The 72,089-nt window shown below is 43.1% G+C and overlaps 1 pseudogene across 1 annotated transcript; it reads right to left on the bottom strand.

Moving 5' to 3' along the window:
• Positions 1 to 37,837: 37,837 nt before the first annotated feature.
• LOC308343272 (alpha/beta hydrolase domain-containing protein 17A-like) lies at positions 37,838 to 38,608 on the bottom strand (annotated as a pseudogene). Its single transcript has one exon. The product of its transcript is annotated as an alpha/beta hydrolase domain-containing protein 17A-like (transcript).
• Between the last annotated feature and the right edge of the window lie 33,481 nt (positions 38,609 to 72,089).

Raw genomic sequence — 72,089 nt, 5'->3', positions numbered from 1 at the left:
CATTTTCCCTATCCCATAAAGTCTGCCTCCCCAACTTTGCTCCTCAAGAAAACCTGGGTCTTACCTCGCATTTTTCCTTACAAAGTGACTGCTGGGGGGGGGGGGTGGATGACACTGACGAGACGTCTCCCTATGTTTGTGTTATCTATGACCAAGGACACGTGTGCCTTTATCAACTTCGTTTATGCTATTTTCTTTATAATGTCACATGATTTATTAAGATCTCCCAACCCCCAGAAAATGCAAGACAGAGAACTCAGTGGCTTACTGGTGGTATGGCTTTACAATCTTCAGGTTAAACCCCACAAACAAAATGCAATACCAGGGGTAAGAGAAAGAGATGCTTAGTAGAAGCCAAGGATCGCAAACAGCTATTATGTGCAGAAGCTCATGCATTTGGTAAAATCTGGTCTATTCTTTGGTTCAAGTAGGAAACCAGAGAAGTGAAACCTTTATTAAAGCATTTTAACTTAACCGTGAAGAAATATTTTGCAAATATTTGGAGAGAGTACACCAAGGCCTTTCCTTTGACAATGAACCCACTGATTAGAGTTCCCGCACTTCTTTCTTAGAATAGTTACATTAACTATAATCTCAAGTTTTAGTTCTTAAAGGAACATTTTAAATCTCAATGTTCTCATGAAAATAATGTAAGAATAAAATCTCGGTGGATTTCCTTTGACAATGAACCCACTGATTAGAGTTCCCGCACTTCTTTCTTAGAATAGTTACATTAACTATAATCTCAAGTTTTAGTTCTTAAAGGAACATTTTAAATCTCAATGTTCTCATGAAAATAATGTAAGAATAAAATCTCGGTGGATTTTTGCCAGTTACCGTCTTTCAGAGTTCTCTTGTTGAGATCTGTTTGGCAGCATTGTTCATTAGCAACTTACCTTTCCCAACATCTCTCTCATAGGAAATATTCTTTATGGCCAAACATATTTATCACCTTACAGGATATTCAATTAGAACACATAATTTCAATTAAATAATTGGAATTAAGAGGCTTTTGAGTAAGCACTACTGATTAATATTAAGTATAATCAGCGGGTGGGAGAAGAATTATGTAGGTCAGCTCAGGAGCAGCCCATTATCCATGGACACTTGGAGCACTGTGAGCAATCGTGTGCGTGTTTTACAGAGGACATCAAAGGTATGAGGGGGCTGTATAACTTCTCCTCTATACACTGCCTGTTTATGTGGGAGTGAGCAGGCTGTACATGGTGTCCGTTGGTGGTACACAGGCTCCCGTGTGAAGTAGGTACTGCAGCAGAAGTCATGCCCATCAACCTGTCCTCCAGTGGCGTGCTTTGCAAGTTCAGGAGAACGTTATAGACCAGAATGGCATTAGCCACGTATGCTTTGTGTCGACAGATACCAAAGTCTGCATTTTCCTTAAGTGTAGATAAAGGACAAAACAGATCATCAGGGTACAAGCCAAAAAGAAGAAATAATGACAAGATTGAGGTGAGAAAAATGCTTTGACAAATACTCCGCAGCTTGGAAAGGAAAATTTCGACAAACTGGCATGCTCCCAATAACGTTAAGAAAAAGTAATAAAACTGAGAAAATTTTTAAGAGATGTAACAAATTAATGAAAACTTTCCTAAAAAACTCCTGTCTTAAAAAGAAAATATTAAGATTCATTTTGGAGTCAACAAGTAAATATTATGTGAAAAATCAAATCTGAGGCAAATAGGCAACATTCCAAGTTGATTTCCCAAAATGCTTAAGAATAACTATGAAAGTTCAAAGATATGAAAGACAGAAAAATAAAATTGAACATATGGATAATGTGGGTTCCTGAGGAGCGTAACGGAACAGGTGTAACAAAAACAATACTCACAGATACAATAGAAGAAAATTTCCCGAGGTGACTGAAAGTCCTATTAAGTAAAAAGCTCGCTATACCTTTTGAAAACAAACACAACAAACATTTTTATATTGCTTTTGTCTTCTCCATATTATCCTAATCCATTTATAAATCTAGGCTTTGCACTCAAATCTGTCCTGTGGTTTTGTTTTGTTTTAATTAATAGTCCATACCCTTACTGCAGCCAGACCTAATTACTCTTTCAGTGATCAGAATTGGAAATCTTTTCCTTGGGTTTATAGAATGGAGAAATTTATCATTAACTTTATAATTAATGGCTTTCATCAGTGTATCCTAAACTTGGTATCATTCAAAGAATAAAGCTTTTTTCCATTATTTTAAGAAATAAATAAAATCAAACCTCACAAAATGAAACGTCACGAAATCCCTCATGATCGAAATAGCATAGTCAATATTCCTTAATTTAAAAAAAATGCAAGATAATTAGAAATAACCCAAAAATCATACTAAAGGAATTGAAAATTAAAACAAAACACCTATCTCCCTGAAGTATTATTTTAAGTGATTATTGGTCCAAAAAGGAAATTCAAGCTCTGATTATAGATGGCTGAGAAACTTTAAAGTTAACCCTGAAGGGGCGCCTGGGTGGCTCACTGAGTTAAGTCCTGGCCTCAGTCCCATGCTCAGGTCATGATCTCAGGGTCCTGGGATGGAGCCCCATATCGGGCTCTCTGCTCAGCAGGGAGCCTGCTTCCCCCCCCTTTCTCTGCCTGCCTCTCTGCCTACTTGTGATCTCTCTCTCTGTCAAATAAATGAATAAAATCTTTAATAAATAAATAAAATCTTTAAAAAAAAAAAAGTTAACCCTGAAAAGTAAACCGTTGGGGTATGGATGAACACACACATGGAGAAAGGCCAATGGCCTTCAATTATCATGGACCTCGAAAGTTTTCTTAAAAGAGCTATAATATTAACTTAAAGAGGAACAGGGCAATTAGTGTTTAAAATAAGACCCAGTCACCATCACTGGTATTTTGTAAGTGCTAACCATACAACCATCACTGCACAGGTACACTGTATCCAGTCTCATCAAGGCCTCATAACAGCACGGTGGGGGTCAACACTATGACCTTCAACGGAAGTTGAAGCAACTGAAGTTGAGCAAGTCTCACATTGTTACAGTAGAACCCGTTAATAAATCTCAGAGTTGTGGGTAAATTAAAGTAAGAAAGAGATGAAATACAACCAGAGCAGCACAGATTTTTCCTTCTCTAGAGAATATTACATAAAATGGAAAATTGTACATCAATGTCTTTGAAAACTTTATTAACAGGATATTCTAGGAAGTACAAATGATCATACCTAGCCCAAGAAGAATTACAGTATCTGAATATACCAATCATCTTTCAAGCATTTAATTAAGAAAGCTGATCAGGAGATACTCCTCAAATGGACTCCAGGAAACCAGTTGTTTCAGGTTTGGTTTTTTGGCAGATAATTCTTACATGAATTAATTGTTCCCAAATGTAACAAAGAGTGTGCAATTTCTTCATGTATTAAGAAAATACAGAAAAAAAAAATCTGACATTAAACCCATCAAATCAGCACCCAAAAATGCAACCAGGAAATTTACTTATGAAACTAAATGGAAAACAAACCTCAAAAGCATTATCAAATCCAGCCATTTTTTTTAAATTAATGATAATCAAATGGAGTTACTGTAGAAATTCTGCAATTTTTCCATCACAGATCTAGTAAAACACCATAAAAATATTAACTCACAAGAGAAAATATGATTATCCAGTAGATACAGAATATGCATTTAATTACAGTTAATACCCATCCTTGATTTATTAAGAGTCATGATGCATAAACAAATTATTGTTTTAATATCTACTTAGGGGCAGCTGGGTGGCTCAGATGGTTAGGTGTCTGATTCTGAATGTTGGTTCGGGTCATGATCTCGGTCATGGGATTGAGCCCCATGTCACACTCTAGCCTGAGCAGGGAGTCTGCTTGAGATTCTCTCTCTCTCCCTCCCCCTCTGCCCTTCCTCCCACTCACTCATGCTTTCTAAAATATTTTTTTTAATTTTTAAAAAGTAAAAATAAAAATAAATTCTTAAAGTCTATAGTTCATATCATACCTGATGATGAACATCTAAGGGCATTGACAGCAAGTAAGCCGCAAAGTGAGAATGTCATTACCACTATGATTTCATATAATGCTTCATAACAAATGAAAATAGAGACAGAGATAAAGAGAAATGTAGCATTCATAATAAGGATATAAAATTAGTATTTTCAAAGATGACCATCTTTAAAAAACTCAGAAGATCAATCATAAAATATTAGAACAAGAGATTAAAAGTATTACACTAAATTAAGACTGCTTTTTCAACTCCAGTGTCTGTCATATGTGTGTGTGTGTACCATCAATTTACTTGTGCCTCAGTTTAGTTTCTTTATATGTAAAATAGACCTAAATTCATGCTGAGTTCAGAAGCGTTGCCAGAATTAAATGATAGCATGCAATATTCTTTGCCGTAGAACTTGGCATGTGAGTAGAATTAAATAAGTTAGCTCTTACTCATATTAAAAATGTCTTATATACCAGCAAGAGTCAGAAAATATGAGATGGCTCTCATTCAGTAAGCCAAAAAAGTTGTATAAAGTATTAAACTTTTGCTGAAAGACCTACAACTTGAACTAAAGCATCATATTCCTGAACAAAAAGAACTTCTTATAAATATATCATTTCCTCAATCAACTGCTGTAAAATTTAATGCAATCACCATCAAAATTCCCATAGGAAATTTTGAATAGCTTCAAAGACAATGACAGGGGGTTGGGGAGAAAAAGTCAGAAGTAAACCGGATCCCATTGGTTAAAACATATTATAAAGCTACAGTAGTTAAAACTTAGTGGCACTGTGAGAAAACAGAAGACAGGTCAATGTATCAGGCCAGAAAATCCATAAATAAAAAGTAAAAATAAATATATTAAGTATATGATATTATTTCAAGTAAAAAGGAAAAGGATGGATTTAATGAATTGTGCTTTAAAAACTCTCCATTTAGGGGGCAGAGATGATTATCTACTTTCACTCTTACCCTAGGGTAAATTCCACGTGGATTCAAAACATAAATATGAAAAGCGATGAAACAAAGTTGAAACAGAGATGAATATTCATATAGTATTGGGGGAGAAAATTTTTTTCATTCCTAAAAATGGAACCATAAGCAGAGCCCATAAAAGGGAAAAAAATGGATTCATTGGCCTATGCACAAACTAAAAATATACAGACTCTTCCATCTCCACTTGGGATACAGAAATCTGTAAATGAACAACCTAACACTAAGAAAAAGATAACCTACAAAATCCTAACTTTACTGCAGCTAGGAACAAGGTTCCCAAGAGCAGCAAGCCCTTCCAAGAACAGACGAGAAATATCAACCGTTTCACTCAGGACAGAGCTTGGCAAGAAGAAGCCACCACCCAAGAAGCACTTAAGACAACGTCGGCTGACATTTTCGGAAATTCATCAAGACCAAGTATGGGCTATGGTGTTAGTATGGAAGATCTAGCAACTCCACACTCATGGGAAGGACACAGTCCCTGAGAAGGCCCTTTCCCATGAGCAAGCCTGGAAGAAGAGTGGGAGACCAAAAAACACCCACCACCACCTTGGGGAGGCTGGCCTGCAGAAGACCAACAGCAGATGCTGGGGGAGAGACACAGAACACAGCCCACCTGCCCTCCCTGGGGACCAGGTATTCATTTATGGCCCTCTAGGATGAGGAGAAGCAAACCATGGCTATATCTATACATATACATATATATACTCTTTTTTCTTTTTTCTTTTTTCTTTTTTTTTTTTTTCAGAAGAAAATGTAACTTTAATAGGACATAGGAAAGACTACAAGCCATTAAAGGAGAAGAGTTGTCAGGTCTGCAAAATGACAGGTAAAAGGGAGGTGTAACATCTTGGTAATAAAATCCACAGCACGATCCTTGAGATCTTTTTCTTACAATTTTTGTTTTCAAGGTCATAGTAAATGAAAGTCACTTGAATTGTCAAAAGAAGGGCCATCTGACGCAGGGAAAGCATACACACCATGCCAAAGGACAAGAGCATGGGGTTATGTGTTGTGGGATCAGGAGTGCTGTCACAGGAAGGAGGCCTCAGATGACCCTGCACCCTGGAGAGGAGGCCGGACTGCTTGGGCTGCCTGCCGGACACCCCTATTCTCCCAGCACCGACCCTGCTCAGAGCTACACCTCTGAAAATGGAAAGCCTGGCTTCCTGTGACGTGCTGAGAGGACAGCCAACATCTCAGAAATACAGGTTATTTTAAAACCACTGGCGGGAATGCGGGGCCCAGTGAGGGGTCACCCTTTAGTGTCAGATGCACTTGGTAATGACCTGAACACAGATCTTTACATGCCAAGAATCCACTGCTCCTGGCCAAGGGATAGGAAAAAAAAATACTCTGCCCTGGGAGGAGGCCCAAGAAACTCAATTCTCTCCCTACCGCTCTCCAATATAGCGATCCTTGCCCTCCTGTTACGCCCAGCAAGCAGACACTCGCCTCAGCCTATTTTTACTGACCTTATGTTCCTAGAACATAAAGTTAATCATTTTCATGTCTACAAGTCAGTGACTGAGTACATGTGCAATGTTCTGGATTACCTTTATCCAGCTCCACCTGTATCACCCTCAGATACAGCTCAGGACCCACGCAGCAATCACTCCCACCCCTCACTCCTGACAACTGCTGCTGTGCTTTCTGTCCCTATGGGTTCGTCTGTTCTGGGTGTTTCCTATAGATGGTATCATAGAAGCTGTCACCTTTGCTGTCTTGCTTCTTTCACCTAGCCCAGTATTTTCAAGGATCATCCATGGTGTAGCATGTATCGGCACCTCTTTCTGCTTTAACAAGTAGTACTTTATAGCATTGGATGTGGTCCATGTACTTATCCGTTCACCAGCTGATAGACACTTGGCTTGCTTCCACCTTCTGGCCATTGTACAGAGTCCTACCATGAATCTTGACCTTAGCACTTTCATGCCAGCCATGCACTCCAGGATGGCTAGAAGGCCACCTCCCGACCACACAGGTCTTGACCATAGATGGTGTCTCTTTCAAAGGGTCTTTCCCAACCACCTTTCCAAAGCACCTTCCCTGACACTTGCATGTCCAGCCTCAGCAGAATATTTCTGTCCAGAATTACTTTGCCTATTGGTCCCCCCCAACCTTGAACTCATCAGGACACTTCAGTCTTGTTCTCCTCTGCACTCCCCTGTCCCTTGAACCGTTCCTAGAACATAGTAGGTATAAATTAAGCTCTTAAATGAATGAACTCATTTAAATCAATAAAAATCCAAGACACAATGTGGTTTTCCTGTCACTTTAACAAAGATCTTCCTAAAACTCCCTTAATCACAGTAGCTCCATCAGGATAAAAAGTGAAAAGGTGATCCACACAGCACTGGATGGAAGATAAAATGACACCAACCTTCATCAGGACACTTTGGCAGTAAGAATCTAAAAACCAAAAACGGCATGTTCTTTGTCCAGGCATCTAGTTCTATATATTTATACCAAGGAATAACTCAAAGATGTAGGCTGAAGGGTATTTTTTGCAGCTTGGTAAAAATAGCAAAAAGCAAAAAGACGCATCCCTACAGTCTGTAATCCCAGGAGACGCGTCCTGCAACAGGAGATCAATGTGAAGAACTCTATCCATTAGAAGGGAGGATATACATCCTTATTTCTTGGTACAACAATATGTTCATGGACTTTTGTCAGTTTAAAAAAAAAAAAAGCTCATTACTAAAAGGATCTAAAAAAGGACGCAATTTTGGTAAAAATGCTCTATATAGGGAACCCAGGAGCAAAATGATCCAAATTACCCTTGCACGAGGTGATTATAGGTCATCTTTTTTCACTTTTGACTCCTAGCTTTTGTTCCTGAGTTTCCCGAAAGATACATTTTTATAATAATTGTAAAAAAAAATGTGAATACAAATAATGTCAGATGCATAATACAGTTCTTTTCAGCACATGAAGCAGGGGTAAGGCATTTATCTGGGTCCTGTATGTAATTTAAGCTAATACCAAGTGGTATGGGCTTTTTCTGAATTTCAGAATATCATCTACTGACTCAGTCTAGCCAATAATTGTGGGGGTTTTTCCTTAAAAAATTTCCAACACTATTAGTAGCACGTTATTAGAGATTTTTCCCGGAATACACACAATTCCCAACTGTCAAAGACCTTGAACTCACATAAGATATGCTAATAATTTAACTGCTCAGGGATTCTTTTGGATTCAGTCACTGAGTCATGGAAACACAGGACATTTTGGTCATGTTCTGTTGTCCCGGCCAAACTGATTCTGAAACTTCCTTCAGAGGACCACAGTCCACTAAATACTACCCAGGTGGAGAGTAGATCAATACCCCAGGAGAAGAGAACTCTAGAAGTCTCAAAGAATGAATTAAGCTTGTAAGGACCCCAAACTTTGGATCCCAGCAGAGCCTCAAGCAGCTGGAGTCACGGTGTCCAGCGGGCTAGGGTGAGGTGGGTCTGGATATTTACAGGTTAAATATGGAGGGTGGGGGAAGGGAGGTAACATAGCATCACGTAGGGTAGGTAAGGAGCACAGTAATTCTGGGGCCAGCAAGTGATTCATTAGGACACCAGAGATGCCACTGAGATAGAAGCCCAGGAAACCAAGTAGGAATCAACATCCCAGGACAGACAACGTCTATGGCCAGGAGACAATGGTCTGGCTAAGACTCATCTCAGACACATCGCCTGCCTGACTTAGGACAGCTGAACTTGGAGCCCTGACTTAGCCCAAATTCAGCTGTCTCAATCCAAGGTAGCAAGGCAAGAGAATGGGCTCCTGCGTGGTCAGCAGGGAGAGGGGCACTAAGTCATGGTCTCCTGGGAGGGGCGAAAGGCAGGCAATCGAGACTGTATGCAATGTGAAGGTAGAGCAGCCTCCTGGGGATCACCATCTGGTTGGAAAACAAAGACAAACCTGGCAGAAATAAAGAGCCTCTCTTGCCCTAAAAACGGGGTGAGATGCATTTTGATTCAGGGAGAAAGATTAGCTGGGCTGAATCCCAGGGGCCTGAAGGCAGTGAGCAGACTTTATTATATCGACACAGGGGAGCCCATCGCAGGTTTTGAGCAAGGGAGCAACTTTGTAATCGGCAGGTTTTAAATCCATGGATCAGATTGCAGCAGATTTGGAAACAGTTCCTTCGAAGACAGGTTTTTCAAGTCTAACTTCTCTTCACCTCTTTGGGGGGCATTTCTATCCTCCTGTTGGTGTCCTCTTGGAGATTTTAGGCTCTCCCTCAGACCCAAGTGCATTGTAACATCCCAGGTCCTTAAGGTTCCAGAAAGGAATACAGTAACAAGGACAGCAAGGGTGATGATAGCCGTTACAGTATCTTGTAGCCAAGTAGAGATGTGGTTGCAAACAAACCTCCAGTCACTTCAATTACCTTATTTAGGGATTTTGCTAGAGGTTGACAAGAAGGCTGGAGGCCAAAGGTCATTTTCCACCCCAGATTTCTAAGTTCAGGGATCCCCTGCTATTGAGGGCATGCCCAAAAGTTACTTTAAAATCTTGTTTCTGTTGGGGCCGGTTTAATGTTAGAACCTGTTTAAGTACCAGGGCCTGCTTAGCCAAAGTGACTCCATATTGCCAGGGTAGCCATATTGTTGTTTACATCCACGAACTTCATTCCGGGAATCCATGCCCCAGTAGTTCCTGGTATCGGTTCCGGGTTGCGATTCCAGGTATAGAACAAAGTCTGAGCCGAAACAGGTGAAAACAGGCAATCAGCTAGGGCTACATACTTTGCCACATACTTTGAAGTTTGCGGTTATGTCCTATAAAGCTAGACTGTAAGATCGGGAGGGGGTCGCTCTCTACGGAGGTGGCCCTGGCGGGTCAGGCTGACTCCTAATGCTTGGCATAAAATAAAGCTTTGCATAACTTTCACTTTGTCTCAGTCTCGTTCCTTTGATCACGGACCCTATCAGTTTCTGTTTTGTCTGTTTGCTTGTTACTCCAAAAATAAGTAAAGAGAACCACAAGAAATACTCCGGCTAGCTTCGCTGCAGAGAACCACAAGAAATACTCCAGCTAGCTTCGCTGCATAGAATCTGAGTCAACCACCTCTAACTAGAATAATTCAAGAATTCGGAGACTAGACTCACGAAATGTAACATCATGATCCACAATGTTGCCCAGCCAACTCTGAAAATTCTTGGGCCTTCGAGATCTGTTCACTCCTCCCTGCCCTGCACACTGCATCTCTCTGATGATGATCACCGTGAGAATAATACTATCTCATTCCCACCTTCCTTCTCTCGCTCTGGGATTCCATCCATCCTCCCCTTTAATTGAATTATCTTTCGGACTACAGACTTCTAGTGTTCTGTCTTAAGCTCGGGACCCTTGAGAGTCTCCGTGTTCTCAGAAGTAGTAACAGTATCATCGGGATGACAAGAGAAACTGTCATCGGTAATGACAACATTCTATCCACATTCTATCACTGTATCGCTAACCGCCTCATGACCGCGAAGCCCTGGGGCTTCGAGGAGCAAAGGGAGGATGAGGTCATCTAGAACATTAGTCAGTCTCCCTAATTGCTAGCATACAGTTCCAAGGTTTCCGACAGAAACCCTTATTTTCCAGGATTTTATAACTTGGCACTTAAAATCCACTGTCGACTTCAACTGGACATGAAAGGCCCCAGGCGGAGAAACATAATCAGCTCATTCTGGGTTATATGAAAAAAACGGGGCAACAAACATAAACTCCCATCATTCACAAATGGCTCTGTTTAAAAATGACGTTTTACAAGCAGCTAGTCCTCAGGTGACCATTCTGCCATCGGTGCCAGTGGCCATCACCATCCATCACCCACAGAGAATTCGAGAAGGCAAGAGCCACACATACCCTCAGAGAGTGACCTGGGCTCGTCGGGGGAGGGAAGGCATCGCTTTAAGCCAGCTTCCTCCATCCGTTGTTTCCAGTGCATGAAAATGCTCCATCTATCAAGGATTTCATCACTGTTTAATTTTTTTTCCATGCGTATTTATTCCAAAAATGTGCCGTAGCGGTTTTGGCCCTTTTCTTCCCTCCTCAGCGCAGGTCTCCTGGTGATGACTGGAGGCCACAATTAACCAAGCAGCTGCCCTTGGCTAGCCTCTGCTCGGGGTGCACAAAGCCCATCAGACAATTCTCACCGTGTCATTATTATTGCTAAGCAACAACTGGCTAGCACTGACCCTGACGGAGGGAAGCAAACGGGGTTTCAGAACTTGACAGTTTTAAAAGGATCACTGTGCAAAGACGGAGCGGGCCACCTGGGGTAAGCCAACAGGAATAATGCAACAATGATGTCTAAGGCCCGCGCTGTTGAGAATATTCTTCTGAACAAGAACATCTCCAACGTCCCACTCTCACGGGCCAGCCAGGATGACAGAGGCAGATTCTCTTTCCTGTACATATGTATTTGTGCTTTTACACACATTCAGGGATGCCCAAAGTCAGGAATCAGTTTCCATCTAGAGAGGTCTGTATTCTGGTCCTACATTTACCGCAGTACATTGTGCCATCAAGGGAAAGATCAACAGTATTATTTTTTTTAAGATTTTATTTGAAGGAGAGACAGAACGCAAGTGGGGGGAGCAGCAGGCAGAGGCAGAGGGAGAAGCAGACTCCCCGCTGAGCAGAGAGCCCAATGTGGGACTCGATCCCAAGACCCTGGGATCACGACCTGAGCCAAAGGCAGATCCTTAATCACCTGAGCCACCCAGGCATCCCTCCGCTTACTCTATTCTAAGAATATAGTATATAATTAATATATAAAATATGTATCCATCAACTATTAATGTTTCTGCTACTGATAAGGCCTCCAGTGTCCAGAAGATTATTAAGTTGTAGAGCAGTCCAAAATTCTACTCTCAGATTTTTCACTGCATGGGTGGGGGAGGGTTTGGCCTCCTTAACCACCATTTTGTTCAAGGGTCACCCGTGTGTCTGTGTTTACACACATGCACACACACGTTTTAGAATATGGCTGGCCTCAGCACAATGACAGGGGAGGAGGAGATTAAGAAAATCCCATTTACTGCGTACATAGTGGCAGGTTTGGTCCTTAATACATCCCATAAGTTATCTCCTTTACGGGATATCAGTGACCTTAGAGGGAGGTGCTATTATCCTCTTGTCAAATAGAACACACCAAAACACAAAGTCACGCATATAACTAAGTGATGGGCACGGATCTGGATCCGGTTCCCAGATGCTTTCCCTCTGCAGGCCTTCTGCCTTGCTCCAAAATCATGCCGATGTCCACAAACCAACCCCTCAAAAGGGAGGGCATTCCTCGTTTCCCCACCGACAGGGCATCTTGAAGGCCTCCAGGAACTCTTTCTGAACCACTGACTCCGCAACCTGGTTGTACACGAGAACCACTCGGGAAGCCTTTTAAAAATCCAGATGGCTGGGCTAAACCCCAGGCCAATTAATTGGGACTCTCTCCTGCCTCTCCTGTTTGAGCAGATTCCCGGTTTAGCTGTCCAAGTACCCGTTGAGATAACACTCCAAAGTGCGTGTACTTTCTGACGAGGCCACCTGCGCCAGGCAGAGTTCTACCAGGGTAAGTGGCTGCAGAGACTGTGACACAGGTCTCAGGGACCAGGCACGCTAGGGAGCCCTCCCTTTTCAATCTAGGTCTTCGGATCAAAACATGACCTTCCCCACACTTTCTCAGGCTTCCTCATTCAAGCGCAAAGTTCTTGTGGTTTTAACTCCGCCTGGAACACCACCCAGAAGCGATCTGCGAGCAGTGCGGCTAACTAAGCCTCACTTGAAACGCCGGTTCAAAATCAATTCCGTCTTCTCCAGCTATTGCCACATCTGCTCCCCGATGTGTCTTCCCCCACCAGCTGCCACCCACGCACACGCTCAGGGTCAGAGATCAAGAGGTTACCCATTGGATTCTGGAAGGTCAGAAGGAGGAGAGAGAGCAGAGATTACCGACGCTCCAACCTGAGCACTTCCGAAGGATGAGCTCTTCTGATCTCTTGGTGCTAAGTGAGGCTTCAATTGTGACAAGGCAAACCTTAGACTGCGATTGTGGGCAATCCTGCAAAATAGGCATTTATCCTGTTTCTTTACCTTCTGTTAGGAGCACGGACTCTACCTTCGCCACAATGAAGCACAGGGTTACCCACTGGCCTGTTCCGAACACCACTCAATAGGCAGCCTACATTTCCCCCCCTTTACAAGTATTTTTATTCACAGTTATGGATCGAGCTTCTCTTTTTTTCACCACTTATATCTACTTGTTCAACAGGAGAGCCAAGATCTCTCATTGAATTCTGTGATTCTATCTGCGGGAGTTGAAATCTCTCAATTTTACGTTGGTTTCAATCAACACAGCCAGGTTTCTAAAACGGGAGGCTGTGTTGCTCTGTTGGTCTTTTCATCAGCAAGACCCACCTTCAAGGCCTGTTGCTGGGAAGGACACATGGTGGTATGTCCTGTAATCTCTGCCTGACTCTTGAGTTGTGACACAGACACGCCGTCCACCCTGAGTTTAAGCAGCCTGCTCTGCATTCATCCGGCCCCTCTTAGACCTAGTCACCCATCAGCAGACAGTGACGAAGAAGAGTTCCCACCTGTCGCCAAGAACCTCCAAAGATGGAAGATAAAAAGGCATCCAAGGTCAACTTGCAGCGCGGCATGACCAAATTTAGAAGGAATTTCCTGCGCCTCCAACAGGACAATAGGCAAGCAGATCTCACTCTGATGAGCCCTTTGCCCTAGGAGTCAAAAGTTCTTCCCTTCAGAATCCCACCGGTTCAAGCCCCAGCTCCAACACTTCCCAATTACATAGTACTCACAAGTTGCCTGACCATTTCGGAACCCAAGGTCTCATTTTAAAATGCAGTCATGGTAGTTTCTACATCATACAGTTGCTCTAAGATCATGCTTACAACAAGGCCTGGCTTATCATATCATCTCCATATAAAGGGTAGATTGTACCATTTCTCTCAGAATGCTCCATACAATTCATCTCTCTGGGGTGTGGTCTATGAAAATAGCAGAAATTCAAGTACCGGCCGCCTTATTCCCAGTTGTCCTTGGAAACCCATGAGGCACTAATTTCCCTAAAAAACAAGCAGTCCCTTCAGTGTCTCTCTCTTGCCACTGATGTATGCTCTGCCTTCGCCTCCCACACTCCTCCCAGCAAGTGGCACCTTTTGGCCACATCCATGGCAAACATCCAACAGGCACACCGAGCTTTAAAACGTGGCGCGGACGTGCTCTCGCCAGCGACGTTCACGCATTTGAGCCTCTGAGCTTAATCCAGTATTTCCTTTTTAACAAGGCTTTGCTCAAACAATGGACACGTGTGCTGGGTCAAATATTGGGTCCCCGGGAATGAGCAAAGTACAATCAGGACTTTGTGGTATCAGAGTATACTTCATAATTAGAAAAAAAGAAAAATCGGGGCACCTGGGTGGTTCAGTGGGTTAAGCCTCTGTCTTTGGCTCAGGTCATGATCTCAGGGTCCTGGGATCGAGCCCCACATCAGGCTTTCTACTCAGCGGGGAGCCTGCTTCCCCCTCTCTCTCCCTGCCTGCCTCTCTGCCTACTTGTGATCTGTCAAATAAATAAAATCTTTTTTAAAATAAAAAATAAAAATTTTTAAAAATCAACGTAGTTCTGCATTCAAGTAGGTTATAATGGTGTAAAAAGCAACAGACTGAAGCATGTTTAGACCAGCTAATATTGATGTTGTTTGTCAAGAGTCTCCACAGGTAATATCCACAGGTAATATACTAAGGCTGGAAGGGCAGGTCACCTATTTGTCATTCGAAAGTAACCTTTTATGAGACACTTTCAAATTAAAATCAGAGCCCGTTAAGGAGAGGCACCAGCGTATTGCTTAGAAGCTGTCACCTGGATAATGCAGCTCTGCCATTCCCTCCCGTGTGACTCCTCAGGTTGCGAATCCTCTGTAGTTTCTCTCAAAAATGGGGACAATACTAGTATTACCAGAGTAACTGTTTTAAGAGTTACTATACCAAAAGCACCTAAACTGGTACTAAGCATCTAATCCTAATTAATGCTTTTTTTTTTTAAGATTTTCTTTGACAGAGACAGTGAGAGAGCGAACATAAGCGGGGGGAGTGGGAGAGGGAGGAACAGGCTCCCCGCTGAGCAGAGAGGCCCCTGCGGGGCTCGATCCCAGGACCCTGAGATCATGATCTGAGCGGAAGGCAGATGCTTAACCAACTGAGCTACCCAGGCATCCCAATTAATGCTATTTAAGTACTCACTTTCATGGTTACTAATATTTCATAAAATACCTGAGAGCATCTTTTTTGAAGGGAGGTGTTGTGGCCTCAGGTTGGGGAGGTCATGGTGGTTCCTTCACAAGAAGTGAACACACATAACCACGTCAAGAATTCCCTCCTGAGTTGGGTTTCATGTTCCTGTTTTCTTGTGTCCACCCCTAGAGCATTTGGAAGGTCAATTTTTCTATCATTTACTGCTTCTGTAGGTTTGCTCTCAACATTTAGTCATCAGGGACACTCCAAACTTTAAAGAAGCCTTTTGGTATTCTAATTACCTTAACCTCTAGCAACTAGTAAGGGCTCAGTAAGTCTACAGATAGCTAAATGGATGAGCCGTATTTACTGCTAATGTTTTTACAGTCAACATGAATGAGCCCATGGGTTTACTAGTATCCAATTAATTGATGATCTAAGACTGTAAGCTCCTTAAGGGCAATTAGGACAAATCCAAGGACATAGGTCCTTGACAGGTACATAAGATCACCATCACTCATCAACTTCCTATCCTCCTTTACTGTTTTCATCTTACTGGAACTAAATTGCTTCTGTTTTCCTAAACATACCAGGCTGTGTACGCTTCTGTGCTTTTGCTCTCATTGTTTCCTTTGACTTTCTTTTATGGAAAACTTAGTCATTCTCTACCTTAAAATAAGTGACCTCCGTATAAATAATAAGAAAATACTATTAAGTAATAAGTGGTCCACATACCAATTTCAGCCTCACAAACCCCCTGGAAAAAACTCAGTGGTTTGGGGCGCCTGGGTGGCTCAGTTGGTTAAAGTCTCTGCCTTCGGCTCAGGTCATGATCTCAGGGTCCTGGGATCAAGCCCCGCATCGGGCTCTCTGCTCAGTGGGGAGCCTGCTTCCTCCTCTCTCTCTCCCTGCCTGCTTCTCTGCCTACTTGTGATCTCTGTCAAATAAATAAAATCTTAAAAGAAGAAAAAAAAACTCAGTGGTTTAAAATAAGATTGTTCTACTATTTGTCATAAGTCTGTGGGTTGATTGGTGTAGTTGTTTAGTTCACATGTGGGGTGTCCCAGAAGGGGACAGTGAGAGATCTTCTGGAATAGCCCTCATAGAAAGGCTTGGCTGGAATGGACACCCCCAGAACAGCTCATTCTCAGGGCTTCCAGCTGATTCTGGCCATCCAACGGGAATTCAGCAGTGGCTGCTGATGTCACATCTACAGGGGCCACAGCAGGTGATCTGAGAATCTCACATGATGGCAGATGACTTACCCAGAGGGACTACAACAAATGTTAGCGTTAGCAGAGAGAGGAAACAGAAGGTGCCAGTACCTTAGTCACAGAGCCAAACCAAACCCAAGGGCACAGAACACAGTTGCCCCATTTCAGTGAGAGGAGCATCACCATTTCACCCTTTTATCTGTTACAATGACGACGGGTGCTCCTTTAGCAATCCACATATGCTCATTTTTAAAATTATACTCTAGTTACAATACTTTGACTTGACTCTAAGCTCATATATATTACACTCTAAGTGGCCAACACTGAACTGGATACAAATTGGGTACCAAGTATACGTTAATTGGAACTCAACTAACAAACCTGGGACCCATGCTTATTTTGAAAGAGAGACAGAGGATTCAAAAATCTTCAGAGAGGAGTATGGACCAAAACCCATTTTAATGTCTAATTCTAAAAAATTGTCCACAGTTCTCCTAACAATAGTTTAACATCTGAAGAGCTGTAGGCAAACACAGTCATTATAAATAAAATACTTCAATTTATGTTCATCTCTCATGGCAAATACACTCAACTCTATACATTCCCTCAGACAGTACATTTATTGTGTTCAGTGTTTTCCCCAGATTTCCCCAAATACACCATTTGCAGATGAGTATGGACCAAAACCCATTTTAATGTCTAATTCTATAAAACTGTCTGCAGTTTTCCTAACAATAGTTTAAGTTCTAAAGATCTGTAGGCAAACTTAGTCCTTGTAAATAAAATACTTCAATTTATGTTCATCTCTTATGGCAAATACACTCAACTATAGCTATCCCCTCAGACAGTACGTTTATTGTATTCACTGTTTTCCCCAATTTCCCCAAGTATACCATTTGCATGCATGTCCGACCAGACTTCCGACAGCCAAACCCTGCATCTCTGCAGAAGATGATGGAAAAGTGAGGACTGCCCGAGGACATCCTTCCCCACTGACTGACAGCTAGGGACACACAGATACCCCAGCTCCTTTGCTCCTTGGCAGGAGAATTCTAAGGCCCCTGTTTTGAACTGCTTCCCAGTACTTTTTTTTTTTTAAGATTTTACTTATTTATTTGGCAGACAGAAATCACAAGTAGGCAGAGAGGCAGGCAGAGAGAAAGGAAGAAGCAGGCTCCCTGCTGAGCAGAGAGCCCGATGTGGGGCCCAATCCCAGGACCCTGAGATCATGACCTGAGCTGAAGGCAGAGGCTTTAACCCACTGAGCCACCCAGGCACCCCATGAACTGCTTCCCAGTACTTCTCTGTGCAGTGAACCTACTCCTCTGTGTAGACACTTCAATAATGCACTTTCCATCTCTCCTGTATAAGAGCTCCCTTTCCTTTGCTGGTGTTCCTTGACCCCCTGGGTGACTTCTGGGCCTCCTTACATCGACTCAAGCCAGTTTCTTGGAGAACCCAAACTCCAATAACGCACTACACTCTTGAGAAAGGAAGGTGAATTGTCTGTAACTACAACTTAAAATTTAAGCCCAACCTGCCCTAAGTCTGCACCCATGACAGACTGAGGAACAGAAAGAATATTCCATGAACAGGTCATTACTTACTTGTTACCTATTAGGGTCAGTATCTGCAAGTAACAGGCAGGCTTTTCATCTAGTCATTACACGCTTGCAGGTTTATAGGCCAGAGTAATTCCCTGATAATCAACATAAATGCAACTAGAAATGAAGTTTGCTTAAAATATAACATAAAATGAAATGATATAAAATGCCGCCCCAAAGAGCTCCAAGCTTGCTTATTACTACCTCCACGGGGACCTGCGTGGGATTTACGTGGGTTTACGTGATATGGTCAGAAGGTCTCCAAAGACGGTCAGACTGTGATGATTGGTGTTTAACATAGTTGGCTTACAGGCACCTAGCACTACATGTCTTCCATTCTGTAAAGATATCGGAAATGAACCGAATGGAGCAGAAATGAACAGAATGGGTATGTCAGAAGCCATCTTGGTCTTTAATCAGCTATGCCACTATGGGGATTTATCTTCAAAGGCTCTCTGGAAAAAAGCCTGTAATGCTCGAGTTGGAAGTTGTGGAGGCGAACCAACAAGAGTGTCAGGCTGGTGATTTTTACACCTACTGGCTTCCCCCTCTGCATTAAAGCCCTGCCACCAGCTCACTGGCCCTCCCTAGAGTGTGGTCCCTCACCTGCTGCTCTACGTCCTGTATTCAGAATGCTCCTTGGCAAGGATGAGAGGCAAGGCCAACAGGGGAAGAGAGACCCATCCCACCTGGGTCTGCCCTGCCTAAGGCGCCAAGTGATGTGGAGAGCAAAACCCCCACTACCATCACCACCACCTCCTCCAGCTCTCACCCACACTGGGCCTAAGAGCAGCCTAAGACACCTGACCCTCGGGCCCCAAGAGCCACCATTCCCATTGTCAAGCTCTTGTTCTGTAAGGGCCCTGTGTGAAGCACAAAGAGCTCATTGACAGGAAGGTTAGCTCAAGGGCCGAAGAAGCTAGCATGCCATCTCCTTGCCTCCTTGCTCTTGGCCATCACCTTGGCCATGTCCCTGAATTAATTTGAGGCTCAAGTCCTTAGCAGCTTTATAAATAATTGAGTTCATACTTAGCCTAAGGCCAGGCATTGAAGAAACATTTGATCAATGGTCAATATTACCTTCTCCTAAAATAATAGGCTTTCCCAAGACCCAGCTAGGCCTGATCATGTATTTCTTAGCTGGCTGCTTCCTTAGTCCTCAGTTCCTGCCTGGGACCCAAGTGATTTCAGTAGAAGCCCCCCCCCCCCCACCTTCTTCACTAATACTTTTTAGAAAACACTGATGCCCAGACCCCACGACTTGTCAACTAAAACGGAGTATCTGCAGGTTGAGTGAATTCTTCAAAGTCTCCCAGGTCCTGCAGATGCACCAGTGGGGCTAAGACTACATAATTCAAGGTGCTTCTACGTTGCTGAAGCCAAACAGTACATTAGAGAGAGAGAAAGGGGTTTTAATTTTATCTAGAGGAGGTCAGTCTGGTGAAACCCTGAAAACATCTGTCCCATGACAAATGGCTGGAGGAACCACAGGGACTGATCCTGGAGCAGAGGCTAAGGGCGAGACTTCCTTGAGGACAAAACTTTATTCAAATATTCGAAGGCCTAAAATAACTTCTATTTTGTATGAAATGACTACTCATCTCTTTGTATCATTCTGACTTGTAGAAATAATAGGTATGCAGATTTAATCTCAAGAAAAGAAAGAACCTCCAGTAATTTCCCCAAAGAGACAGAGTCTCTAGAACATAATGACTTTCTAATCACTGGAAATGTGCAAGTGAGGCCAAATGATTATCTTCAGGAAGAGACTGAACTGGTGATGTCAAAGGTTGCTACCAGCCTTTCATCAATGAGGATCAAATACTTTCCATGTATTCCCTTTTGGAACAGGACTATTCCCTTCCATGGACCCTGGTCAGACGGACTTTCAAATGAAGCAAAGCATTCTCAAAAGCTGTTTGAAGTCACCTAGAAATAGAACCAAAGTAAGAACTATGGTTTTCATTGAACTTGACCTTTGTCCTCCAAGATTTCCAAGAGATTTGAAAAAAAGAACAAAACTTTTTTTTTAAACAAAAAAGTCAACTTTATCACCCTGCCTGGGCACTGTAATTGTTATTTTTATGGCAACACAGGGCTACACAAATCTAGAGGAACCTTGTCTTTGTGAGCTCATTCCCTTATCACACACTTACCTGATAGCATCTTTCTATTGAGAAACTTGCACAAAAGCCGACGAGGGCCGAGGTAAAACCCTGAATTCCAAATTATTTAGAGGAAAGGGATCAGGGAGTTCCTATCAGACATTATTCAACTCCGGAAAAAAAACCAACAAGCAACAATAACCACCACCCTTCAGTTCTAGATCATCTTTGAATGTAAATACATCACATGTTTGTCATTTACTACTGTGCTGAAAAAACATTAAATATCCACTAGGGTTCCCTACCAAACTAGCCCTCCAACGTGGTACATTCCTATGCCACAGTGAGATCCTTCTATTAAGTTCCCTTTGGAGGGCCCCTTCTTACTTAAGAGCATTTCGTACAGTTGTCCTTAGAAAGTAACATCTGGCTATCAGGATTTATTCCTTTTGGGCAAGAGAATAAAATACAGAATACTTCCAAATCCATTAACTATCATTTCCTGACCTTGACAGCCAAATGCAAAGCATTCGTATGCCTTTTTTTTTTTTTAAAGGTTTTATTGGTTTATTTGGGAGAGAAAGAGTTCACGAGCAGGTGGGAGTGGGACAGGGAGAAGCAGACGCCCCCCTGAGCAGGGAGCCTGATGTGGGGCTCGAACCTGGAGTCCCGGGGTCATGACCCGAGCCTAAATCAGACGCTTAACCAATGAAGCCACCCAGGCGCCCCTTCATAAGCAGTTCTAAGGAAAGACTTTAAAGCAGCAAAAGTCAAATGCATGGAATTTCTTCCCATGCATTTGACTTCAAACTCGGAGAAAAAGATCAACACAAAATGTATTTTCTCTCTTCCTTGTGCCTCCCTTTACTTACTCATGTGGCTTTATTTTGACGAAGGAATGAAATTTCTGAGTTATACCTTGTCTCTCTGTCTTTGCTTGGACCTCACTTCAGTCCAAGACTCTAGACAGAGATTCTGAGCGGCCTCCGCACTGCCACAAGTAACATTAGATCCTTCCGCATAGTCCGGGTAAACACAAAATCCTGCCTTTTCCCTTGTTCACAGTCCGAGCTCTCCTCCACCCTGGTGTTGAGTGTGCTCGTGTCTGCTCTCCTTACAGCAGCTTCCTAAGAAGCCTTCCTTACAGCGATAACCCTCTGCGGAAACTTACTATCATAAAGAAAGGGAAAAAAAAAAAAAAAAAGAACAGCCTCAGACTTCTATTATTAGATCGAACAGACTTAAATACCATCGCAAGGAAGACAATGGGCAGAAACACACCATTTGATTGAGGTCATTGTAGGACTGAACCTAAAATACACCCGTATGCTTGTAAAAATAAATCTCTCTCCCAAATTGGAGTCCAGCATCTTGTTAGAGACGGCTGGTGTTCATGCCTCCAGGAGAGCCGATCCCAGGCCTGTCTGAGGCTAAGTGCTGAATAAGCCGTTGAATGCACTCTCCGGGGAAGAAACAGGCACACTCCCAATGATGCCCATGCAGAAACCTTTTCATTTCCAGCCTTCCTTTGCAGTTCTGAAGGCACCTTTAATTGACACAGAAAATAAATGAGACTTTTCAAGCACCTGTTTAACGGCATCACCCATTTTAACACATGCGATCTGTGCTAATTGCGTAGTCACTCAAAATGCGTTTGAGATGGTCCTTCCAATTTTTTGATATGCCCATGAAATTATTTTAGAACTCAAACTCTTAACATGGGGGGGGGGTGGAAATTAAGGAATGAGAAGCACGAACACCAGAATTTATGGAGTACATCTGTTTAAATTACAACGGACACAGTCTTTGGGAGCAGAGAGGCAACTGAGTCACCAGCTTTAAAGAAACCAGGGATGGGGCACCTGGGTGGCTCCGTGGGTTAAAGCCTCTGCCTTTGGCTCGGGTCATGATCCCAGGGTCCTGGGATCGAGCCCCGCATCGGGCAGGGAGCCTACTTCCACCTCTCTCTCTGCCTGCCTCTCTGCCTACTTGTGATTTCTGTCAAATAAATAAGATATTTTTTAAAATACTAAAATAAAATAAACCAGGGAGACTCCTGATGAGGTTACTCGTTTGCCTAACCCTTCAGCTCAGTAACCTGGCTCTGTCTTGGCCAGAAGGCGAGCGCCAGTCCCACGGCTACGAGGTGGCTGGAGGAACGGATCCAGATAGACGTCGTTCTTATCACCACACAGTTTCATCCCTGCTGAAACAGGGAGACAGGAAGCCAGAGGAGGAAGAGGTCGTGTGCCCTTCTATCTGCGTAGGTTTAATCCTTTTATTATAGTCAAAAAAAGGACAAGCGAGGTTTTTGCAAAGCCTCAGAACAGGACACGCTGGAGAGTTTATGTTTTCATAGGCTCTGCTAGACGAGACTATCAAAGAAACGGGATTAACACAGGAAAAAAGCTGCTTACTGTGTTCACGAGAGAGCACTGGGTCTGCGGACCTCGTCTCGCAAGCCAGCGTTAGTAAGAAAAGACCGAAAACCACAAAGCAAGGTTGTTCTGACGAGCATCTTCCTAACTATGAGACTACTATCATCCTGAAAACTCCAAAGCCTATTATAATGGGTATCACTTGGCTTTGACCACCAAAGGTTTATTCAACCCTTCTCAGCAGCTTCCTTTAAGGTTTCAGGAATTACTACCTCCCTGGGAGAGACTATCTTTGGGTGATCTTGCAGGTTGCTCACCAAGAGGCAGTGATCGGACTCCATGGAGATCAGTTAGATCCTCGCGCCTGGTGTTCCCTGAAAGGGGAGTTGGCGTTTCCATCCCTGCCATCTGCAGACAGCGCCCGCCGTCAGCCTCTTACTCGAACTCCTTCTGGTCCAACTGCTTTTGTGAGCCTCTTGTAGTACTCCAACGGTTCCCTTCTCCATAACTCATCAAGAATCCATTTCTTGGGGCCCCTGGGTGGCTCAGGCAGTTAAGCATCTGCCTTCGGCTCAGCTCATGGTCTCAGGGTCCTGGGATCGAGTTCCATGTTGGGCTTTCTGCTCAGCCAGGAGTCTGCTTCTCCCTCTCGGTCTGCCCATCCCCCTGCTTCAGCACTCTTTCAAATAAATGAGTAAAATCTTTTTTTAAGAAAGAGAATCTAGGGACACCTGGGTGGCTCAGAGGATTAAGCCTCTGCCTTCAGCTAAGGTCATGATCTCAGGGTCCTGGGATCGAGCCCCACATCGGGCTCTCACTCAGCAGGGAGCCTGCTTCCCCCCCTCTCTCTCTGCCTGCTTCTCCGCCAATTTTTGTTCTCTGTCAAATAAATAAATAAAATCTTCTATAAAAAAAGAGAATCTATTCCTTTTATGTACACCAAAAGAACCCCAACTGATACCAAGAACATTTTGACGATTATTTCAAAAGATAAGCAGATGCGAATGTCATTAGTCTTTGTATCTACATGCATGTCGAGTCCCTCTCATACACTGCTGGTGGGGATTTTCAATGGCTCCAACAATGTGCAAACCATCTTTAGCTATTTCTTTTCAAGTAAGCAGCTTACTGGGACTCCTGATTCCCCTCCTAGGTATAGACCCAAGAGTAATCAAAACTCATGTCCACAAAAAGGCTGCTATTTGAATTTTCACAGCAGCATTTTGGGGGGGTGGGGGGGTGATGGTAGATAACTGGTTGTAACCCAAGTTTCTGTCAATGAAAGACTAGATCAATGCTTGGGGTACACTCACATAAAGGAGCACTACTCGGCAATAAAAGTAAGCGACTTACATACACCACAATATGGATCATGCTTTTAAACACTAAGCTGATCAGAAGAAGACATACCAATCCATACTTTTTGTGTGATTCTAATTACATGAACTTTCAAAAAAAGGAAAACTAATTTAAAGAAGTAGTTGACTATGAAGTGGAAAATGAACAGGCAGGTAACCAGAAAGGAAATCTGTGAAAGGATTACAATGTTCTATTATCTCGGACGCCTGGGTGGCTCAGTCTGTTGGGCATCCAACACTTGATTTGGGCTCAGGTTGTGATCTCAGGGCCATGGGGCTGAACCCCGTGCTCAGCGGGGAATCTGGGTTTCTCTCTCTCTCTCTCCCCCCACCTCCCTCCTTCTCCCCTCTAAAATAAATCTTTTTAAAATGCTCTATTAAGGTGATAGCTACACAGGCCTATACGTTTATGGAAACTTAAACACAGCACCCATGAAACTTCCTCTTCTGCATAGTTCAGTCTCCAAAGCAAACAACAAAGTTAGAGAAAAACAAGATATGCAAAGAAAAACAATTGTTATGGATGTCTTCAGCATACCCCTGTGCGTAATTTGATAAACCTAGTAGGTAATCATTGCAGTAATTTCATACCTTGAGTTTTTGTTTTTATGTTTATTTTACCAAAAGAACAAATCAGATTTTCTAATAAAGATGAATCAGGTTTAAATCATGTTTCTTTTTTTTTTTTTAAGATTTTATTTATTTGACAGAGATCACAAGTAGGCAGAGAGGCAGGCAGAGAGGGAGCGGGGGGGGGGGGGGGGAAGCAGGCTCCCTGCTGAGCTGAGAGCCTGATTCGGGGCTCAATCCCAGGACCCTGGGATCATGACCTGAGTCAAAGGCAGAGGCTTAACCCACTGAGCCACCCAGGCGCCCCAAAATGCATGTTTCTTAAAAGGAAGTTAAACGACAGTGATATCGACATGACATCATGACCTCAGAGGCACATCCTATAAAAGGACAAAGTAGATAAATCGGACTTCATCGGAACTGAAAACTTGTGCTCTGTGAAAGCTCCTGCTAAGAGAATGAAAAGACAAGCTACATATGCTTGCAGGAAAGATTTCCTTATCACCTGATTAAATACCTGAGTCAGAAAAAAGGGCTGTCTGAATTCAACAGCAAAGTGGGGCGCGGGCTGGGGGATCCCTGAGTGGCTCAGTCGGTTGAGTGACTGACTCTTGGTTTCGGTCTTGGGGGTCTTGGTTCCGCCATCATCCAGCTCTGCACTCAGGAGGGCATCGGCCTGGGATTCTTTTCCTCTTCCTCTCCCTGCTAGTTCCCCAGCCCACTGCCCTCTCCCATGCATATATTCTCTCTATATAATAATTTTTTTTTTTTAAGTAAATAGAAGGAGCACCTGGGTGGCTCAGTGGGTTAAGCCTCTGCCTTCAGCTCAGGTCATGATCTCAGGGTCCTGGGATCAAGCCCCGCATTGGGCTCTCAGCTCAGCAGGGAGCCTGCTTCCCCTTCTCTCTCTCTGCCTGCCTCTCTGTCTGCTTGTGATCTCTCTGTCAAATAAATAAATAAAATCTTTAAAAAAAAAAAAAAAAAGGTAAATAGAAGTGCCTGGGTGGCTCAAGCAGTTAGGCATTCACTTCTTGGTTTCAGCTCAGGTCATGGTCTGCGGGTGTTCGTATCAAGCCCCACCTTGGGCTCCATGTTTCCTGCACAGTCTGCTCCAGAGTCTTTCTTCCTCCCCCTCTGTCCCTCCCTGCTTGTGTGCTCGCACTCTCTCTCTAAAGTAAAATCTTTTTAATAAATAACTAAGAATAAGAAAACAAATAATTTCAACAGCAAGGGAACAAGTACAATTAGAAAATGGACCCAAAATGCAAACGGACATTTCACTGAAGCAGAAAACCTGAATGGTAAATAAGCCCAAGGCAAAGATACTCAACTTCATCAGCCATTAGGGCTATGCAAATTAAAGCTAAGATATCACTGCACCCCTATTAGACAGGTGCAAGGTGCAAGGAAAAAAATACTGGGAATTCCAGGTGCTTCCAAGGATGTGGATTCAAGCAGACCTCTCATACATTGCTAGTGGGAGTAATTTTTTTTTTAAGATTTTATTTGACAGAGAAATCACAAGCAGACAGAGAGGCAGGCAGAGAGAGAGAAGGGGAAGCAAGCTCCCCGCTGAGCAGAGAGCCCAATGAGGGACTCGATCCCAGGACTCTGAGATCAGGACCTGAGCCAAAGGCAGAGGCTTAACCCACTGAGCCACCCAGGAGCCCTGCTGGTTGGAATTTAAAATGGTCCAGTTACTCTGGAAATCAGTTGAGCAAGCTCTTACAAAAGTAAACATGCACTTTCCATCTAATACGGCCAATGCTTTCCCGGGTATTTATTCTACAGCAATGGAAACTTAGGTTCACACAAACAAAGTTGTATATGAGTATTTATAGCAGCTTTATTTGTAAGTAGGCAGAAACAGGGGAGGGAGATGTCCTTCGAGGGTACACGAATAAATGAACTCTAGTGTATTTATATAATGGCATAGTTTTCAGGGGCAGTTTAAAAAAAAAAAAAAAAAAGGTATTCTTTATATACTTAAGTTGTGTGAACCCCAGAGCATTACGCTCAGTGGAAAATGCCACTCTTAGGGAACCTGGGTGGTTCAGTCAGTTATGTATGTATGACCCTGCCTTTGGCTCGGGTCACGATTGCAGGGTCCCGGCACTGAGCCCTGCATCTGTCTCCTTGCTCCTCCGGGAATCTGCTTCTCCCTCTCCCCATGCTACTCCCCTGCTTGTCTGCTCACACTCTCCTGCACACTCTCTCACTCTCTATCAATTAAAATCTTTTGGGGGGAGAAACCTATTCTCAAGGCTTACTCTAAGACCCACTTACTCTAACATATTCTCAAGACATACTCCCAGAGTCTATTTAAGGAATATTCTCAAAATGACAGAAGTTTAGTGATGGTGACCCAGCTACGGGTTGCCAAGGGCCAGCGATGGTGTTAGTCTATCTACTGAAAAATAACGTGAGGAAACTTATTTGTCCAAGTGGAAGAGAGCCCCATTCTGATTGGGATAAATGTTACCCAAATGTCTATGTGGTAGAAGTTTCACAGATATAACAATTCGATCAGAAGATGGTGACATCTGTGGATACAAACCTACCTCTTCGCACATACATCCCAAATCAACAGCCACATATATAACAATTCTCCTCAGAGAAATCCCGTCACTGGCTGAGCAACTCCTAGGTATTAGGTGACCAGGAAAAACCCACATCAAAGGGGCTAGTAGAGGCTAAAACACCATCTTGCCGTAAACCCCATCCCCGGCATAGGGACCCACAACTGGGAGCAAACTCAAAATTCTGAGTTTCTCGCTGTGGCACAAAGGGTTTGAACCTGGTATCTGGAACCCCAACTTTTAAGACTCACACCTGATAAGAGAGCTATCAAAATATCTAGCTTTGAATGCCAAGAGAGCTGGCTTTGGGACCCGTAATACCTACAGTGAACAGAGAAGTAGTTCTTAAAGGGCCTGCCTCCACTCAGCCCCCTCCCCGCCAGGGTCTGGCACAGAGGCATACAGTTTTTCTGTGAAAAAAGCCTGTTCGTTTGCCTTAAACCTTCAGCCTGAGCATCAGGCACCCAGTTTGACACACAGGTAGGGGCCTACTGAAATCCTCTCCAAAAACTACTGAGGCTCCCACTTCCTCTTCCTCACAGGAGGATACTGGTATCTTCAAGAGAGGAGCCTGTGTAGATGGGTGACCCCGCAGTTTGTGTGGCTGCCACCCACAGGTTACACCCCTTGATAACCTGGCTCTGGTGCCCAGGCTGTTCATGTTCACGAGTTTGGGATGATGGCAGGAAACCAACAGATCTTAAATACCAGGGATCACCCCGGGGATCAGTGCCAAGGAGACAGAAACACCCACCTCCCACTGTTCCCCTGCAAGAGACGTATTTGCATATTTGAAAAGCTAAGGCTTGAGCATTCAGTACCCCATCAGCCTGACTGTAGGTGCTGACTGACGGCCATCCCCGTGGAAAACTGAGGAGTCTGGGCACAGCCTTAATGACTGGGAGCCACGGAGCCCAGAGCAGGCTACCTGGGCAATCAGAAAGTCCTGGGGGATAACCAGGGTGGGGCAATATCAACTAAGTCCCAATTCTCAATTGTTCAATCATCAAGTCAACAATATATTCAAAGGATGGCACACCAATCAAGGGGGACTTATTCCCGGGATGGAAGGATGGGTTAACATCGACAAATGGGTGAGATACATCGTCTAACAAATCAAGAATAAAAACCACTGGATCATTTCATAGATGCAGAAGGTTTCAGTGGAACTCAACACTCATTCATGACAAGCTATATCAATAAGGTGGGTATAGAGAGGTTGTCCCTCAACATAATCAAGGTCATGCAGAACAAACCCACAGTCACTACCATACTCACCAGTGAAACATTGAAAGCTTTTCCAACAGCATCGGCAAGAAGGAAAGGGTGCCCACTCGTGTCACTCTTATTCAACCAAGATTGAAAGTTCTAGCCAGAGCACTTAGGGGATAAAAATTAAAAAAAAACACCCAAATTGGAAAGGAACGAGTAAAGCTCCACTTGTAGATGACATAATACTATTTATAGATAACCCTAAACACTCTGTAAACAGAACTTGTAGAATAAATTTATTTAGTAAAGTTGGAGGATATTTAAAAAAAAAACTGTAAAAACGGAGTTCCATTTTTCTACAGTAACAGCAAACTATACAAAATATTATGGAAACAATCCCCTTTGTAATAGCATTAAAAAATAAGGTACTTAGAAATAAATTTAAAGAGGTGAGAGATCACTACAGTCAAATCCTTGAGTCACTGACGAAATTAAACACCATACAAATGGAAAGATTTCCAATGTTCATGGAGTTTAACAATAGTGTTAGAATTTAACAATACTATCCTTATTATCCAAAGTCAACTATAGATTTAATTCAATCGCTATCAAGATCCCCAAGCACCTTCACAGATATAGAAGAAAAAAAATCATAAAATACATACAGAAGCACAAAAGACTGCAAATAAACAAAGGAATCTTGAGCAAAAAGGACTGAGTTGGGGGTCATCATACTACCTGACTGGAAAATACACTATTAACCTGTAATAATCACAGCAGCATGGTACTAATGTAAATACAGATGTATAAACCAATGGAACTACCTCACAAGCCCAGAAATCAGCTGACACTTTTAAGGAAAATGAGTTTACAACAAAAAATCCAAAAAGATACAATGGGGAAAGGATAAGCTCTTCAATAAATGGTACCAGGAAAACTAGATAGCCACATTGCGGGGGAGAGGGTGGGGGAGAAAAAAGAAACACTCTCTTACACCATACACGAAAATCAATCCAACATGGATCAAACACTCAAACATAAGACTTGAACCCATTAAAATGCCTACAAGAAAACAGAGAGTAAGCTCCTCAGTATCTGTCTTGGCCATCATTTTTTTTAATTTTCCAGGAAAAGCAAAAATCAGAAAGTGGAACTGCATCAAACTAGCCATCTTCTGCACAGCAAACGGGACCATCAACAAGAGGAAAAGGCAACCCATCAAATGGGAGAAGCTATTTTCCAATCACCTATCTCATCAGGTGTTGTTATCTAAAACATAACAAAAGTCCTACAAATTAAGGGGGGGGGACAAATATATATATATATATATATATGTCATATATATATTATATATAGACAAATCTCTATGTATAGATATATAGATATATATATAGATATGTATGTATGTATAATGATATATAATATCAGTGTTTTCCCAAGACATACAAATAGCCAAGAGGTAGGTGAAGAAGCACTAAACATCATGGAAATGCAAATCAAAACCACAATGAGGTATCGGGGCGCCTGGGTGGCTCAGTGGGTTAGAGCCTCTGCCTTCAGCTCAGGTCATGATCTCAGAGTCCTGGGATCGAGCCCCACATCAGACTCTCTGCTCCGTGGGGAGCCTGCTTCCTCCTCTCTCTCTCTGCCTGCCTCTCTGCCTACTTGTGATCTCTCTCTGTCAAATAAATAAATAAAAATCTTTAAAAAAAAAAAAAAAAAAAAAACCACAATGAGGTATCAATCCACACCTGCTGGAATGGCTAGTATCAAAGAGATAAGAAACAAGTGTTGGTGAGGTTGGGGAGTAAAAGGAATCCTGGGGTGGGGGGAGGGGACAGGGTCAACTGGTATAGCCATTCTGGGAAACAGTACAGGGGTTCCTCTAAAAAATTAAAAGTAGAACTACCATATGATCCAATAGTTCCATTTCTGGGTGTTTATCCAACAAACAACAACAAAAAATACCACTATTTTGGAAAAGATACTTGCTCTCCTCATGTTTACTCCAATATCATTTATAGTAGTGGACCCATGAAAACAATTCATGTATCCATCAACGAATAAAGAAGTTGTGGTGTGTGTGTGTATTTATATTTATATCCTATATGTATATATATTTATATATTCTTATATAAAAATATATGTATATATGGAGTATTATACAGCTATGATAAAGAAGAAAATGCTGCCATTTTCATCAATATCGATCAATCTTGAGGAAATTATTCTAAGTGAACGGAGTCCAATAGTGAAAAATAAATAGCACATATTCTCACTTCTACGTATTATCTAAAAACCAAGAACTCATAAAATCAGAGAAGAACATTGGCTACCATGGGCTAAGAGACAGAGGGAATGCAGAGATGTTGGCCAAAAGGTACAAACATTCACACTTACAATATAAGTAAGATCTGGGGATCCAATACATCATATGGTGACTAAAGTTAACTGTGTTGTAGATTTTAAATTCGGTACTATATATTTTAAACACATAATATTGTATTTCATTACTGTATTATATATTTTAAATATATTACACTGTATTATATATTACTATTATTATATAAAGTTGCTAAGCATGACTTTTTCAGGTTGTCATCTCAAGCAAAAAAAAAAGTCTAAGTATGTACAGTCAGATCTTAACTAGACATTGTAGTGATCATTTCACAATAGATACATGATGGAATCCTCACATTTCCCATGTACATACTAACACTATGTCAACTTTATCTTTTTTTTAAAGATTTTATTTATTTATTTGACAGAGAGATCATAAGTAGGCAGAGTGGCAGGCAGAGAGAGGGGGGAAGCAGGTTCCCCACTGAGCAGAGAGCCTGATGCAGGGCTCGATCCCAGGACCCTGAGATCATGACCTGAGCCGAAGGCAGAGACTTAACCTACTGAGCCACCCAGGTACCTAAACTTTATCTTAATTTTTAAGCAGGTCAGGAAGAAGCTGAGAAATAGAAAATTAAGATGTCTGTTACCTCTCAGAAGGAGGGGGGAACAAGTTATGATAAGGAGATGCACACAGGAAACATAACAGTGGAAAATAACAATATTCTTTTTCTACAACAGAATGGTGGATATCGTTATTCTTTATATTTTCATGTGATAAATATGTTTGATCATCATTCACTGCTTTATACCAATCTTTTGAAAAGCAGGTGTTATTTTTACTTCAAGTAATATAAAAATACCTAAAGGTGTTCTGCACCCAAGTTTGCTCCAAGTCCCAAACTCAACATTCTTCCTCTGAGACCTTAAGTCCACTCACACTTTGAATACATAGATCATTACCCTACCTTTGTTATTTTGGTTGAGAAAATATGGTCACCTCTCTCGCTGTGTGTGTACTTTAAATTTCATCTGTGAAAGTAAACTGATTTTTATTTTGTTAAGTAAATAACATCTGTTGAAAAATTAAATTCAAATTTGCATATTTGGCATGTTTGTTCATTTTTAGACCCTGATTTTTGAGATCACTCTCAGTTTAAAGTAAATCACATATTATATGAATTTTTCTTTTGAATTTGTAAGACATTCAGAAGCTGATTTACTTTGGCTGATTGGAACACTCAAAACTGTTCCCTTAAATGATCACCTCGATAGGTGCAGAAAATGCATTTGACAAATTATAATATCCACTGATGATAAAAACCCTCAAAGTAGGGCTAGAGGAAACACACTTCAGAATAATGAAGACCATACACAAAAAAAGGCACAGCTAACCTCACATTCAATGAAGTGAGAGCTTTCTGTATAATATCAGGAACAAGACAAGAACAGTACGTCAACTCTCAGCACTTCTTTTCGACATAGTAGCCGCAGCAGTCCAACAAGAAAAAGAAGTTACCATCCAAATGGTAACAAAATAAAATTTTCACTGTTTCTAAATGTCTTAATACTATAGAGAAAACCCTAAAAGACTCCACCAAAAAACTACAAGAACTGATAAATGAATTGAGTAAAGTCATGGAATACAAAATCCACAGAAATCTGTTTCATTTCTATACACTAATTATGAAGTAGCCAAAAGATTAAGAAAACACTCCCATTTACAATAGCATTAAGAATACTGAAATACCTAGGATGAAATTTAACCAGGGAGTTGAAAGACCATTACTCTGAAGACCATAAAACACTGGCAAAAATTTTTCCCATAAAGCATCCAGGGGGGTCACCACTATTTTCAGTTTTTAGACACACACAGTAGGTTACAAAAATTTTAAATGGAGGGGCGCCTGGGTGGCTTAGCTGGTTAAGCATCTGCCATCAGCTCAGGTCATGACCCCAGGGTCCTGGGATCAGGTCCTTCATGGGTCTCCCTGCTCAGTGGGGAGGATGCTTCTCCCTTCTGCCTGTTTCTCCCCCACTTGTGTGCTCTCTCAAATAAGTAAAATCCTTTTTAAAAAATGAAATGGAAAAAAAAAATGAAATGAAATAAATGACTCTCAACCAGTCAACAGCTAACTCTGTCAAGAGCCAGACAGCAAATGTTCTGGGTGTCGCAGGTCACAAGGAACCCACAGCGGGCATTCAACTCTGAGTTTGTAGGGCCAAATCACCAGAATGATCAGTAAAGAGAAGGATGTGTGGTTATGTTCCAATAAAAATTTACAAAAATAGATCATAGCCAGACCCAGACCAAGGGTCATCTTCTGCCAACCTCTGCTCTAAAGTATTTTATTTTCACCAGCCTTCCTGTGTGTGCGTGACAACCATCACGCACCTGTCTCTGTACTCTTCCCAGAGTGAGCCTCAGTATGAGCTTACTTTCCTTTGGGGATTTTCTGTGTAGATGCTATCACAATTAATGGTCTACTCTTACCCACAGTGCGTGTATATAATGGTGACATACCCCTAAATATAAATGGATAGTAACGATCACCAACAAGGGGCGCTTGGTTGGCTCAGTGGGTTAAAGCCTCTGCCTTCGGCTCACGTCATGATCTCAGGGTCCTGGGATCGAGTCCCACATCGGGCTCTCTGCTCAGCGGGGAGCCTCCTTCCCCCCTCTCTCTCTCTGCCTGCCTCTCTGCCTACTTGTGATCTCTGTCTGTCAAATAAATAAAATCTTTAAAAAAAAAAAAAAATCACCAACTAGACCATGGGAGTTTGACATCAAAAAACTTAATGGGACGAGGACTCTATCAATTTGCCAAAACGCGAAGTCTTTCCTGTTAGGGCCAATTTAATGTTAAAACCTGTTTAACTATTAGGGCCTGCTTAGCCAGAGCGACTCCATATTACCTGGGTAGCCATATTGTTGTTTACATCCACAGACTTCATTCCGGGAATAAACGCCCCAGCAGTTTGGGACATCCCAGTAGTTCCTGGTATCGGTTCCGGGTATCGATTCCAGGAGTAAACACCCTAACAATAGAAGCCACGTACCTTGAGGTCTATGGTTATGCTCTATAAAACCAGCCTGTGAGATCGGGACAGGGTCGCTCTCTTCGGAAGCGGCCCTGGCTGGTCAGTCTGACTTCTAATGCTTGGCATAGAATAAAGCTTTGCGTAACTTTCACTTTGTCTCAGTCTCGTTCCTTTGATAATGGACCCCAACATTTCCCTCACCCCCTCTTCCCTAACTCCCACCCCACTCCCGCAGAGCTCGATCTCCTGTGATGCTTTCCAGAATGTGGAACATCCATACGCAGACCAAGGAAGCCTAGTTAAGCAGATTATACTTCCGTTATTATTGTACTTCATAAAGTATTCAAGTACTAAAGATCGGTTTTAAGATGACTGATTTTGGAAAGGATTTCTTTTAATTACATATTTACATTATACAAAAAAAGAACTTGTGGTTTCTCAATTTCGTAGCTCCTGCAAATCCTTTGTTAGCTCTTTTTTTTCTGCTGAAGCATAATTACAAAGTCTCTCTCATAAAATTAAGTCTGAAAAGTGCTACCATTTATTTTTATTGGATTGGACTTTTCCCTTGACTTTTTACTCAAGTGAACCCATGATTCCAACCCAGCACTAGGAGGAGACAAGGCCAGCTTCGGGACTGGCTCAGCCATTCCTCTGACTTCGTTTAATGCTCTGCTCTCACCCCCCAGCCTGAACTTCAGTGATTTTCAACACGGGGCTCCGAGGATTCATTTTCTACCAGGATTTCAAAATGATGTACCCAGTCCTCTGGGTCAAGAGGAGAGCTCAGTAATGGGAGACAAGTTTCCCCCAATAATGCAGATTCGGAACATTCTGATTCTGTCATCTCAAGACTCCTTTGCTGAACTTCAAAGTTCCCTGCTATTATCGACCCTTCAGGAGGTGGAGAAGGGAGAAGGAGCCCGAATGAATGGAAAATTCTCATTTCTGAAAAATAGACAATTGAGTTATTAGGTTTCTGCTAAAAATGTAGAAGTCTTTTTTTTTTCCCCCCCAAATGGGCTTTTCTTCCTCTACTCCAAGTGGCTTTCCTAATAAGGTGAATGTTGAACAGGTGGACGTTAGTAATGCAAACCCTGATAGGATAAAGAAGTTGTCCATTTGATGAGGCTCTAGAACAGGAATGACGACGTGGGTAGTAACACGGATACCCGAGTTTGCCGTCCTTGTAAAGGAGTCCTTTTCTAGGTGCAAACCATCTACTACCCTGAGCTTGTAGCAAATATTACATCCCTAACTGACCGAGGTAGGAATCCTAGAATCAGCAGCATGGGGACATTCTAAAACATTTGGGATTACAGAAGAGCTGATCAGAGCTCACATCACAGGAGATCTTACCTAAGATCAGCTGAGCAGGAAGTGGGGAGAAAATGCAATGTACCCCATCCTATTGGAAACTGAAACCCCTTCTCCCAATCCCTTCAGCTCTATTGCACCTGCCCCTTTCCATGTACGTTATAAAGGGCAAGCTCCACCAGGCCAAGAACCTTTATTCACAGACGTATCCTGTGGTCCTAGCAGGATCCTTGCCCCACAGTCGCTGCTCAGTAAAATACTGAATGAATAACCACACCGCTGGGAGGGCTTTCCACTGTACTTGGCCTGACCCACCACAAACCTCTTCCTGTGGAGACCAAGCAGCTACAAATCGAAAGCTTAGAGAGGAAAACGGGCTGGGGCAAGGAGAGTGGTGACTGCGAATCCTACCATTAAAGGAAGGAAGGAAGGAAGGAAGGAAGGAAGGAGAAAGAAAGAAAGAAAGAAAGGGAGGGAGAGGGAGGGAAGGAAAGGAAAAAAAGGAAAGAAAGGAAAGAAAGAAAGAAAACAATTTTGAGCTAGGTTTGAAAATGGGGAGGTTGCCAGGAGTTGCAGGAGCCCTGTCTGATAGTCCCCATTTGGGCTCCCCACACGACTTTAAAAAGCAGGCACCTGAAATGTGTCACCACAAAGCCTGCTGTCTACGTGCACTGAACATAGGTGTAGGTCAACGCAGAAGTTAAATTAAAACAGTCTCCTAAAAGCCCAATACTTCTAGGCTAACAGGTTAGCTACTGGTGCTTAATCCTTGCTGGGTGCCTCAGGCTTCTGTCTGGCTTTGCTGGTTTATCTGCGCCCACTCCTCCCATCAGGGGCCCAATTACCTCTTCAGGGTTCCTTGTCATCCTCTCCCTGGCTGGGGGCTCTTAATAGCCCTGTGCCAGAGCCATTCTCCGTCTTTCTCCTCCCTTCCCCCCACCCCCAACCGGCCACTTCTCCCTGCCTGGCTTGCATTTAGTCACAAAGCGTTCTTTCTTTATCCATTACCCCTTCTGCTCAGAAGCCTTCTATGCTCCAGTTTTCATAACCCAGGCCCCCCGCTGGGTTGTTTAGTTTCGCTTTGGGTGTTTGTTTTTACACAACAGAAGGGCACGGAGCACCATGCACCAGGGAATCCAGACCTTCCATCCGTCTAACTTCAGTGACTCTGTAGGCCACGTAGGGTTCAAAGCTTCCTCACCCCAGGGCCACAAATGTCACTATGCCGTGCAAAGCTGGCCTGAGATAATGAGGAGGACAAGCTTTGTGGCTTCCAAGGATTAGACAGCAGGGACCTGGTGTGGGCCTCAGGGCTTCTAAGCCTGACCAGGAAGCCTGTGGAGTGGGTCTCCTACCACACGGGACTCTTTCATGACATGACTTCATCATCATCAACCCGCTCAAGCTTATGTCAGTGGAAAACGGAGAACTTGTCACATTCACGACTGGCAACACAGAGCCACAAGGCAGGCTGCCTCAGGGCTGACCAGAGAGGAGACAGCCTTGGGGACAGGATTTATTTCTGGTGTCCACAGTACACTCTATTTTTCCCCCTCTCTGTGGATATACTTCTTTGGTACCTCAGTGTACCCCCACGACATGGATTTTCCATTTGGCCTCTCCATCTGTCTTCTGCTCGGAGTTCCAATACCACCATCTCAAGTCTCATGGCTGAGTGTGAGACACTGGTCTATCTCAGAACTTACCCTTTAATAGAGGGGTAAAAGAGCATGGCTTCTAGGGACCCACCCCAAGCCCAGACACCAGGAGTCCATCATCAGTTCTAGGCAAGTCTCTGAGGTGGGGGGAAAAAATAAAATAAAAAAATAAAAAAATCAACCTGATGAGAAACTCTGAGACACATAATGTGGTTCAAGGTTCAAGAGTTGCATCTGTCCGTGACAGACCCCATCAACCCTCACGGAATGTCCTGAACCTGATTCTCAGGAACAGAGAGGAGAATCTTAGAGCCAGGAAGTTGAAATCAAGAAAGCCTGAAAAGCACCTCTGTATTCTTTTCCTAGGCCACCCCGAGATAAGTTGCCATCAGAAACTGATTCGGCTCTGAAGGCCAGAAGCCTGAAACCAGGTGCCCACAGGGTCACACTCCCTCCGCAAGTTCTCAAGGAGAATGTTTCCACGACTTCTTCCAATTTTGACGGCCCCCAGTGTTCCCTGGTTTGTGAATGAAAAATTCCAATCTCTGCCTCGAACTCCACAGGACCTTTCTCTTTTTTTGTGTGCCTTTTCTTCTACTTTAAGGTCAGTTGTCATCAGATTTATGGCCTACTCCGTTATCAGAACAGTCTCCTCCTGAGACCCTTAACTTTTCCAAAATAAGGTCACATTTGCAGGTTCCAGGATCAGGAGAGCCTAGCTTTTGGAAAGGTCGCCATTTAACTCACTTGGTTATCTGTTTCACTGAAGAGCACTGTCCCAAAACTCACAACCTATACACTCATGTGGGCGAGAAGAACCCTTTTTCGCCTGGGGTTTGTGCCTGGAGCATGGGAGAATGTGGACACACCCAGTAGCAGGAGGATACAAAGGTAGTGGGTCCCAGACCACCTCACTGGCTCTAGGAACAGCATTTACAGCCTGGGGGTGGGGGGACAGCTCCAATGGCCATGAAGACACGTGGACAGCAAAGCTCCCCTGAGGAACCCCAATGTCACTGAGGACAAAGTGGACCAGGCCAAGTGCCTCGCCCTACTGTTCTGTCAGCCTCCATTCAGAGGCATTTTTGTTTGAATACACAGGGATGAAATGCCTATCTGTGAAAGTCAAGTTCAGTTGCATTCTTCTCTAAATACCTTCCCATCCCTAGGAAAAATAAATAAATAAATAAAATAAGTCACTATTTTACAAAGGACAGAAAAGTTTTCTCCAAAGAGAAGCAACCTATTGGTTGGGCAGCTCCTCGGAGATGAGGCGGCGCAGGCGCTCCAAGTACTGGCTGTCGAGCTCGATGTCGTTGTGCCCGGCGCCCTCCACCCACAGCGGCTCCACGGCCTTGGGGCAGCGCTCCTAGAGCGCCAGCCCGTGGGAGAAGTCGATTACTTCGTCCTCCGTGCCGTGGATGATGAGCACCGGTGACGTGATCTTGGACACCTTCTCGATGTTGGGGAACGCATCGAAGCAGTAGGTCTTCCGGGGGTCAGGGAAGGCAACGCGCGTGCCCGAGGTGAGCGGCGAGTGCAGCCCCACGGCAGCGCACTCGTAGCGGGAGGCCAGGTCCACGGTGGGCACCGTGCCCATGCTCTGCCCATACAGGACGATGCTGTCCGGGCTGATGCGTACCGCGTGCGCAGCGCCTGCCAGGCGGCGTCGATGTCAGCCTACAGGTTCTTCTCGGAGGGCTTGTCCGAGCTGGTGCCAGTCGTAGGAGAACACGTTGCAGCTGCTGCGCGTCCCCAGGCCGATGTAGAAGCTGCTCATCTGGCCCAGGTCCACCGCGTTGCCGTGTGAGACGAGAACCGTGGACCTGGCGCCGGGCACACAGCGCACATACATGCGGGAGATGCGGTTGCCCCGGCTGCTCTTGGTCAGGAAGACCTCGATGGTGTCCACCTCAGTACCTACTAGTTCCAGGACATCAATTTTTTTTCCCCCCTGAATAGCAGTAAAAACCCAATCACTAGGCTCGGGATAAGTGGGCTTCCATGTGACCATCCTTTATTGCTAGCATCCCGCTCTTTAAAATCCCTGGGCAGACAAATGCAGAGTAGGAAAACACCAAATCCATTAGCTTTGATCTACGGCGTCCCCATCCTAGAGAAACTGCCCCACAACATCTGCATCTGAGGACACATGAACCTGAAAACGCAGGCAGAAGCAGAGGAACTGGACGGCCACAGCATCTTTGTGTGTCGTTGACAGTATTATTCAGCATCAAATTTGACTTGATTAAACTGATCAAGATCCAAAATAGAACCAGCAATGATTCTTAGTAGGATGAATATAAGAGATCTAGAAAAATTAGGGGCGCCTGGGTAGCTCCGTCACTTAAACTCTCAACTCCTGATTTTGGCTCAGGTCATGGTCTCAGGGTCCTGGGATCGAGCCCCGAGTCAGGGTCTCTGCTCAGCAGGGAGTCTGCTTCTCCATCTCCCTCTATCCCTCCCCACCATTTGTACTCTCTCATGCTCGCGCTCTCTCAAATAAGTAAAATTTAAAAAATTTTAAAAAGCATATGAAAACCACACGTTTCTCTCATGTCTGATCACTTTTAAAATATATTCTCTCACTTGTCAAGATCTCCTTGACATGAGGCGGCCTTTTCCAACATTCCTTCTCATTGGCATGCTCGGGCTTCTAACTTCCCGAAGACACGGTTCATTGTCTGGGATCGCGGTCTGTAATCCCCGAGCAGCACACACAGCTGCCCTGTCTCGTCACACGGACAAGCAGGAAGGGGATGGTGGAGCGGAGTCACAGAGACGAGACAAGGGGTGGCCAGAATGTGGAGGGGGGTGGGGGGAGTATCAGAGAAGCACTGTAGGGCAAGGTGGGGCGTCCAGGTGGGCAGACAGGGACAGAGAAAGCATGATCCTCATAGCCAGGGAGACGCCAGCAGGCAGCGGTCACCTAGGGGCACACAATAATGCAGGACGCGGGCAGTCACTTAGCTCTGCGTTCGATAAATATCTGCTCATATGGCTCCCTTCCAAGTGGGTCACGATCACGTACCTGCTCTTCCATTTTAGGTGCTTCATGTTTCTTGAAGTGGATTTATCTTTAATTTGTAAAAATAATTAATTAATTAAAAACTTAAAAATTAAAAACTTAAAAAAAAAAACCCATCACTGTGTACATAAATGGAAAAGCAGGATCACCTGCCATGCCTAGAAAGTAACTGAAAGAATTAAAATGATGTTATTAGAAGGCAGCCAGTCCTGTCTTTCCACAGAAGACCTTTAGTCTAAGGTCTTTTGCTTAAAATAGCGATCACAAGGCACCTGAGTGGCTCAGTCAGTTAAATGTCTGACTTTTGGTTTTGGCTCAGGTCATAATTCTGGGGTCCTGGGATGGAGCCCTGCTCAGTGGGGAGTCTGCTTCTCTCCCTTTCCTTCCCCCTTTTCCCCTACGCATGCTCTTTCTCTCTAATAAATATATCTTAAAAAAAAAAAAAAAAAGGTCATCTGTAAATGTTAGATAATGTTCAAGACCTAAGCACTTGGCAGAAACGTTCTTCTGGATTTATGTGGAAATATTAAAAGACAGTTGAAAGGGACTATGACCATTTACCATCAAGAGGAGTGCCCAATCCACACAAGGAAAATCCCGCTTAGCATTAAGCAGCGCATCGCGAAGTAGCAAGTCTCATGCACCCTAGGTCAGTAACAAGACTCCAGGTGTAAAGGTAAGGAGGGCTCAAGGACAGGGGAGGGGACTGGTTCTACAGGGAATAAAGAAGGGCTATGAACCAGATATTGTGCAGGACTGACTTTGTTACTTTAGGTCTCACATTCGCTGTTAATATGCCGCAGTACTGGGACGCCTGGGTGGCTCAGTGGGTTAAGCCTCTGCCTTTGGCTCAGGTCATGATCTCAGGGTCCTGGGATCAAGTCCCACATTGGGATCTCTGCTCAGCAGGGAGCCTGCTTCCCCCCCCCCACCCCGCCTGCTGCTCTGCCTACTTGTGATCTCTGTCAGATAAATAAACAAAATCTTTAAAAAAAAAAAAAAATGCTGTAGTACCAGATGGTGTACGGTCCTAATGAAAAACCTGGATACCAGAGCCTCATGTCTAGGACTCAATCCCATTACCACCACCTTCCTATCTCCATGAACTTGGATGAGTTAACCTCCTTGAACTGTCACTTCCTCATCTAATAATTCATTTGAAAATGGGCTTAGTAGTAAGATCTAGTTCATAGGATGGACAGGAAGGTGCATTAAGGAAGTGTATGTAGGTGGCATTCAACAGAACCTGCTAGATGGTAAGTAGTATGGAAGGGCTTGCTAGGTGTGGCAGGCAAAATTACAGTCCCTGTCCCCCAAAGGTAGTATATCCTAATCCCTGTCCAGTATGTCACATTATGTGGAAAAATCTACTTTGATCATGGGAAGGACCTTGATAGGAGATGATTATCCCCTATTAACTGATCCCAGGTCGTTAAAAGAACCTTTCCTAGCCAAGCTTGGGTGGGAGGGAGAGAGGCAGTTGGAATGAAGGTGTGAAATTCAAGATGGAAGGGACCATAAGCCAAGCAAAGCGAGTGCCCTCTAGAAGATCGAAAAAGCCAAGAAGCTTGTTCTGCTCTAGAACCCGAGAAAAAGGCAGTCCTGCCAACCTCAAAGAGTTCCAGTGTGACTTGTGTTAGACCTTTCACTCTCACAATTGTAAAGGAGCAAATCTGTGTTATTTTAAGCCATATGGTCATTTGTCACAGCAGCGATAGAAAACTAACACATTACGATTATCACAAGGTGAGGACAGGGACTCAGCTAGCAGGCAGGAGCGTATCAACTGGAACTGAAACAAGTCGGAGATGAACTTCAGGCTGAATACCTTGAGTTCCAACTACAACTTCTCCATTCCCCACCAGCTTGGAAGGGAGGCAGACCCAAATCCTGAGTCAAGGTAAGTGTGCATCTACAGGTTTAGTAGCTTTGGTAGTGGGGCACAGGCCATACTAGGTGTTTCATTGGTTTCTTTTCCTCCTGAGCCCAGGGGTGGGGAAAGAAACACAAAAACTGTGTTCTATCCACATTACGTCTAAGTAGACCATGTTGGTCAATGAAATGTGGAGAGTAGTGAAGTTGCCACTTCCAGACCTGGCCCCCTAAAATATCCCAAGTGATTTTCCCTCATCTCTTAGCCCAAAATACTCTAACCACACCAAGGCAGCAGAAGCAGCATCCCCGAGAAAGCCGTAAGAAAGTGCATGCCCCAGAGGACCTCCTTAACTACTTATGACTTGAGGAAAAAAAAAATCATTCTTAATCGTGTGGGTGGGTGTGTCTCTCCTTTATAGTAGTCAGCATTACTCATTCTTACTCAAGTATAGAACCAAAGAAGGGGAACCAGCATTATGCTCCTTGCATAAACCTTATCCCTGGAGAAGACCAGGACAAGGTAAAAGTCACAGTGACACCCCCTTGTCCGTGAGCTGTCCACCTCTCCCAAGACTTCTCAGGCAGTCAGCAGCACCCCCATCTCAGCCTCCCACTGAGTTGTGACTGTCCACGTGAGGGACACGGCATCTGCTCTCCAGTCTGCTCAGAAGATCCCAGACCCCTGACTTAGATCCTGCCTGGCAACCAGTAGAAGGATCTATCTTAGCTAACGTAATTACTTTCCTCCGAGGACGCCATGACAGTCTCCATAAACAATGTACGGAGTCTTACTTTTTACTTCATAGGACCCTTTCAATCACAAAATAGTCAGGGTGGTCCAACAACAGTCTTGATGGCGTGACTAACTGACCTGAGGCCCGCACTCCGAGAGTTGCCATCAAGGCAAGGAGACCTGCCTGGGTCTCTCTCATGTGCAGGAAGCCCGTCAGGAATACCTCCAACCAAGGCATATTTGATTATTTGACTTTAAGCTTATTAGGTAAATAATAGTAAGGAAATACATGTTTAGGGCATCAACTTTTGAAGATGTTCCCTATGAATGACTGGAATAGAGACAACAGTATTTTCCACATCATCCCAAGAGGGATTGAGGTTTTACAAATAAAATTCAGGCAACATTTGATCAGCTGCTATAGTTAGAATTCCGAAACAACAGAATACATCATCCTAGCAATGGATGAATTTCATTAAGAACAGGTGACAAGTGACACTAAGGACAAATATGCACAATGCATACAGAAGACCAGGAAATAAGGCTATACAGACCTACTAGTGGGAAAGACACAGGGGGCCCCAATAATAGGACTATGAGGGAAAATGGGTATTCCATGTTCCCTGTATGTGGATCGTTAGGCAGCTCCTTCCCAAGCCCCTCCCGCCATCTCTGTGAGAGGCACTGTTGATAACCATAGCAAGGATTCAAGGCTGGGCACAGGGATTCTAGGTCAGCTAAGGTCAATGAAGAGAAAGGAGAACTGGAAATCCACGAGTGGCTCTGGGCACAATCTCTTACCTTTTTCAATAAGGGCAGGGGGAAAATGGTGGCCAATTACCTAAGGTTAAGGGTATCACTCAGGACATTGGGAGAGGCAGCATGAAGATGGTAAAAGCCAGTCTCAGAGAAGTCCCAGCTGTTGGCACCATGCCTCCATGTGTGTGAGACCAGTAACTTCCTAAGGTCCAGAAGATGGCAGCTGAGTATCTCCCAGGGGTACTAAGACTCTCCTCCTCAAAGTAATGATGGCAAGTAAGCCGGAACAGAAGTCAAAAATCTACCCTGGATTAAGGAGGGCACTTTTGATGAGCACCAGGCATTGTGTGGCAATGCTGAATCACTAAATTGTACACCTCAAACAAATACTACACTCTATGTTAAGCAACTGGTATTTAAAGAAAAACCTGTAATTTACCCCAGGGAAAGGGGCTGATGGACTCATTAACAGTCATGGTCAAGAGGGGGTTAAATGAGGATACAGCACTTTGCATGATGATATACAAAGAAACAGCTATAAAATGCCACAGCCCTTGATCATGAGGAGCCCCATGGTCCCATCTAGATAAAAGTTACCACTGAGATACAGTCACTGTTCTAAGATACAAATATTTAATAGAAGTGAGAAGGGGTCCTTCCTTTATAATATTCTAATGATGTTTTCCCCGTGTCATTTGTATACCCCATTATGAAGTATTAATGGGATTTTTCAGTCAATTAAATACTGTATGCAATGTCATCAAAATGTAATTAGCGGTCAATTAAAAGTGGCCATGAAATGGACACTGGTGTGAGAATAACCTATCCCCTAATGATGAGGTAATAGCCACCATTTGTGGAGCGCTCACTAAGTACCAGGCAGGGTGCCAAGGACTGAGAGTCATTCCCTTTAGTCCTCACAACAACCACGAAAGGTAGATACTAGGCTCTCCGGGTAGGTCGATAAAGGCACTGAAGCAAAGAAAAATCTACCCAAACTGTCCCATCAGTTGGCCAGTGAACAGCAGGGTAGGTCTGGCCCAAGTTCCTCTGGTTCCAAAACTGGGCAATTCATCACTGCATGGCCTCTTCCCCACGGTCCCATCCCTTTGTGTCAGGATCACGAAGAGACCCCTTCCTTTCTCCCATCTTCTTGGATGAGCTCTAGAATATTCCTAGAAAAAGAACATGCTAACCAAAAAAAAAAAAAAAAAAAAAAGTCCCACTTTCAACTAACGAACGCTCTACCAATTTGCACAGCAAGAGAGAACAGCATTCCAAGTCTGGGTCAATAAGCCCTAATCCATAGGCAGAGGATCTTTCTGGTCCTCTACCTGCCATCTCTAAAATCAGGACAATGAGAACAACAACATTTCACAGGGTATTGAAAGGATTCAAAGATTCAATGCATAAAAAACCCAAGACCACATCTGACAGACCACTGGGTTTAGTCATAATTTTCTTAATCCTCAAAGCCATGCCCAGGGCTACTCAAGCATGCAGAGTTTTGAGCTGCCTTGGAATTCAGGGGCCCCCAACCTGAAGATCCTTTCAGGAGGTAGCCCTCTCGCGCGATACTACTACTTTCTCTCTCCGGTAGGTGAAGGAGAACTATGAAATCCTGGGCCTCCGGGTCTTCCAAAAGCCATTTCCAAATATATCCTTACTCCACTCTACCCTTTCCTGGGGCTTCTTCGTTCCCAACTCAGATAAGGCTCTGTAAGTCATCTCCGAAACGTAGAATTTAAACCACCACGTCTCCATTTTAACACCAAGTTACTTTCTGCAATACTGAGCCTCCATCCAGCCCTGCACAGGGGTTCATCCGCCCTACTGCATTTCTTCCCTTGACTCAATCCAGCCCAACCACTGAGCTGACGCCTAGATAGGTGTTATTTGTTGTTCTTTCCCCATTTCTCTCTCCTCATCTCAAAGAATAGCCCATAGGCAATTTTTTTTTTTTAAGAAAGTCAGCAAGTAGCACTCTATCAGAGGTCCCCAAAAGCACCCCCAGGTTCAGTGATTTGCTAAGTACACCCACAAGACGCAGCACAGAAAGGTTCCTGACATTTGTCTCAGCAGTGATTTCCTAGAGAGGACACCAAAAGCCCCAACAAGGAAAAGAAAAATTAAGTAGGATGGCAGCCAACTAGAACGGCTTCATGCAGCAAAGAAACCATCAGAATGAAATGAGCAGGCCGAATGAACTTATCGACAAGCAAGGGTAGATTATGGAGGGAGACACGGAATCCTCCTTTCTTAAAAGTCGACTTTTATTGACTTTCCAAGCGACACCATTTCTTTGGTCTGAACACAACTGGGAGCTTCTGCCAGAATGCTGCTAGCAGAGAAAATTTCCAGAGTCTTCTCTCACAGTCACTGGACTCCTTTCTTACGTCTTCAACTGTTGCTTTCCCTTAACGCTATTCGCAATGTTTAAAGTTGGTTCTTTTCAACTGTGGTTCTGAATTCGGGCAAAGGGTAACTGTGTGTGGGAGAGGGGGTGTATGAACAAATGAATGAGTGTGCGTAGGCGTGAATGTCTGCACATGTGTTTTGAAGTCTCATTTTATTTCTGGATTACTGGTGCTGGTCGCGCTAATCAGAAAAACATACTGCTGTTTAAGCTCAGGTCCCAAGAGAAAGCACCCCCGACAGATAAAAATGCATCCAGCGTGGCCTCCAAAGGTCTACTCTAAATAACCATGCATCTGTCTGCAGATGGCTTTAAATCATGAGCCAGAACTTGTACCTTCTGCCCCTTGTCTGATGGCAAGTCATATTTAATATTATTTCTCTGAGCTTCAATTACAAATGAATCTTTTTTTTTTATTTCAAGTACTGAATCGGTAAGCAAAGCAGCTGGGTTTGTAATAAATCACCCGTAAATGTGCAGAAAGGATGTACACCAAGCACACAGACAAGCACAGCTGCCATCATCATTGGGACATTCCAGTGTCTGCCAGCAAGGCGGATGGGAGCCACCACCTCACCACGAACAGCACTTCTCGGTTCCAGGGATCCTAAAAGACCTACTGCCATAAGCAAACATGATCCCAGGTCAGAAGGAAACTTCTGGAAATAAAGTCAACAAATGTTTGGGAGTTTCTCCGGCTTATTAAGCTCACACTTCCTTCTTTAGTTCCAATACAGCACAGGACACCACCACCTCCTCTGGTTTTTAACAGTCATTGGCACTGGGAAGGAAGGCAACATAGCTTAAAGATGTAATTATCTAAAATGGATTCGCTGGGGACTATTTTTTAATCACCAGCACCCAAAGAGGAGGTTCTCAGATATAGAGTAAGATTTCGCAGACCTGAGCTTATTCTACACTAGCCCCACAGTGGATCATTGCAATCACCTTTACGGTCAACAGCTCCCAGTCCTACAAGGACTTCTACTGGACAATGGGTCATCAAGTCCACACTTGCCAAGAGAAGATGGAGGGGCATGGCTGCTGTTTCCCATCCTCTCTTCTCTTTCAATCAACTCCAAGCCCATCGTGAAATTGGCATTTCCCAATGGGTATTTCCAATGGGTTTAAGGGATCCATCTTTTTCTATACCCAGAGGGGCTATGAATAATGATAATAAGCACGTAAGATAAAAGAGAGGGATTTCACTGCCAAGTCGAGTCACTTACTCCACAGGCTAACACCTTTCATTTCATAGTCTCCCTAATCTGACAAGTGTCTTTGATCATAAAAATAAGGCAGGATGCAGATAAAATTAGCCAGGTTGTTCAAATCCAGATATCCTTAGTGCACAGAAAATAAAACATCGAATTTGAAATATACAAACAAATTTGAATTTGAAATATACATTTCAATTCTAATACAGAAAACTCATTAACATACGAAACTTCAATATAATATGGTTAGAGCAAACTGGGTCTGAGTTGTCAAGTAGAACTGAGACATTACTTATTGCATTTAATTAATAGTCAACTGGAATAATTAAAACACAATGAGCACATACACAACTTCTTTTACACAATAGCCTTAACTCTTTCAGGATCAGTGACCACCCATGCCAGCCAGACTAGAGCTATGGGCCAAATCGTGGCTCTGAGCACTAGGAGATCAACGCTCAAGGGAGTGTTCCAGGCACTGAAGAAAACTGGATCTGTAAGTAGCTTTTATAAGTAATTGGTCTGCTGCTTTTGAAATAATCCTTTTTTTTTTCTCCTCCCCCGTTCATGTTCCCTCTGTATTTTCCTTCCTGTATATAGTTAGTGGCTCAAAGCCCTGAGACCCCAAACGATCCTGAAGCCCTCAAGAGAGTGGTCAGCCACAGCTGGGAATATCCTTTCCTGGGCTGACAATAACTATGTGAAAGAGAAAAGAGGGGTGGATAAGACAAAAAGGTGTTCTTTTTAAGAGTCTTTAACCAGAAATAAATCAGGCACACAATCTTTGAAGGACAGCATGCCAGCCAAAGTGTGGGGGGAGACGTGGCGCAGGGAGAAGTGGTCCCTTCCTTTATGAGAAGCCTAAAATGATTTTTTCAAAATATATTTTGCTATGTATGCTTTCAGTCCAAAACCCAAGCTGTCCAATGGTGTTCATCTCATTTCCTGCCCAGCAAACCCCATTGGTAGTGATGTCATCTAGAGCCATAGCTCTTAGGACCCTCCATATCTTGGGTTGGTCTGCTTTATCGGTTCCTACTGTGCTGTCCACATCCCAAAACTACTTTCATTCAACCCTGCTACTCACAAGAGCCACAGAAACACTCAAGTGACTTCTATTTTTATTTGTGCTTGGTTAAATTCCTTTTAACACCACGATGTCTCAAGAGCCATGTTCAACCTCTTACACATTCAGTAACAAGGGAGTTGGAGAGAGTCAGACATCATCTCAATACAGTCTAAGGAGATTTAAGACCTCAAACCGTATCTTCACAATTTGACCTAGACTCAATTGATAAGAAGGAGCTATTTAATGGGACAACACCTTTTGTATTCTCCTTTTAAGACTGATATAAAAGATAGGACCCCATCTAAATTCTGACAAACAGATCATGGGGATCTATGTGTGTGAGTACTAGTTCTATCCTGAAGAAAGTCACCCTTGAGTGTTGAGTATGCCATCTTGGTCATGACGACCTTCCATTCCAGGAAAGCTCAAGTTCAGAAACAGGCATAGAAAGGCTTAGCACACTTTGGAAATAAACATGAAACAGAAGGGGGGCAAAAAGTCTATGTAGAACTGTATTGCTGGATCATGTGGGGGTTCTCTTTCTGGTTTTTGAAGATTAGTTTGACCTAGACCCATTTCTTCATTTCTGCTTACACTTTTGGTGTCATTTAACCAAAAAAAAAAAAAAAAATCATTGCCAGGACATAGCTCAAGAAGCTTACCTCCCCCCAGGTGCCCCTGGAGGGCTTAACCCTTAACCCACCCTAGGCAGTGGGTTAAGCCTCTGCCTTCAGCTCAGGTGATGATCCCAGGGTCCTGGAATCAAGCCCCACATTGGGCTCCCTGCTGAGCCTTCCTCTCTCTGCCTGTCTCTCTGCCTACTTGTGATCTCTGTCAAATAAATAAATAAAATCTTAAAAAAAAAAAAAAAAAAAAAAGAATCTTACCTCCAAATTTCCTTCTAGGAGTTGTAAGGTTTCAGATCTTATATTTTTATCCTTTTTGAGTTGATTTTTGGCTATGCAGTCAGATAGTGGTCTGGAATTTCCAAGACCATTTATTCAATAGATAGTCATTCACCATTGTATACTCTTGCTCCCTTTGTCATAAATGGACCATGTAGGAGTTTTTGTTTTTTTTAATTTCTGGACTCTCCATTACTTGTCAGTGATTGGTATTTCTATTTCCACGCAAATACCGTAATGTTTTTATTATTTTAACTTTGTAATAGAGTTCGAGATTAGGGAATGTGGTGCCTCCAACTTTGCTTATTCTCAGTATTCTTTTGACTGTTCATGGCCTTTTGTGGTTCCACGCACATTTTAAGATTGCTCTATTTTAGAGAGAAAAAATATGCTCATGGGGTTTGGATAGAGACTGTCTTGAAGCTTTCAATTGCACTGGGTGATATGGATATTTTACCAGGATCAAGTCTTCCAACCCAGGACTATGGCATATCTATTTGTTGCTGCCTTACATTTCTTTGTCCATGGCTTATAATTCAGAGTACAGTTCTTTCTCCTCCTTAAAGTCTTCTGCAGGGATTTTATTCTTTCTGATACCATTTTAAAACGGGACTGCCTCCTTGATTTCTCTTTCTGGTAACTGGTGTATAGAAACAAACACTGAAGGTTTGTACATTGATTCTACACCCCGCTCATTTTTGAGAGAGAGAGAGAGACTAATAATTAAATGGACTGACTTTCAACTAATATTCTAAATTGAGAGGGATAGACAATGGTGAGCTTTCAGAAAAGCTGTTTGAAAACGAAATTCTAGAAAGCTCCTGTCTGTGCCATGCACTGTTCTTTCATTGCATTCCCATCTTATCAACTTAGTTTTTATGTTGTGATTTTTTTTTTCCTATACAAATAAAAAAAATTGTTGAGTGTTTGATGTATTTTCTGGACTATTTAATGAGTTTTTACATTTCTTTCCATAGCCATAGGAGGTAGCACCTTGCCAAGTGGACCACTCTAACTCCTGCTCACTTCCTGGGGGCTGGGAGGCAGTTAGTGGTCTACTGGGCAAGGTTGGTTTGAAGGCCTAATGATGTAGCTACAGGCACACTTGGAAGTCGGCAGCATTTTGAGCTCATGGGACGAACACCGTTGAAAATCTAAGAGCATAAAAAAATGATCCTGGTTGATTCTTATATACTCATGCACACCAAGGTGACCAAAATATATAAAAGGAAATGGCTTACCCATGAGAAGTGACCGACCTCAGCTTTATGAGTTATTTCTTCCACTCGAAGTTAATGATGCCTTTGTTCTTGGTCTGTTTTCATTCCCTTTTTAAGTGAGACTTATACTCCTGGAGGGGCTGTGCTCACCCACCCTCGGGGAAGATCTACCCAAGTTAATTCATCAAGGCAGCCAGAGAGGGAGAGAGCCCTCTGCTCCACGGTGCCAGCAGCTTAGTGAGAAAAATGGTGTATAATCCTGGTAAGAGCCTCTGTAACCCACAATACATCTCCTAATCAGGACTCAACTTACCCATTCAAGTCTTCTCTCCATCCACCACGAGTAACGGTTTCAGGTTGCTAAGTGACCTTCACTTTCCCAAGTACAGACCGTACAAAGCTATCGCCTTTAATGCATGATGTTTAATATATTGGCCTGACTCCATGGCAATGAGGAAGACATTTTTGTTTCAGGGTGGGGGGACCCATATTACCCTATCACAACCAGCTGCAATACTGCTGAGGGTAGAGGAAAGCAGGAAGAGAGATTTGTGATCAGTCAGAGAGTAAGGGGAGTCTGAAGTAGATGCACCAAGTGAGATAATCCGTGTCATTTTAACGGGTACTTCAGGTCAATGTCAAGGTGAACCCACAGACTCTAGAAGGGTCCAAAATTTAATTAACAACAAGTGAATCATTGCCCTCTGCCCCAGATTTTTATGATAGATGCAAATGGCCTTTATAGTGCTTAGGAAGCCCCAGAAAACATCTCCTTGAGTCAACGAGAAGGCAGCAGGGGGAATCCCAGCCTGAAGGATGGCCAGTCTAACACGAAAGTTCAACTCGGACCCCTGGGAGCTCTCTGCCAGGAGCATAACCTGCTTGGGAGACTGAGGGCCTTTTGTCAGCCTAAAATATGGACTCAGATCTGGGGGGAGGCACAGTTGGAAGGGAAAATTTCTAACTCAGGGATTGGCCTATGCTAACAGTTCATCATTTCACGTGTTCGAAATTCTAACTCATTTCCCAAATTTTGTTCATATCTCTTGGTGAACATTCCTAGCACATGTTATCACAAACATTTTAGAAGTATCTATTCCAAAGGAAAATGATGGGAAGAGAGATTGCTTTACTGTTTTCATTTTTTTTTTCTTAAGTTTCTCCAATGTCTGCCTTAGAAAGTATCTTTTTTTGTCTTCTATTTGCTTCAATGTTCAATTTGTTTTGGCAAATTGTTTTGGTGGAAGTAGATCAGGACAGACAATATAGGCTTATAAAAGAAATTTCAGTTGGAAATGTAATGTGTTAATAGCCTTTAAGTAAGTGTGTTTATTTTCCAATAACACAGTAAAGCCATACATGTAATTCGCTCACAATACTTTCTATGGTTCCAAATTTCCCAATTAGAATTTAATTTTTCATGCTCTTTTGACACATAAATCCTTTGGCCTATCTTACACTTTGAAATGAACTCTACAGATGCCGGACAGATTCTCTAAGTCATGCACTGGCTGTTTGTAAAATGTTACATTTGCTTTGGAAGTCAGGGATCTAAGTATTGACACATTACATTATAGATTATCAATACAGTCACACTTGTTAGTAGTACCACCAATCGCCTCCAACAGAATATTTGGAAACAATATCATCTAAGATTCCAGTTTTCAAAAAATCTAATTTTCATTTGAAAGCTTAAGTTTTATCATTGGCAACAAATACTGTCAGATGTTTTTCTTGAAGTGATAGGCTTATTTCATTCAATGTTGATGTAACTCCTGCCAAAAACCCAAGTCTCAATTACCATGGTTAGTCATATTCAATAAAAATGGCTTTTGATGAAAAAAGCAGCTAGTTCATCTCATAACTTAAAAAAAAAAAAAAACCCACCACAACAAAAAAGCACCCATGTTTTCCTTCAGAACACCCATCATACTTCATGTATGGTGTAAATGTTCATGTGTACTATTTCATCACACAGAATATTAATATACTTACTCACTTGTCTAGATTTCCTAAAATTCATCACCTAGAGGTTTTATCAGAACATCTTAAGTGAGGGGCGCCTGGGTGGCTCAGTGGGTTAAAGCCTCTGCCTTTGGCTCAGGTCATGATCCCAGGGTCCTGGGATCGAGTCCCACACTGGGCTCTCTGCTCTGCAGGGAGCCTGCTTCCTCCTTTCTCTCTCTCTGCCTACTTGTGATCCCTATCTGTCAAATAAATTTAAAAAAAAAAAAAAAAACATTTTAAGTGAAACTAGCCTTTTCCTACACTTCCAGTACATGGTAGTGTACTGGGCTAGCATGCCGCCATTTTTAAACACCATCATTTTATACCATTAGTGCAAATTGCAAACAAGACCTTAGTATGACCGTGTAAAGGGTCCTGATTCCCCTTCAAGGGTCCTGAGCTACCACCACACAGAGAGAACTTCTAGCTGGTATAGAGGCTTTAGGAGGGTAAGACATGAATGAAATGGGACAAAGTCCAGGTTACAGCAACCAACAAACCTCCACTTGATCCTTTTTTCAGTTAAATAATGAACAGGCAATCATTTTTCCTTCCTACACATGGTATCTCTTTGGTCATTACAGCATGTGTTAGCAAGCATCCCCTCAACATTTTAAGTCATGGCGCTGATAACACACCGTCTTGTCAAGCTACTGACTATTAGAAATTTCGTCAGGAAGCTCCATGCTACATATTAGTCTGAGAGGACTATATTTTTTATTTATTTATTTTTTTTTAGTGATGAATTCCTCAGTTAACATTTCAATTAAAAATGCTTTGAGGATGGATATTCAATTATGTTAAATGCATTTTTGACATCTAAAGAACTGGTCCATTTGTTCTCGTCGGAACTGTAACTATACTAAAATCCTAATAATCATTTTTATAATACTGAATCAGACTTCTACTCCTAGAACGAACTTCAGGGAATAAATGCCTCCGAGTGACTCACCTGCATCCCTTTCTTTCAAGGGCTACCTGTCCCCCATTCCACGCCCTGTTGGCGGCACATTGACAAACTGGCAATACTCAAGGGCACAGAGACCAACCCGAGGAAAGAATTAACTGGGACCCACCAGACAGAGGTGAACACTCACCACGAAGACCCATGTGCTTCCCTAGAATTGCTGTCCAAGGACCCGAAGAGAGGTCTCTTGCCCCTGGCATTGCTTAGCTTAGAAAATAGGGACCTCAAGATGCTTTCAGCCATCTTTCCTCCTCCACAGAGGAGGAGGTCATCCACTGGTAAAACTCAGCACTCGGATAGTGACCATCTTCTACTCTACCAGTACATGGGGGGGCAGCCTTGCACCTGAAGTAGTCAGGAGCACTCCACGGACAGGAGTAGGGGTGACATTCTCAGTAGGTAGAGGCAGAAGCAAAGCCCTTGAACTTAACTGCCTATAGGTTTAACCGTCACTTTATTTGGAAAAGTCTAGTTGACTATCTGTGATGGGTTGCTCCTAGGTTGACTTTTGTCCAGCTGCTGTGCAGGGACTCTGGGTTAGGTGGTGGTTTGCTTCCAATAGGCTACCAACTCATCCAAGCCACCCAGCCAAATGGCCTCCGTGTTCAGTTACTTTAACTAGATCAACAGAAGTAAAGCTGATAAACAGATAATGACTTGGTTTGAGCCAATGGGTATTGCTATGTTACCCAAAGACTTCAAATGAAACCGGCAAGCGTAGCTAAGAGTCCCATTTTAAAATAGGGTTGGGGGGCACCTGGGTGGCTCAGTGGGTTAAGCCTCTGCCTTCAGCTAAGGTCATGATCTCAGGGTCCTGGGATCGAGCCCCACATCAGGCTCTCTGCTCAGCAGGGAGCCTGCTTCCCTCTCTCTCTGCCTGCCTCTCTGCCTACTTGTGACCTCTGTCTGTCAAATAAATAAATAAAATCTTAAAAAAATTAAAAAAAAAAAAATAGGGTTGGGAGGCCATCGGGAGGAGCAATGTGTACATGTCCTCATCAGAACCAAGTCTCAATTTATGAACTCGCCCCACCAGCTGGGGCAGACTGGACCTGAGTCTGGACTGGACTCCCTCCTCACCATGGCAACTAGATTACCTACCTTCTTCACTTCCCCAGAAGCCCATCCAGTTTAACAGGTTTCAATCCGACGAGCCTGTGACTCAACTAATCCCAGTGAACCTGGTTTCCATCCCTGCTTTGTACACAGGACTTAACTAAGACCTGTACTCGTGACCTTTCACCATTGTAACTCTGACCCCTCTTTGCCTTCCTGGGGACATTACAGAGATTCCTACCTCAACCTGTTTTCTCTGGACTTTCCAACCTAACTGCCCAAATAAAGTTTTGTTTGCTTCCAATTTCAGTGTGTTTTCTTGGTCAGCAAGGCCTCAAGCCACACTCAAGGCTGTGTCTGCTGAGTCCATAAACCAACAGGGACTCGAATGTTCTCCGTGGAGTTTTAATATACAGGACCACCAAACTAGTATACACTGTACTTGATTTAACATTTTCCCCCCAATTCCAGTTGAAATTTTTCCATTTAGACTGACTTTATAGATTATTCTTAAACTTGACTAGTGATTTTGTGTGTGAGTGGGTAGATGAGTAGATTGTTCATTTTATCAAGGTAAAGGCTGACTTGGTGGGTTAGGCTGGGAAGGGGAGGAAAGAAACCAGACAAAATAAAACCCCAATGGAATTAAGAGTTGTTGTTGAAAGGTTTACCAGAATTTCTCTGAAACCCTGTATGTCCAAGTCTCTTCAGGGACTTTAATGTGTTCATCTTTTTTCATTACTCTTGGTCTCCTTGGATTGAACTATTCGATTTTACTAATTCCTTTGTGCTTAGCAAAGTAGTGTTTCATCCAAGTTCAAAGAAATTAGTCTATTTTTGCTTCCATTTTTCACATCCCATTTCTCATCCCTAACTCTGTATTTGGGGGTTTTCTCATTCTTGGTTAGGGGAGCTAGTGCCTTCGCTGGAAAGTGCTCTTGTCATTGTTTTCTAGTAAATTGTATGTATTTAGTAATTCTGCTTTCTTCTAGTTCATTCATTCTTGCATTAATAGTTTATTCTGTTCAGTCCTACTTCTGCTTTCTGATTGGATTTTCTTTTTCTATTTCTATTTTCTTTTAACTTCATAACTTATCTACATTTCATTTCCTGTCCTGGGATCCGTTTCATTTTGACTTCTTAGCCTCCATGCACACACACACCCCCCAAACCATGATTTCATTCTACCCATGGTCCACTAACTGTTTCTTAACTTTTCCTCCAAGTAGAGGGAAAAAAAAAATGGTTCTTTCAGCTGGAGGAGGTAATCCTTTGTCACAGTTTGTCTGTGTGCGTGTGTGTGGTCAGAAAGAACAGGTCTTAATGCTTTCAGAAAGAGCTTCAGCCAGGCACAGACCTCCACAGGAACAAAGAGGCCAGCTTGGATACCAAGAGATCTACAAATCATTTTGTCCAAGGAGAAGCCAATTTGGGGCTTGGGAGCAAATAAGGAAAGCTAAGACCCTTGCTGAAATATCCCACAGCACCTCACTTTGGATATTGGGTTTAATCCTATGTGATTTATTGAATTAAACTTCCATTAATCTCCCTTTAATGCTCAAAGAGCCAAAACACTTGAACTTGTTATTGGAAAACATTACACAAACACATCACAGAAAACCAAGGACCTGTCCAAGGGCAAATTGTTTTTGTTAGAGTTTAATGTAAAGCAGTTTGGTCATTCCTGTGAGGCACTAGAGAAGCCAAGAAAAAAAAAAAAAAATGATTCTGGTTTTAGTTATTAAACAAGAATCTTTATAATAACTAGGATTTTCCCCAATAAAATCTTGTAGGAGACAGGTCTCTAATGCAAGCTTGGGGCTCCCTCCAAGTTTCGTGGCTGGTTGGGGGGTGGGTGGCAAGGAAGGAGGGTTTCAAGGCACCATACTATTTTCTGTACCCTGAAATAATTTTTAAACAATTATTTTATTTTAGAGAGAGACAGAAAGCATGAGCAGAAGGGGCAGAGGCAGAGAGAGAATATGAAGCAGATTCCCTACTGAGCACAGTCCTCCCCCGGGCGCCCCTGCCCCAGGGCTCAATCCCGAGACCCTGAGATCAAGACCTGAGCTGAAATTAAGAGCCAGAGGTTTAACTGACTGAGTCACCCAGGCACCCCAGGACCCTGAAACAATTTTTATCTAAATCAGAGCACGTGAAGTGGGATTGCTACAGCACAGGGCTTTCGTAATAATATATTCTGATGACTTCTTAAGAACCATTTCCAGGATACTGTGTTATTAATACAAGGATTCAAGTGTCCCCAAAAGGCCTCTGACAAGATAGAGCCTAACTGCTCCAAAAGGGCCATTATATTCTCATCTGTTGGTGATTCAGAGACTGAATGCCAGGACCCTGAGGACAAGCAACCAGGAGACAGGGACCACGACCAAATTGGATTTCTTTTGTCATGGCACGGGTAGGAGTTGTTAATCTGTTTTTGCTTTCTGTTTTAAATCAAGAAAAGGAAATTATTCTCCTCTGGAAAAATTTCTACCCACCCCTAAACTCCCCAGTGGTTCCAGTTGAACAAAAATTTGCCCTCCCTTTCACAAACCAAGACTGCTGTCTCCCCTTCTTGGGTCTTCAACAGCTGCTGTCTGCTCTGCCAAGGGAGGGGGTTGTAATTCAGGGATTAACTGAAGGCATTTCCCTAGGAAACAGTAAAACTTGTGTGGGTAAGCCGCTTCACAAGGACCAGACCAACTCAACTCGAACATCAAACCCGGCCCTCACGGACTCCCAGCAGAAACCCAAAAAGCTTCCGACAGAGGGTGCCTCTTGGCAATGTTCTCATGGTGCCTTTCCATGGTACGCTGGATTCTTACTAAGTGACTCTTCCCAGGTCACGTGTAAGAAATCAGAAGCCCCAAGTTAAATGCACTGCTCCGAATCACCATGTTTTGTTAGTGGCATGGCCAATAGTAAGCCTCCAAGCATCAAAGCACATATTTTTCCAAAGGCATCGAAATGGCAGAGCCACCTGGTTGAGCAGCATACCAACTGGGACAGTCTTCTCCCAATTGGTTCAGACAAGATGGGCCTTTCCCTTCGTGTCCTTCTCGGGCCACCCCTTCTAGTTCATTTCATCATTTTCCCAGCTCCAGCTTCTTCTATCCAAGAGGACAGCACAGCAAAACACGCTCTCATTTCTCGTTTCAATAGAACTCTATTTGAACCACAATGAAGGCTAGCATCTGAGGCCTTTTCTAGGCATCCTGAGCACTTTCTACATCTTAGGCTAACAGAGCTGTGTGATTACAGACTATTGTTATCCACCTTTTAAATGTTAAGAGACTAAGGCACAGAGATTCCACACCTTGCAAAGTTCACAAACACACCAAGTGGTGAAGCGCCTATTTACTTGTGTTAGGTGTGGACTCGACTTTTTCTTTTCAGCACTTCAGTGTATTTGATTTTTAGCTCTTGGGTTCATGGGTTCCAATTAGGAATTAAAGGAGGGAGAGCAGGAGAGGGAAGGAGATCAGAGGGTTGGACAAGATTAGATAGAAATCGGACAAATAGCACTCATCCATTATTTTATCAGTAATTATGCGGGAGTTTGGGAAGTACTTTAAGTCTAGTTTTTTACTTCTTATATGAATACATTTAGTTTATTCTTACAGTTATGATCTAGTCTTCCAATAGGGAAACCAGCATTCAGATGCTTTCAAATAAAACCCTTTAGCCATTATCTAAAAAGGTCAGAGAGATTTGTGCAATCTTTATTTTTACAAGAGAACAGGTTTTTTGTTTTTTTAAAATATGGAGTTAATCTGTACAAGTGATGACACAAGAAATGAATTAGCACCATCTACAAAAACAAGAACCCAGGAGTGCGGAAAAATACAGCTTGTGTTTCAAAAGCTTGGCAGCTGTAAACCCAAAGATACATTCTTTCCTGTTTCTGAGAAGGCCACATCCATATTCATCTGTATTTAGTTAGAAGTGTGAAATACACATCCCCTCACGTGGCCTGCTTCTGAAGGAAGGAACAAGAGCAGATCAAGGTTGTAGCACAATGGTGTGGGCTCGAAGCATCCAGGGCTATGAGTCTGAGCAATTAAAAGCAGCATCAATACTCAACATTAGGTATCAAGAGGTCCTCAGCCAGAGGAGTTTCTATGATGGAACCATCAGGCAGTTACTCGGTCCCACAGATGTCAGCTCAACCCTGAGCCCAAGAGGGTTGGGTTGTGCCTTTCCATGGATTGCCCTCCCCATCTCCTGACTTCCCACTTCTGCTGCAATGTTCATTAGCACCTGGTGCTACACCACATTCCTCTCCAAATTTGTGGTTACTTCTCACTGTCTACTAGCAGATGTTAACATTGTCTTATTTTTCGTGCACACGTAAAAACACCCAGGCGAGACAAGCATTTCTGTGTAGTACACATTACTGGGAGCTTGGGAAATAGATGTATTCAAGTAAGGTCAAATCTCAAGAGTTCTCCAGACACCATACCATGTTCCTCCAACAGCCACTCTCCACTTCCTCCCCATCCCCTAGGTGGAAAGTTACCAATCCTTCCAAGTTCCTGCTCAACTTTCGTCAAAAGCAGATCAGCCATTCAATAGTTTCTAATTTGTACACAAAGGGATCTACCCTGGTAATCATTTTACAATCTCGGGTATTTGTTTTGTTAAGGATGGACTGACAGACGGACTTACTTACTTATTTATTTGACAGAGATCACAAGTAGGCAGAGAGGCAGGCAGAGAGAGGCAGGGGAAGCAGGCTCCCTGCTGAGCAGAGAGCCTGATGCAGGACTCCATCCGAGGACCCTGAGATCATGACCTGAGCTGAAGTCAGAGGCTTTAACCCACTGAGCCACCCAGGCACCCCACAATTTCAGGTATTTTTTGAATAGAGAGCTCTCCTCCAAGAGTGGGAACCATCCCTAACCTCGTCTTTATTAATCCAGCTCTGAGGTCAAGTAGGCTCCTGGTTTCTATCCCATTTACTGAACCCTCTTCCCTTCTGACCTCCCAATGTCGGAAGGCCATCTAGCTTCATAATTCTGACTTCAATGACCATTATACTGGGATCCAATGTCCTCTTATGAAGTCCCAGGACTTTCAATGACCTATATACTATTGTGTTTCCCAATTTATCTCTACTGTTGAGTTCTCCCAAACCACAGCCTTCTATACAATTAGGTTCTCTGCATCTCCTGTGGCTATCCAATGGACATCTCAAATACAACAATCCCCCACCCAAATAAAAAGGGGGACATAGGGTATCTGGCTGGCTCAGTTGGTAAAGCATGCAACCCTTGATCTGCGGGTTTTGGATTCAAGCCCCACACTGGGTGTGGTAATTACATACATATGTACATAAATAAGAAATACAACAAATCCAGAGCAGGTGATCATCCCTCCAGTAAATTTCTCCAGTGCTATCCCTCCTAGTAAATAGAACCATCATTCAAAAAAAAAAAAAAAATAGAACCATCATTCATTCACTTGTTCAAACCCAAGTCTTAAAAGTTATCAGTTATTCAAGCCCAATATGCAAGTTTTATCTAACTCTTTTTCTCTCAGACCTTATCTAACCCACCAGAAAATCCAGTGGATTCTGCCATCAAAACTCATTGTCAACCTGACTTATCTCTGCTTCTCTCCACCACTAAATGCATCCCCATCATCTCTCTCCTAGACATTGCAATGTCCTCCTTATAGTTATTGTTTTCGGGTTGTCTGGGTGGCTCAGTTGGTTAAAGGGTCTCTTGGTTTCAGCTCAGGTCATGATCTCCAGGTAGTGGGATTGAGCCCCATGTTGGGCTCCAGACTCAGCATGGCATCTGCTTGTCCCTCAACCTTTGCTCCTCCCCCCATCTCACTCTCTCTCTCTTTCTCAAGTAACTACTTTTTTCTCAAAAAAAATTTATTGTTCTTTGCTCCCTCAGTCTTACCTCCCCACAGAAACCTGAGTGATTCTTACAAAACATAACCATGTACCACTCCTCCCCTCAAGGGTACAATCCCATCCCTTTACACAAGATCCAAAGTTACTACCACCCATTTTACAGCCACACAGGCCTGAGTTTCTGTGTACCCTACTGACTTCAGAGGAGACAATTCTCCGTGGGTTTCTCTTATTTCTCCATTTCTTCCACAGGAGTCACTAACTGCACTTTGGTCCAGACTCTCTGCTTTAAAATGTTTTTAATACAAGACAAAAGCAGTGTCTCTCTCTGGAGCAAAGGGCAGGCATGCTTACAACCCCCCGTGCAAGCACGTGTTCCTTGTTCATGATACCCTGCAGGAATTGCGATGTAGGGAACTTGGACCAAAAAATGCTGATATTCTGATTAGTGCTTCTGCTGTGCAGAACACATTATCCTTCATCCTTCATCTCGGACAGGGGACTAGGTCTTCAACTAGCACCCATGCAACTGGGAGAGTAACTTGTTCGCTTGCAAGCAAAGGAAAATCTCTGCCCCTGTCATTTCAAACTGGTAACTTAACCAACCACCTCAAGAAATCAGAATAAATTCCAAGAATGAGACAAAGATTAGAGCAGATTTAAGTAAAATGGAGAATCAAATTAAACAAACAAACAAAAACAAAAGCCACAAGTTAAGATTTTTTTTTTCCAATGGACAAACTTTTAGTTACTTACACACACACACAAAAGGAAAATAAGTCCCTAAGTTCTTAAAATTGAGGATTCAAGTAGGGCCATTACTAATGACCTTCCAGAAATAAACACCAACTAATGGTCACTGAGGTAGAAATAGAAAATCTGAACACAACCTATAGCCAGTGAACATATTCTGATCAGAAATCAAAAACAAAGATAAACCAGAACCAGATGTCTTTGCTATAAAGTCCTACAACATGTCTGAAGAGAAAAAACACTTCTCAAACTTCTCAAATTTAAAAAAAAAGAAAACAAAAACAAAAACCCACAACTTTAGGACTCGATATAAATGGCCAGTAATACCCTGATAACAGAACCAGATAATATATCTTTTGTTATGTCTTACTGCTTATAAACATTAATGCAAAAAAATCAAAATGTTCATGGAACTAGTCCAGCACCAATAAAATGATTATACATTATAATCAGAGTTTAGCCCAGAAATGCAAGGTAGGGTCAAAGATTAAAAGAAAAGAAAAAAGAAAAGGAAAAATACATGGTATAAAACCATATTAAGAAAAAAAAATATTATAATCTTAATCGATGCAAGGAAAATAATTTTACTAAAATCAAATACCATCTCATGATACAAATACCAAGCTAGGCATAAAAAGCAACTTCCTCAACCCAATAAAGTGCATCAATGAAAAATTCACAGCTCACATCCAATTTGTGGTGAAATTTTCCAATTTTCACCTTAAGATCAGGAAGAAAAGGAAGTTAGCTCTTTCCAATTCTTTTTAATATTTAAGTGGAATTAGGGCAATAAGGAATAAAATCAATAGAAAGACATCCAGATCAGAAAGGAAGTTGTTAGACTCTCCATACTTATTAATGTCACTATGTTCTATTTGGAAAACCCTAAAGCATGTACATCGCACATACACACACGCGCGCACACACACACACACCCTAAACCCAGTCAAAAAGTTCATCACAGTAGCAGAATAGAATTCAACACAAATATTAATTTCTTGTACATGAGCAGTTAATCTAAAACTGGTATTAAGCAAATAATTTCATTTAAAGTAGGCTGAAAAAATCAAATCATTAGAAATAAATTTAACAAGTGAAACACAAAACTTGTACACCAAAAACTCCCACTACTGAAAGAAATTGAAGCAAAAAAAACAAAAAACCCACAAGAAACAAAACAAACAAAGACTACCACAAATTGAAAGACCTCCTGTGTTCTGATTAAGAAAATTCCAACTTCAAACATGGGTGCTCAGGGAAGCTACACTTTTTCCACTTTTTACCAAGGTCAGAATGACTTGGCCAAACTTCAAAGCATGGGCTCTATTTCTGCCCTGAGCACGCACTGTACATCTGCTTCATTAGCAACTAACCTAAAAGAAACCTTTCCAACATATAGAGTAATTATCTCCCTAAGTTCCCATACCATCAAAGCCCGCAACCTTACACATGCTCAAAGCACAAGATAAAGTCTGTAACTTGTTAGAATGACTTCAGTCAGGATCATTTTTAACTCTTGATGTGAAAACCTTCTCTAACCCTAGTACTAAATGTTCCTTTGCAGGAACACTCTCGTCTTTGTGAAGATGGTGTATTGTTAGAGCTCTCCTTACTTGGCTCAAGTAACTTTATTACAGAAAATGTGAAAAAGTTTGCTCATTTTTCACTGACTGCTCATAGACTCAATGACTCCCCAAATCCATGGAAAGTGAACACAAACACCCTCAACATCCCTTCCACCTTCTTGGCCCAAATGGACCAGTTCATAAAAAAATTCATAATGAAATTCAAGGGATTCTGAGAATAGTCTTTTCACCAAATGGTGCTGGGGCAATTTGAAAGCCATGTGCTGAAGAATCAAGCTGGATCCCTAACTTATACCATATGCAAAAATAACTCCTCTAGATAAAATACTGTGACAGCTAAAACTGGACAGTCTTAGAAGGAAATGTCAGTGTCAACCTACCAACTTCAATGAAGCAATGGTTTTGAAAACAGGACCCCGAAAGCCAAAGAAATAGCTGATTAAAAATATATAAGTGGAACATGAAAATTTCACCTTTTGTATCAAAGACATTATCAAGAAAGGGTACAAACAACCTATACCATGGTACAAAGTATTTGTTCAGTCTAATATCTAAGATGTATTTTTAGAAATTTCTTACAATAGGCAAAAATCCTTCTAAAAATGGACAAAGGATTTGAACAGACATTTCTCCAAAGAAGATCTACAAATAACCAATGGGCCCACTTAAAAAAAAAAAAAATCTTTAAACATTAGAAAGTTACTCAAAACCACAAGAGAATACCACATCATACCTACTAGGATGGTTATGATTTTTTAAGTTGGAAAGAGATGCCTGTGGCTCAGTGTGTTAAGTGTCCAACTCTTGATTTTGGCTCAGGTCCTGATCTTGGGAGCACGGGACTGAGCCTTGTGTCTGGCTCTACCCTGGGTGTGAAGCCTGCCTAAGATTCTCTCCCTCCCTCTGCCCCTCCCCCTCACCCCTCTAAAAAGAGTAAATCATAAGTCAGAAAACAAAACATGTTGGCAAGGATATACTGAAACTGTAACCTTATCAACGTGGTACAAGTGGAAATGTATACTAACCACACAGTAGAAAATAGTTTACATTTCTCAAAAAAACAACATAAAATTACCATACCCTAAAACCCAGTATTAACCTTGTTTTCATACAAAAGAGTCAACATGAATGTCAATAGCGTTAGTTATAATAGCCAAATACTGGAAATGGTGTGTATGTCCATACTTCACGAATGGTTAGTATTCAATGAAATATTACATGAACATAGAAGGAATTAAATACTGATGCAGGCTACAACATAGATCAGCGCAGAAAACATTATGCTCCGTGAAAGGAGACAAACACAAAAGGTATTATGTATTGTGGGATTCCATTTATTGGAAACATTGAATAAAATAGAGAAACCCATACAGACAGAATTAGCAGTTCCCGAGGGCTACGGGGAAAGGAAAGAAGACATCTTTTGGGGGAGATACACATGTTCTGGAGTGAAACACCAGTTATTGGTACCACATCTTGAGTTTAATTTTAACAACACTGCATGGTACAGATATGGTTAAAATGGCAAGTTTTGTTAATTTAATGTCAATTTTCTCAGTAAGATATTACTGGATTTTAACCCTGGAACCTAGCACAGCACCTGGCATGTATGTTCCCACGGACATTAACTGGTGAATGAACCAAACCTATCAAGTCTTAACACTCCTATACTGAGGTGTTTTAATGTCCCACTTAAGTCTGGGGAGATTGGCTCAGTCAGGATCAATCCAGGGGTATCCTAGTAAATACTTAACAACTAGTCCTTTTGGGGGAAGAGCCATCATTTGTCAATACCCCTTCATCAGCCTGTTTCAAGTGATCAGAGATCAAGGAGCACCACGTTGAGAAAAGATGTGCGCAGGAGAGGTTCTACTGAGTCAGGACAAGCCAGCTCCAATGCACCAGCAGAAAAATCAGAGGTCTGAGAGCCGAGAGACAAGCACCAGTGAGCAATGTCTGGTGAGCCGATTTCCTAGAGCAGAGGCACTTGGCTGTCTGCACAGGTGCGAATTGTCCGGATTAAAAAATGACTCCTTCAGGCACATGCTATTCCTTAATGATGCTAGGGTTTCCTCAGGATGGGGGGTGGGGGCGCAGTGGAGAAGAGCCACCGCCTTTGGTCACTGCTTTTCGATCCCTGTGGGCCCCTGCTGGCCATCCACCCCTAGACACACCGCAGAAAGTCAATACCGATTAGAGCTCTGCTCTCAGAAGCACAACTCCCTTGTAGCAACACTGTGGATTTTTTGTATTTCTCTGTTGTATTTCCCGTGTTCATTTTCCGCTGGCTGCCCCGAGCTGCAGGATTCCGACTGCCCACTCCCCACCTACTCCCACACGGCCTTAGGCTTCCGGACGGCCATCGGAAGGAGCCTGGAGAAAGCAGCGTGAATGCCCGTGGAACATTTTCGGAATGGATTCAGTGACCAGAGCAAGTATTAAGCTTACATCTCATCGATGTGTCCAGAATCGACCAGAGCTGAATGGCAAACTATTGGCTCAGGGCAGAAGGGTAATGCGTTTACCCCAGAGCCACTGAATGAACCAGGGGTTTGAGGCTGGTCAGTCTGGGCAGTCCAACTGCAGTTCTAAACATAGCAAGGGATTTGTGTCTAGGAAAAAAAAAAAAGATACGCTATCAATAATAGACGTCCCCGTGGCCATCCCAACAGCGGAAAACTCCCACACCGTCAAAGAAGCTTGCCCCAGCCTGTTCCTCATGCATTCATCTTACCAGTGTTTCAACAGAAAACTCCCAGCAAGTCAGAAGCCCTGCCCGGGATCACCACCAGCTCAACCCCGACACTCAAAGGAAGGGAAAATCAAAAACTGAGCTCCGGGCACACAAGGAGATCATCATCCTTTTTTCCAATTTTATTTGAAAAAAGACCACAAATCCAGCAGTTTCGGCAAGCATTGTCACACTTGACAATGCGGTGAAATGGGAAAAGGGACAAGGATAAGCCAGAAGATGTGTTAATTAACGGCACGTCTTCTTCAGGAAGAAATGCTTCTCGGCATCAGCCTCTTAAATAGAGGAGGAACCTCTGGAGGCAGTCGTTGGAGGCTGTTTCTAAAAACCACCGTGTTTAAAACCATTAGAATGAACACGTCTAATCGTTGGGATGATGTGAATATAGACTTTCAAGCCACAAATGCACCGTGCTTCAATTCGCTAAGCAGAGCAGCAACTCAAAAGATACCATTTCCTGACCCAAATGCAAGACAAATGGTGATTCCTTAGAATTACTTAGTACACTGGTGTGGAGGGGAGGGGATGGAATTCAAGGGAAAGATTTAGGCCAGCATTTCTTTCAGTGCTCTGCCCAAATCACTCTTCTTCAGAGAGTACTTTATGTTTGGGAAATACTCCAGGTTCTGTTTTTTAGAGATGGAATGTATTAAGTCTCTGAACAATTCCATTGAATTCAAGTAACTTACCTTGGTTTATCCCGTTGTTTTTTTTTTTGTTTTTTTTTTTTTTTAAATCAAGCTTCTTACTTTCTTAAAAAACACAGTTGTATCTCAGGGACCTTCTATCCTTGTTTTAGCATACCATTTGGAAGACCCTGGTGTAGGACTTCCTGATTACAAGGCTAAGGTTTTCCGAACAACTGAAAATACCCTTTAAATGTGGCTCCCTCGGACTCACCCCCAAGGGAACACAGGACAACTTGCAGCCAATGATGGATCCTAATCCTCAGGAAAGGCTCACAGGAAACATTAACACCCACAAGGACCAGTGTATGCCCTTGTAGGTTTTTTCCGATGAGGGCTATATCCACAGAAACATCCCATCTTACAGTTTGGGGCCAGTAAAGGCAAACCCTCCTGTCAAGGACCACGTGGTGTTTATCTCTGGCTTTGCAGACTGGGCAGTTTTCATTTTAACCACTCTGCCCCTGTAGTATAAAAGCAGTTCTAGAGGTTACGTCCATGAAGCAGTGTGGGCTGTGTTTCAATAAAACTTTATTTAAAAAAACAAGTGGTGGACCTGGCTTGGCCCCGTAGGTCATAGTTTTCCAATCTCTCCAGCAAGGCACAGTATTAGCTACTCCCATGGACTCAGTTGTACTCCATTCCCTCTCTCAAATACTTAAAAAAGCAATTTTCACCTTTTCATGTTTGTGGGCCCTGCTCCTGGCCTCCCGGAGAAGCTAAACTTGAACAATTACCAAGGCCAAAAGGACTCAGCAAAACCTCCAAGCCTGGGCTCCAAACCTCCAAACTTTCTGCCCTGAGCACACATTGTCCATCTGCTTCATTAAAAAAAAAATTAATCAAAAAGGAGCATTCTGAACCCAAGATAAGAAATTATTACAGTCCAACAGCCTTGCACATACTCAAGACATAAGATAAAGTCTAACCTTCCGGAATGTCCTTCATCGGGACCATGTGGTTCATGTAAAATAAATAAGTAAATAAATCCTCAATAACCTTTCACCTGCCTTCCTGCAGCACTCTCGTCAAGATTGTATCCTGGGGGCGCCTGGGTGGCTCAGTGGGTTAAGCCTCTGCCTTCAGCCCAGGTCATGGTCTCAGGGTCCTGGGATCAAGTCCCGCATCAGGCTCTCTGCTCAGCAGGGAGCCTGCTTCCCCCCAGTCCTGCCTGCCTCTCTGTCAACTTGTGATCTCTGTCAGATAAATAAATAAAATCTTAAAAAAAAAAAAAAAAAAAAGACTGTATCCTGGGCAGCTGTCCTAACTTGGGCTCTTATAAAACTCTTTCCCTTTCTCTTCAAAATTAAAAAAAAAGAAGATTGTTTATTTTGCACAAACACACCCAATGTGATGGTATTAGGAGATACCCTCAGGAGGTAATTAAGTCCTGAGGGTAGTCATTAGAGATACGTGCCTTTTCTAGGAGCACGAGCTGTGTCCCTCTCTGCCATGTTAGAGCACCACCAAGAAGAAGGTCATCCCTAGCAACTGAACCTGCCATGATCTTGCTCTTTGACTTCCCAGCCTCAACTGTGAGAAATCAATACCTGTTGCTTAAGCCGCCCGGCCTCTGTATGGACCCCAGCAGCCTAAGCCACCCAATGGAGTGGAGAACCCATCAATCCTGCTTACTCTAGTCAAAAACCCCATCCTCTTGCTCACTCTTTAGCCATGTAAAATGACAGCCAATGGCTAGATCCTTCCATTTAGAGAGCTGGCAGGGGTCCAGGTGTGCGCATTGGTTACCACATCGTCATTACACAGGGTTCATGGTTGGTAGTGACAGGGAAGGAGAATTGGAGCGTTCAAAAGGGAAGGATTCCCTTAGGAATCAAACTTGCTTACGCTGTCCTTATTTTTCTATTCCATGTAATATACTGTATACGCACAGAAGACTTTTCGGTTGATAGGTAACAATTAAGTTTGCTAAGAACTGGGCCACCTACCACCATACCATTCTGTTTATTTAAACAATAAAAACTCAGTAATTAACACCCAAGGGGTGCTTAATGGTGTTACACATGACCAAGTCTAATAGGGGTCCTAATTAAAAAGAGAACAGCCCATCTACAAGTTACTGGCTCCCGCAGAATACCCATTCTTTTTACCCAGTGTACCACAGAAAACGTAGAAGGAAAAAGAGCTCATAAGCAGGACAGGACATTCAGGTAAGATGGAAAGTTTTCAGACCAGGTGAACAGCCAAAGCTATTTCTAGGGCAAATTAAGTAAGCAATCAGCATTTTATCAAGTTAAGTCTTAGCAAAGGCTGCACTCAAACTCAGTCCATTTTCAAATATCAGAAACTATAGCAATTCATTTTTCTCCAAGTATGGTCCATGGACCAAATACATGCCAGTGACCTAGGCAGGTGTGTTTCAAATGCAACCATTTGAGCCTCATCCCAGACCCAGTGATGTTCCAGCTCTGCTCCAGGGTGGGGCCGAGAAGCCAGAGTTTTTCTCAACCATCATGTTCAGGTAATTCTAACAAACACTATCATAAAAACCAAACGAATAGGGAAGCAGTGTTAAAAATCCTACACTATATTCTGGAATAGCATAGACCAACAGAGACCTATACCACAGAAGCGGAACCCCACTTTTGAGACAAAAAGGAGGTCAAGGTTATAGGAAAGCAGCACCTCCGTCCCTTGCCACCTTAGCTAGAAGTTTCTGAAGACCACAGGAAGATCAGAGGTTAATCAAAACCCACCGCTCAATAATTGTTTTTATCTGTGGGTATGTGAATTATTAATTAAATGTCGACTGTGCTGATGTTGATGCTGTAAAATGCACAAGGACGAGGTTGGACCCCCTTAATTCCTTCGTCATCTTCACCAAGTCCTCGAGCGAAGCAAACAAAACACCCCCACTGCTGTTGCAGAGAGACGCCAGGACAGAGGACCCGACCAAGGATGCAGACTCTGCCGTCTGAAACGAGCGTGTCACGCAGAGGGCTTGGCCAAGGACTCCCAGGGTCACACGGTATAAGCCCAACTCCAAGCAGAAGCGTCAGCAAGGGTGCATGTCTACCACCCGTTACTCTCCCTTTCTAGAAGACAGCTGGGAGGACAGACTTGCAGGTGGAGACAAGCAGCCCAGGCCAGGTACCTTTGATACACAGAGTCATTCGGGAATGCCAGCTGCTGGCGGGACACTTGCTGGGAAGCTGGGTTGGGCTGTAGTTCCTCCCATGCAGGGAAGTAAAGCTACTTATCCTGTGGAAAACAGAGTAGCAATGCTTCTTTCCTACTTTGGGTCACTCGTGGGTCAGCTACTTTGTCCGCAGGGCGAAGCCCAAGAAACTAACTCTAATGGAATGCGGTCTCCAGCAGAAATCACTCTATCTCAAGGTTAGATCCATATTTAGAAGCATACACGTGTGCTTACACACATCCTCTCTTAGGTGTTTATAACAGAGCCCTATACATTTCCTAGATTCCTACTTTGTTATTGAGTTTGGAATTGATGAGGTTGAGGGGAGATCTAGCCTATGTCGTCCAAGTTTAAAATGTGGGGCCAGCTGTCCCACCAACAGATAACCCCAAGGCCAAGCAAAAAACAAGCTTTCTGATCTACACATCACTGCACCCGGCCTCAAAGCTGAAGGCTGATGCCCCAGCTGGCTCCCTGTGCTCAGTTTCCTCCCTGGAAATGGGGTGATGGGATGGGTGATAACCACTAATTAATGTTTGTGAGGCATCTCGAGATCCACTGATGAAAGGGACAAAGTATTTTTCTCAGCACGGCCAAACAAACACTTGGTACCAATCCAGCGAGAGCATGCTGAGTTAATTACCTGGAAGACTTGAAACTGTTGTCTCCAATCTGTTCCCCACTTTCCCGCCCCGGGGCAGATTAGCACCTGTTGTGTTTCACTGTGAATCACCAGGAGAAGACGGCAGGCGTCTTGGGTCAAAAGACAGGATGGGGTTTCATACAGACTCAGTGTTTTTTCTGAGGTAGCTATTCAGGGAATCCCCAAATAGCCCCATTTCTAGCATGTGATTAATGTGGACTTCAAAGACACAAACCAGAACCACCACACATATCATTTCAAATGACAAAAAAAAAAAAAGAAGAAGAAGAAACAAGATGTCTGACCACAGGAAAATATATAGCTGTATACAATTTGTTCTTTTACTTAACCCAAAGTTTTTTAGGTTACTTACTTAATTAAAATATGTCTTAAAACTCCGGATCAGCTACGCGTTTGCTACAAACAACACAACTTCACTTCTCAAGAGAACACATTATTTCTAAGGTACGCACTCTTTCCGTCTGACTGTTGAAATACCGTATGTGAGCCCCCAGAACAAGTAACACCAGAAACGGCACAATGGGACAAGAAAAAGCAACCCAAACCAAGCAAAAACAAAAACATTTTTAAGAAGTCGGGGATAATGGAATGGACACGTCGCCATTATCTTTCAGACCCACAGTAAATCAATTCACAGGAAACTCTCCAGTTAAATTTGCTCAGAGAACACACCTCTAAGCTAAAACATATACCAAAAACACTCACCAGCTCAAACAGCACCTCGGCGTTGTCTGACAGAAGGCGGGGGGCAGGTATCCTCAAATCCTTAGCAGGGGTGGGGGGGCAGGGAGGGGTGTCAGCAAAGGCTGGTTTTGACCTAAGACTGCCCAAGCGGAGAAATGCTCGAGCAGCCTTGGGCAATGGTTTTAAAGCGTGTGGACCCGGATCACAGAATCAATTTCACCGGAGGCTTGTTGGGAATGCAAATGATCAGGTCCCACCCCAGACCTACCAAGTCAGGAACTCCAAGGAGCGAGGCCTCCTCTTTTGTAGTAATAAGCCCTCCAGGTGATTCTCATCTAGAGTTAAATTTTTTTTATTTTCACCTGCTCAAGTTTGAAAATCCCTGCTTAATCACTGCAAACTGGTCTTGCTCTGACTGCAAACGAAAAATATCATTTGGCTGGTAATAAGTCACGGGAAAGCTACTAAAGGGAGAAATGTAAGTCAAGCCAACCAATTTTTTGAGTTGTGGGCTTGACGTTTCCAGAGTGTGATTATTTAGGGCACAGAATCCAGAGTAAAAAGAGGGAAGGGTCTCTTTTGGCTGCAGAACCATTCTGCCATCAGCATATTAAAAAAATAACAATAAAAACGTGTGACCGTTAAGATGAAGACCTCTAGCTGTCCACCAACAAAACAAAACACCATTCTCGGCTTGGTTGGGCACAGAACTACACCTCCCAGCCTCCCTTGCCATGAGGGACAGCGTGGGACTGAGCTCTCTCCCTGGGCATAATAGCGGACGTGATGTGCGCCGCTTCCAGACATGACCATAAAACAAGATCCAAGGGTGCTTTCGCACGCTCTTTCCCCATTCAGCTTGGCTGTGTTGGCAATCCTCAGGATAACGCACACATTTAAGATGCCGACGCAGCCCTCAGCCTTGGTTTCTGGATCACAGCCCCCAGGAGAGCTTCCTTAGACCTGAGTCCCCAGCCTGAACCTTATATGAGAAAGTGGTTACCTCCTTTTGTTGTTGTTCCCTAAGGCACTGAACGTTAGAGATCTAGCTTCTAACCTCGGTTCACCTGCCCTAAGTACTATACCGAAAAAAGAAAATAATATACTGATACTCGGGTCCATTATAGATTCCCCCCACAACTAAGACCGAACATGATCGCGTTGTGGTATTTTTAAAAAGTATATTCTGAAAGTGTGGTACTTTTATACATCTTTCCCTAGAACATACACACATAGACACACATACACACAAAGGAAAAGGAACCAACATAGAAATAAAGTCAGGAGAATTTAAATATTGCAGGAATTAACTTTTAAACTCTAGTATATCCCCAGTTACGTTAATAAAACAAGATACCTAATTCAGGCTAATATATTACTTTACTTCAACAGTTATGACATCAGGGGTGCTTGGGTGGCTCAGTTGGTTAAGTGTGTGCCTTGGGCTCAGGTCATGATCCCGGGGTGCCGGGATCGAGCCTCGCATCAGACTCGCTGCTCAGAGGGAAGCCTGCTTCTCCCTCTCCCATTCCCCCTGCTTGTGTTCTCTCTCTTGATGTGTCTCTGTCACATAAATAAATAAAATCTAAAAACTAAAACCAAAAACCAGTGACGACATCAAAACATCCCTGCGAAGAACAAAGTGTTCCATCAGTCGTTTCCACATTCACCTTTGCAGAAAAGAGAAAGAACACCAAGTAGGACGATCTACACCATGGTTGTTAGTATTTAACTCATCGAATTTCAATGTAGCAGCGATTTAAAACAGCAAGTTTAAGTTTGTTCGGCAAAACGGTTTTTACACGTAGCTCTAACTCCTGGTGTATCCCTTCCCACTGCACACGTCCCGTTGTGTTTGTATTGGAGAGGGTTTACTCTGGTTTGCATTCAGGTCTGAGAGTGATTTGCTGGGTGAACTCTGCCAAGACCCTTAATACACCTGTGACATCAAGCACTGCGGCAATGGAGAAGTATTAGGGGTCACTAACAACTGCACTGTGGACATTACTAACACGACTGGTGACGTGAGTTCCAGGTTCCTTGGAGAAGTTCTGGGTTCTTGGCAGAGAGGAGCCCCACTCCCACAAAC

Source organism: Martes martes (assembly GCF_963455335.1).
Source record: "Martes martes genome assembly, chromosome: 5".
NCBI classification, from domain to species: Eukaryota; Metazoa; Chordata; class Mammalia; order Carnivora; family Mustelidae; genus Martes; species Martes martes.
The sequence above is the reverse complement of the archived record's forward strand: the minus strand, read 5'-3'. Positions and strand labels throughout refer to the sequence as shown.